Source organism: Coregonus clupeaformis, chromosome 12 (assembly GCF_020615455.1).
Source record: "Coregonus clupeaformis isolate EN_2021a chromosome 12, ASM2061545v1, whole genome shotgun sequence".
Classification (NCBI taxonomy): domain Eukaryota; kingdom Metazoa; phylum Chordata; class Actinopteri; order Salmoniformes; family Salmonidae; genus Coregonus; species Coregonus clupeaformis.
The window spans coordinates 24,869,531-24,939,310 of record NC_059203.1 but is presented as its reverse complement, the minus strand read 5'-3'; the positions used below and the strand labels follow the sequence as shown (position 1 = coordinate 24,939,310).

Genomic DNA, 69,780 nt, shown 5'->3' with positions numbered 1-69,780 from the left:
ACTTGTAGGTGCCTTGATGGAAGAGTGGGGTAACATCTCACAGCAAGAACTGGCAAATCTGGTACAGTCCATGAGGAGGAGATGCACTGCAGTACTTAATGCAGCTGGTGGCCACACTGTTACCCCCCTTTGTTCAGGGACACATTATTCCAGTACTGTTAGTCACATATCTGTGGAACTTGTTCAGTGGATTTCTCAGTTGTTGAATCATATGTTCATACAAATATTTACACATGTTAAGTTTGCTGAAAATAAACAGTTGACAGTGAGAGGACATTTCTTTTTTTGCTGAGTTTATATTCTACAGACCCTACTGAGTGTTCCCAACCCCACTTTTACATCGGCACATTGAATAGTTTTCTCTCTAAAATAATATGTAATTTATAGGCTTAGTGTATTTCTTGGGACCAATGGAATGGGCGCAGTAGAAAGTGCTGCTGGGTATTTAGACCAAAGTCCCCCAAGAAATAACACCATATACACTGCTCAAAAAAATAAAGGGAACACTTAAACAACACAATGTAACTCCAAGTCAATCACACTTCTGTGAAATCAAACTGTCCACTTAGGAAGCAACACTGATTGACACATTTCACATGCTGTTGTGCAAATGGAATAACAACAGGTGGAAATTATAGGCAATTAGCAAGACACCCCCAATCAAGGAATGGTTCTGCAGGTGGTGACCACAGACCACTTCTCAGTTCCTATGCTTCCTGGCTGATGTTTTGGTCACTTTTGAATGATGGCGGTGCTTTCACTCTAGTGGTAGCATGAGACGGAGTCTACAACCCACACAAGTGGCTCAGGTAGTGCAGCTCATCCAGGATGGCACATCAATGCGAGCTGTGGCAAGAAGGTTTGCTGTGTCTGTCAGCGTAGTGTCCAGAGCATGGAGGCACTACCAGGAGACAGGCCAGAACATGAGGAGACGTGGAGGAGGCCGTAGGAGGGCAACAACCCAGCAGCAGGACCGCTACCTCCGCCTTTGTGCAAGGAGGAGCAGGAGGAGCACTGCCAGAGCCCTGCAAAATTACCTCCAGCTTCTTTGGGGGGCCGCACAGCCCTCCATGTGCTCGCCAGAGGTAGCCTGACTGCCATTAGGTACCGAGATGAGATCCTCAGACCCCTTGTGAGACCATATGCTGGTGCGGTTGGCCCTGGGTTCCTCCTAATGCAAGACAATGCTAGACCTCATGTGGCTGGAGTGTGTCAGCAGTTCCTGCAAGAGGAAGGCATTGATGCTATGGACCGCCCGTTCCCCAGACCTGAATCCAATTGAGCACATCTGGGACATCATGTCTCGCTCCATCCACCAACGCCACGTTGCACCACAGACTGTCCAGGAGTTGGCGGATGCTTTAGCCCAGGTCTGGGAGGAGATCCCTCAGGAGACCATCCGCCACCTCATCAGGAGCATGCCCAGGCATTGTAGGGAGGTCATACAGGCACGTGGAGGCCACACACACTACTGAGCCTCATTTTGACTTGTTTTAAGGACATTACATCAAAGTTGGATCAGCCTGTAGTGTGGTTTTCCACTTTAATTTTGAGGGTGACTCCAAATCCAGACCTCCATGGGTTGATACATTTGATTTCCATTGATCATTTTTGTGTGATTTTGTTGTCAGCACATTCAACTATGTAAAGAAAAAAGTATTTAATAAGATTATTTAATTCATTCAGATCTAGGATGTGTTGTTTAAGTGTTCCCTTTATTTTTTTGAGCAGTGTATATTCTAACCTTTCACCATTACCAATAACACGGGAGGTAAGCATGTTTTGGGGGTGTGATCTTTGACCCTCTAACTTTCTCACTCATTATTCACCATTAATTCAGGATTATCCGTAATCATGGCAGCATCCAAATTAATGGAGAAGTGTTTCAAAACATATTTTATTCTTATTTACAATAAACATGACTCTAAATGATTTCCCATTCATTTCTATTGGGCACAAAATAATCTGACACACAACCATAATTAACAAGTCACAAGCTTGATGTAGTCATTGCGTGCTAGGAATATGGGACCAAATACTACACTTTTGAATACTTTATTTACAAGAATCTTTAGGGGTGTCAATAATTTTGACCCCTACCTTTTTGAGCAAAGAAATGATTACATATTGAACAAAGCAGCTGTATTATTTAAAATAATATAATTTATCCATTGTTTTGAACATACAGTGGGGAAAAAAAGTATTTAGTCAGCCACCAATTGTGCAAGTTCTCCCACTTAAAAAGATGAGAGAGGCCTGTAATTTTCATCATAGGTACACGTCAACTATGACAGACAAATTGAGAATTTTTTCTCTCCAGAAAATCACATTGTAGGATTTTTAATGAATTTATTTGCAAATTATGGTGGAAAATAAGTATTTGGTCACCTACAAACAAGCAAGATTTCTGGCTCTCACAGACCTGTAACTTCTTCTTTTAAGAGGTTACCTGTATTAATGGCACCTGTTTGAACTTGTTATCAGTATAAAAGAACCTGTCCACAAACTCAAACAGTCACACTCCAAACTCCACTATGGCCAAGACCAAAGAGCTGTCAAAGGACACCAGAAACAACATTGTAGACCTGCACCAGGCTGGGAAGACTGAATCTGCAATAGGTAAGCAGCTTGGTTTGAAGAAAACAACTGTGGGAGCAATTATTAGGAAATGGAAGACATACAAGACCACTGATAATCTCCCTCGATCTGGGGCTCCACGCAAGATCTCACCCCGTGGGGTCAAAATGATCACAAGAACGGTGAGCAAAAATCCCAGAACCACACGGGGGGACCTAGTGAATGACCTGCAGAGAGCTGGGACCAAAGTAACAAAGCCTACCATCAGTAACACACTACGCCGCCAGGGACTCAAATCCTGCAGTGCCAGACGTGTCCCCCTGCTTAAGCAGGTACATGTCCAGGCCCGTCTGATAGAAGTAAGTTGAGGTATTATCAAATGTTGTCATTTAAATTTCATTTTTAGTATGCTTTAATAAACAACAAGTTGGTATTTGAAACTAAATTAATGCAATGAGCTGCAGTAATCAGAGGAAGGCACAATCTAATGCGAAACAGCTATTACCTAGATCATTTATTTAGTAATGAGATCAGGAAGGAGCAATAAAGAAGCAAGGGACAGTCTAAAAAAATTAATAAAAATAAGGGATGGCAATTGGATGATAAATTACCAATATTACCTAAGTGATTGTTTAGGTAGGTGGTAATATTGACACATGGGCAGTGACATGTGTCAAAAGGAGGGATGGATGGTAGAGCAGATTAGACAACACTTTCTTGCATATGGGATTACTAATTATTAAAAAAATATATATAAACTACTAATTATTTTAAAAATATATAAACTTTTGTTCAAGATGTGTTATCTGTGCTCAAAATAATCACCAGGGCAGACAAAGGGCACCTCAGGGTGAGTATCCTTCGGCTAAGTACCCTTTCCAGCAATTGAAAATGGATTTTATAGGAGTGAAGGGAAGAAATTTAGAGTAACCCCAGATAAAGATGGGTTATCCCCCTTTGAGAAAGTGTTTGGAAGACCTTACAGAATGCCACAGTTGGCAGGACCAGACAGGCAGACATAGAACTAGAGAGCACCCTAGCAGAACACGTGAGAAGGTAGTTTATTAACCACACCTGTATGTCAGAGGTTTTATGCCCCACAGGTGAACTAAAGGAGAAGGTAACCCACTCCATCCAACCAGGTGACTGGGTGTGGATCCAATCCTTAAAGAAGAAAAACTGGAAGCAGCCCCGTTGGGAAGGTCTATATCAGGTCCTGTTGGTGACGGCCTTCGCTGTAAGAATCGCAGAAAGATCCACCTGGGTGCATGTCACACACTGCAAAAAGGTAAACCCAGCTACACCTGACGAACAAACACAGAGTTAGGAGAAAGAACCGATCACCACTAGGGCTCGGGGGTTGGCTCCTTAACGAAGATTCCCTTACCCTGTCTGATCATCCCTGTGTGAGTTCGATAGAAGGTAAAGCAATGGGTTGGCCTCTGGCGTCTGACATGTTCTCAGGGCGAGGGTGGGGATTCACAGGTCTCCTGACGGTAGGTAGCTGTCTGATTGTGGGGGCCATATTCCTAACACACTCAAACCCTCCTGATCCGCCAGAAGTAGTAGTTAACCTAACACAAGTTGATAAAATAATACCTGAGCACAGTCTACGAAGGCATAGGAGACAGCTAGACGTAGGGAAAGGGGAAGTACTAGGGACATCACCTTTTGAGGTCTTTGCAGACCAGTTGGGGAGTTGGGGACTACTGGCTGGTAGTATCGTAAAGGATGGGAGATATATATGTATGTCACCATGTACATCCTGGACCAGTTGGGGAGTTGGGGACTACTGGCTGGTAGTATCGTAAAGGATGGGAGATATATATGTATGTCACCATGTACATCCTGGGACTATGTAGTTACTCATACCGAGCGGGGGAATATGTCAATCTCCATACACAGTTTAAGGACAGGTGGAGTATTGTGAAAGTAGGGAATTATCAGAAATGGCAGTGCGACCCATATAAGGGTAGGTACTGTCTTTAAAAAGTCTGAATTATGCTAAAACAGGTTACAGACCTGACAAGTGAGATATCCTCTTCAACTGGGGCACCCTATAGAGTAAACCTCTCTGAGGGAGGTAGTGAGACCGGGGCTGTGGTGAAGATAGTGCAAACTATAGACCTGAAGGAAGTTGTACAGGTGGAGACGGGGTATAGAGATCCTAACCTGTGGTTGGAATGGATTCAGAATACGGCAATAACTATGTCTAAAGAGGACTGTTATGCCTGTGGGACAGCCAAACCAAGGTTAACAACTACTTTGTTCCCCTTGACAGGCTTTAACTCTCCGTCAGGTTTATCCTCCATTATTAAATTGTTCAAGCCACCTGGGAATGTGGTGAAGGAGTCTTGTAGTAACTTGCACTTCTGTATCCCCCGATAACAAAGTCACCCCGACCTAGGTGGCCTCCGTTTGAAGTCTCAGGGGATTCTTATTATTGTTTTTCTAGGACTAGTAAGATAGGATACAGGGTAGGGCATCTTAGCTCCTGCTCCCACACAGAGAATGTCACAACTAAAGAGACCATGACTAATCTCTCCTCTTTGTTGCAGCCAGAGGATTTTAGGAACCAAAACCAGGCCTGTGCTGACATCTGGTGGTTGTGTGGTGATAACAGATTGTGAACTCGCCTACATACGCAAACAATCAAACGTGTCAGAGACTGGTGAGTTGTCACGTAGAAAGCGGGACCTCCTCCTGGGATCCTTTGATGAAAGGATATATATTGATGGGATAGGAGTACCTCGAGGGGTTCCAGAAGAATTCAAAGCTAGGAATCAGATCGCAGCTGGGTTTGAATCAAGTATTTTCTGGTGGTCAACAATTAATAAAAACGTAGATTGGATAAATTATATTTACTATAACCAGCAAAGATTTATAAACCACACTCGTGATGCAATAAAGGGATTGGCTGAGCAGACAGCGGCAACTAGCTTAATGGCATGGCAGAATAGAATAGCTTTAGATATGCTTTTGGCTGAGCGGGGCGTAGTTTGTGTTCTGTTTGGATCTATGTGCTGTACTTTCATCCCCAACAATACAGCACCGGACGGGTCCGTGACCAAAGCGCTTCAGGGACTCACCACGCTGGCGAACGAACTGGCTGAGAACTCTGGTATTGATAGCTCCCTAAACGGTTGGTTTGATAACATATTTGGTAAATGGAAAACTATTGTTGTAACTATTCTGGGTGCAGTTATAGCTTCTATGGGTATACTTGTTCTTTGTGGATGTTGTCTTATTCCCTGTGTCTGAGGGTTGGTGAGCAAGGCGATGGAGAAGGCGGTTTCCCAACAGATGGTGAGATACGGCCCAATCCCGGACTCCGACCTAAGGAATAAAGGACATGATCTACCAGGCTTGGTTGAGGACGACGACGATCCAGATAGTTTGAGACTGGATGTTTTCCTAGAACTATAAATCTCTAGTTTAAAAGTTATTGTAATGATCTTTTGTGTATTAAAGTTTCGTTTTAAGTATGATGTACTAGTTACCCTTGCTAAAAAGTAACGTTACGCTTTTAATCATGGGGTAACCCTGATGAACCTGTAATGTTTTTATATGCAAACCAACTTATATACTTCAATGAGTGTGATTCATTTCTATAACAACATATATTTTGTATGTGTGTAATATTTAGTCAAAGGGTGGAATTGATAGATTAATTATTAATGACTAATTATTACACCCTGAAACTGTGTATAATGTGTTTGAAATGTGTGAGTGTAGGACCAGTAAAGGCTATGGCATTGAGCCACTATTTAGCAATGTGAGTAAGAGTTAGGCTAGACAACAAGACAACTGAGAAACTAAGATAAAGAGGCCTCCCAATTTAGGGAGGGGAGAAACTGTTATGAAAACATAGTGAAGAATATTGTGAGAACGGTAATAACTGAGTAATAGGATATGTGTGTGTGTGTGTGTGTGTGTGTGTGTGTGTGTGTGTGTGTATGTGTGTGTGTGTGTGTGAACTGATGGTCAGTAGAGCAGTTTTAGAGTGGAAAACTACAGCCCGCCTACAGAGGGGAGGGATTTTTTTGTATGACGTATGAGTATAAAAGATGGACTCTGAAATTGTGATGGCAGAATTCTCAATGAATAAATATCTCTGACTATGCAGACCGGGACTCTGGCCATTACTTAAATCCCAAAAGACTTACAACCTTTTGGGAGACGCACAGAGACACTGAAATAGTTTGTTAAATAATTCACGTAACACCCATATTATTAGAAATAACAAACAGCAAAATACTAGTCCTTGTTTAATTAAGAAGATAAATGTTTGAGTTGACATATAAATACCTCGACTTATGCCCATTGGTTGAAAGAAAGGAAAGTGATTTTTGTGAGCCCATAAGTTAATCAGCAAGCGTGGTGTAATTACCTTAGGGCGTTTTGACATATGTAATTTGGTACCCTGGTTCGGTTTCTTGGAGCGTTTGTGAGAATTCTACAGAATACATTTTGCTTTCACAAGACCTGAAAATAACCATTTCAGGGTGCGATTAGCAAGACTCACATTCTACATGACGCTAGCGAGCTAGCCTGTTTACAACGGGCAAAAAAGTTCCACGCGACTCATGCTGCCGTGTCACAATACCTGGTACTCAGGTCCTGGATCTTGGACCCACTACTCACTAAGATCCAGGATTCATTTCAGCCAGGCTTTGCGTTTCATACATGCTTTATAGCGCGGAACAGGGTACCAAACGCTCCAGGATTCGTTTCATAAGGTGATATGTGAAAGCGCCCTTAGTGTGCCATGCTCATAGGCTGAAGTTAATATGTAAATGACATTCCGCACGCTTGCTAATTGTAAAGGAGGAGGAGAGACGTTACGCTATGCTGATGAGGTAACATTATGACACTACCAAATAAATATCTGCTATGCTGACAAGGTAACATTATAGACACTACCATAGATACCTGCTATGCTCATGAGGTAAAGTTATAATCATTACCATATAAATACTTGCTATTCTAATGAGGTAATATTATAAACACTACCCTATAAATACCGGCTATGCTAATGAGGTAACGTTTATAAAGACTACCATATAAATACCTGCTATGTTGATGAGTGAGATGGGAACGAGGTGTGTTTACTAGGTGAATAAGAAAAAGTGACGAGCATTTCAGACCAGCCTTCCTGATTGAACTACATTAGAGGAAGATGGGTCCTGGGCGAGAGATCCTAAGAAGGCTCCTTGTGAGTAGGCCGAGGCCATTAGAGAGTGATAGGAATAACATGTTTCAGTAAGGTTGGCTTCTTTGCATTCATAGCCATGGTTATAAACTGTACTACAGAAATGGAACGTAAATCACAGAAAATAGATGTTGTGGTGGCAGCTGTAGAGAAGTACTTGGTGTATGAGAATTTACTGCAGAAGAGTTACAAGGTGTGTTGAACAATAGTGTCCCGTTCTGCCAGGCTGCAGTACATGTATAGATGTACTGTATGTGGAGGCTGTAACAGGCCTCACACGCCAGTACAGTAAGTGGCGGTGAATGCACCTGTACAGTACTTCTTAGTTGGATGTGATCCACCAATACAATTGAAAGAAGAAGACTGAAAGACAGTGGTATTCAAAGTCGAGGTTGCTGGGAACTAGTGAGGTCGCAGAATTTATTTTGTTTTATAATTAAGTAACAAATTAAGTATGGGACAATATAAACGTTTTTGAGAAAGCTAATTAGAGTAATACAATTTTATTGAGTAAAAATTGGTTTCCCGGAAGCTCTGGTGGAAAAAATGGGATACCCGCTGAAAAAGTTTGAATACCACTGCAATAGACCCTACTTTGTTTTCATTGCACAAAACACCAGTACACATAAAGGAAGTATCATAAAGGAAGTATACAAGTAAACAAACAAGAATACATATACACTGCTATATGCTAGGGGGTACAACAAATTACAGATTATACAAAGGCCTTAAAAGACATTCAATACATGTACATTAATTGTACTTTTTGTGATGAGCATCCAAAAACAGCTTTGAATTAATTGTATTATGTAAAGAGATAATGGCAAGATATTTGTAGATGTATTGATAATAATATTATTGATGACTTTTGTTTATTATGGGAGAATGTGCTGCTCAGTTTCCTTAACTATAAGGATAAAGAAAAAATATATATTAAATGTAATTGTGCTAATAGTAAAATGGTATATTCATAAATGTAAATTCACTAATAAAAAAACACGTTTTCTAAAGGAGTTCGAGCAGTACATTAACATAATTCTACATTCTTCGATTAAGAATGCTGTAAAAATAGTTAATTGCGATAAACCCTACTCGACGAGTGGCCCGACCTCGAGAGGTGGGTAAGATCCTGTGGGAGGAAAAGATGGCGGAAGCTGATGTGGCTCTTGAATCTAATGGCGGTGGAATCAAGGAGAATTGGACTATTGTCCAAAAGAATGGAAAACGGAGCAAAGAAGCGTACAGTGCTGACAATGTCCCTTATCTTGTGGGAGTACGGTTTGTTAAAGAGGAGCAGTTTATCGCATTACCAATCTTGAATAATCCATTTAAGATATCCAAACTGGTGGAGAGTGCTGGGTAAAGTGAAGGCTGTGAGGATCACGAGACACGGGCTTGTTTAGATTTTTTGGAACTTCTTGGCGGAGGAGTTGCATGAAGTAGTGTCACAAGCCATACCACCCTCTCAGGCCCTACAGCATGAGAAGGGAGATATGGAGATTTTAAGGAAGGACGAAGTGGGCTTTTTGTTTTTGTCCAGGTATTTTTTTATTTGGGTGGATTAAGTTTTCCCTGTCAGGTATGGATATTCTTTTTACCTAGTTTTTTCAACACCATCCAGTTTGTGGCGGCAATTATTTTGTACTATGGCCCATTTATTGCCTTACCTCCATAATTTACAACATTTCCACACACTGTATGTAGATTTTCTATTGTGTTTTTGACTGTACGTTTTGTTAATCCCATATGTAACTCTGTGTTGTTTTTATCGCACTGCTTTGCTTTATCTTGGCCAGGTCGCAGTTGTAAATGAGAACTTGTTCTCAACTGGCTTACGTGGTTAAATAAAGGTGAAATAAAAGAAATAAATACAATTAGGTTGTGAAGAAGAGTGTGCGCCCCCCCCACGTTGAACACGCGCTTTGACGTCATCGTGGGACTGCTGTTCCATCGGGAGAAATGAACGGGCATCATCAGCACAATCCTCTCAGCGCCAATGTAAGTTGTAGCATCTAAATGCACAATATAGTTTGATTGACGAACTATATTATCATTGTGGTGTGAAGAATGTCTATTTTTCTAGTTGTATATTTCCGAAAGAGATGTATTTATGAACTTGTGTTCAACCTGATGCTAACTAGCTAGATGTGGTAGCTAGCTAACGTTAGCTGGCTAACGTTACTCCCACCCAACCTGTTCTATCTCGCTAGCATTAGCTAAGCCAGATAGCCTGTAGCTAGTTAGTGTGGCTGTCTGGGTGCAAGCGATTTACGTTAACGTCAACTTTACTGTCCGGCCATGGGTTAGCTGGCTAGCTACGGCTTGGGTGTGTCAGACAGCATTCAAATATGATCAACCATACATGCCCTTCCATTATCACACATTTCCAGTGAGTAGATGTTACCTATATTGTCATTAAACAAACTAGTTAGCTAGCTAATTACCTAGCCAGTAATAATGGCTAACTAATGTTGAAGTTATTCAGTGTGAGGGTCTGCCAGGGAGGGAGTAGCACGAACGCCACTTAGCCGGTGCAACGTCGGGATGTGCTGCGGTGTAAATCCACTGTCACAAACTACAGCCTACAAACACCGGGTGGGTCAATGTTTTCAGCATGTCTGTGAGATCATTAGCCACACACAACACCTAAAATAGAGTAGCGCATTTTTTTCATGGTATTTGTCTGTTGGCGGGTTATCATTTTAATGAGGCCTGTCCGCGATAGTGCCAGTGGATGTAACATTAGCGATTCAAATCCACACCTATGCTAATGCTAACCATCCAGCTAGCAGGCTCATTCTGATATTAATGCTGGTGCTGTGTTTGGCCACTGACACTGATAGCAGCACAACTCATTTTCAATGCTTGCCAGAAGATACCGAGCCTATCGTCTTTACGCTTGTTTACACTGGGTTCAGAACGCAATCATGGTTACTTTATCAGTATCTATTTGCACATCATCTCTTGCACATCTATCATTCCAGTGTTAATAATAATTGTAATTATTTTGCACTATAGCCTATTTATTGCCTTACCTCCATAACTTGCTACATTTGCACACACTGTATGTATATTTTCTGTTGTATTTTTGACTTTGTTTTGTTTTACCCCATATGTAATTCTGTGTTGTTTTTATCGCACTGCTTTGCTTTATCTTGGCCAGGTCGCAGTTGTAAATGAGAACTTGTTCTCAACTGGCTTACCTGGTTAAATAAAGGTGAAATAAAAACGAGAAAAAAAAACTAAGACACCATGGAGCAGGCGCGAGACATGGGTCGGGAAATGTACCTCAATGAAGGGATGGGATATGCCGCTGCACTCCAAATATTACCTTTATCCACACTGCTTAATCGATAAGATTGAAATACTGCTTGTTTTCCAAGTAAACTGCCCTTTTTGTCCTCATGCTAGCTAGCAGTAGCCACATCAGCCATTATGGAATGGCATGTCTGCATTGAACAACAAAGGAGCTCAAATCAAATTAAAGTTGATTGGTGGCATACACACATTTGTAGATGTTATCGCAGGTGCAGCAAAATACTTGTTTCTAGTTCCAACAGTGCAGTAATACCTAGCAATAATACAATTTAAAATAAACTATACACATATAATCCAGAAATATCAGAAGGAGCAATGTCAGAGACAGGAAAATATAATTGCAACACATGAAGTGTTGGTCCCATGTTTGAGCTGAAATAAAATATCTCTGACATTTTCCATATGCACAAAAAGCCTATTTCTCTAAAATGATGTGCATAAAATAGTTTACATCCCTGTTAGTGAGCATTTCTCCATTGCCCAAATAATTCATCCACCTGACAGGTGTGGCATATCAAGATGCTGATTAAATGGCATGATCATTACACAGGTGCACCTTGTGCTGGGGACAATAAAAGGCTACTCTAAAATGTGCAGTTTTGTCACACAACACAATGCCACAGATGTCTTGTTTTGAGGGAGAGTGCAATTGGCATGCAGACTGCAGGAATGTTCACCAGAGCTGTTGCCAGAGAATGTAATGTGCATTTCTCTACCATAAGCCGCCTCCAACATTGTTTTTGAGAATTTGGCAATATGTCCAAGCAGCCTCAACCGCAGACCACATGTAACCACGCCAGCCCAGGACCTCCACATCCGGCTTCTTCACCTGCGAGATCGTCTGAGACCAGCCACCCGGACTGCTGATGAAACTGAGGAGTATTTATACCTGTAATAAAGCCCTTTTGTGGGAGAAAACACATTCTGATTTGGTGGGCCTGGCTCCCAAGTGGGTGGGCCTATGACCTCCCAGGTCCACCCATGGCTGCGCCCCTCCCCAGTCATGTGAAATCCATAGATTAGGGCCTAATTTATTTATTTTAATTAACTGATTTCCTTATTTGAACTGTAACTCAGTAAAACCATTGAAATTGTTGCATGTTGCGTATTATTATATTTGTGTTCAGTGTGTATATATAATGGTGTATATGAATAGAAAAGGTGTGTACAGCAGTATTTATATAGGATGAGCCATGATTAAAATACAGTATATACAGTGCATTCGGAAAGTATTCAGACACCTTGACTTTTTCCACGTTTTGTTATGTTACAGCCTTATTCTAAAATGGCTTAGTTACACCCCCCCCCCTTTGGGTATGACGCTACAAGCTTTGCACACCTTTATTTGGGGTGTTTCTCCCATTCTTCTCTGCAGATCCTCTCAAGCTCTGTCAGGTTGGATGGGGAGCGTCGATGCACAGCTATTTTCAGGTTTCTCCAGAGATGTTCGATCGGGTTCAAGTCTGGGCTCTGGCTGGGCCACTCAAGGACATCCAGAGACTTGTCCTGAAGCCACTACTGGCTGTCTTGGCTGTGTGCTTCGGGTCATTGTCCTGAGCACTCTGAAGCAGGTTTTCATCAAGGATCTCTCTGTACTTTGCTCTGTTCATCTTTCCCTCGATCCTGACTATTCTACCAGTCCCGTGGATGGTGCCACGTTTCCTCCAGACGTGACGCTTGGTATTCAGGCCAAAGAGTTCAATCTTGGTTTCATCAGACCAGAGAATCTTGTTTCTCATGGTCTGTGAGTCCTTTAGGTGCCTTTTGGCAAACTCCAAGCGGGCTGTCATGTGCCTTTTACTGAGGAGTGGCTTCAGTCTGGCCACTCTACTATAAAGGCCTGATTGGTAGAGTGCTGCAGAGTTCTCCACAGAGGAACTCTTGGTCACCTCCCTGACCAAGGCCCTTCTCCCCCGATTGCGCAGTTTGGCCAGGCCCAGCTCTAGGAAGAGTCTTGGTGGTTCCAAACTTCTTCCATTTAAGAATGATGGAGGCCACTGTGTTCTTGGGGACCTTCAATGCTGCAGACATTTTTTGGTACCCTTCCCCAGATCTGAGCCTTGACACAATCCTGTCTCGGAGCTCTACGGACAATTCCTTCGACCTCATGGCTTGGTTTTTGCTCTGACATGCACTGTCAACTGTGGGACCTTATATAGACGTGTGTGTGCCTTTCCAAATCATGTCCAATCAATTGAATTGACCACAGGTGGACTCCAATCAAGTTGTAGAAACATCTCAAGAATGATCAATGGAAACAGGATGCACCTGAGTCTCATAGCAAAGGGTCTGAATACTTATGTAAATAAGGTATTTCTGTTTTATTTTTAGGGCAGGGTACTGGGCGGAGGCCAGCTAGTGGTGACTGTTTAACAGTCTGATGGCCTGGAGATGGAAGCTGTTTCTCAGCCTCTTGGACCCAGGTTTGATGCACCTGTACTGTCTCCACCTTCTAGATGGTAGAGGGGTGAACAGGCCGTGTCTTGGGTGGCTGAGGTCCTTGATGATCTTGTTCTTCCTGTGACACTGGGTTTTGTAGATGTGCTGGAGGGCAGGCATTGTGCCCCAGGTAATGCTTTGGGCTGACCACTCCACTCTCTGGAGAGCCCTGAGGTTGTGGGCAGTGCAATTGCTGTACCAGACGGTGATACAGCCAGACAGGATGCTCTCAATGGTGCATCTGTAGAAGTTCGTGAGGGTCTTAAGGTGTCCGCATGCTTTCCAGCCGAAACAGTTCGGAAGAGTTTGCACATTTTGTGACGTTTTGGACATCAGTAAGGGTTTTTTCGTCTGTTCGGGCACACATTTTTTTATTTGTCTTAAGTTCGGGAGCCGAAGTCTACGCCCCTTTGTTCGTGATTGGTCAACTGTAGGGATAGTCTTTGTCATTCAATGAGAGACGACTCATTTTCACACACTTTTCCATTGAGAACTATGGCACCAAACATCCTAGTTAGATGTAAAATTGCACGACTAAGATCTCCTCGGCAAAAACGTCCAAATTAATGACATTTCTTGAGTTATCATAGATTAATTCAGACTATTTTGAGGAAATGTACACTGGCTACGGCGTCTCAAAACAGACAAACGGTACTAATGCCGCTTTTTTCTTGTGTTTTAATTTTTTTTTAGCAACAGTCTTTTAAGCACACTTGTTCGGTTCACCTAGCCGACTTCGGCTAGCCGCCAGCCTAACTGAAGCATGCTGATGCCTTTTTAGGGGCCAAGACACATTTCTTCAGTCTCCGGAGGTTGAAGAGGCGCTGTTGCGTCTTCTTCACCACGGTGTCTGTGTGAAGGGACCCTTTCCGGTTGTCAGTGATGCGCACGTCGAGAGACTTGAAGCTGTTGACCCTCTCCACTGTGGCCCCGTTGATGTGGATGAGGTCGTGCTTGCTCTGCTGTCTCCTATAGTCCACGATCAGCTCCTTCGTTTTGTTAACGTTGAGGGAGAGGTTCTTTTCCTGGCACCTCTCCGTCAGGGCTCTCCTCCCTGTAAGCTGTCTCATCGTTGTTGGTAATCAGGCCTACCACTGTTGTCGTCAGCAAACTTGATGATTTGAGTCGGAGACGTGCGTGGCCACGCAGTCAGGGGTAAACAGGGAGTACTGGAGGGGGCTGAGCACACACGCCTGTGGGGCCCCCGTGTTGAGGATCAGTGTGGCTGAGGTCTTGCCTACCTTCACCATTTGGGGTTGGCCCATCAGGAAGTCCAGGACCCAGTTGCACAGGGAGAGGGGTTCATACCCAAGGCCCTGTGCTTAGTGATGAGCTTGGAGGACACTAGAGTGTTGAAGGTTGAGCTGTAGTCGAAATACAGCATTCTTACATAGACATTTCTCTTTTCCAGGTGGGATAGGGCAGTGTGCAGTGCGATATGCGAATTGTAGCGGGTCTAGGGCGTTTTGTAAGGTGGAGGTGATATGGTCCTTAACTAGCCTCTCAAAGCACTTCATCATGATGATGATGATTGGCTGACACTGACATTCCAAAATGGCTGCAGTGGCAACTGCTAGAAAAGGGCAGTTTTCTACTGCTGTGGCTACTGCTAGCTAGCACGAGGACAAAAGGGGCTGATTTCTGGGAAAACTAGCAGTATTTCAATCTTCTCTATGGAGCAGTGTGGATAAAGGTACAATGGCATATCCCATTCCTGCATTGAGGTACGTTTTCCGACCCATATCTCGCGCTGGCTCCACTGTGTCAATGTAAGCATGATTATGTTCCGACCCCAGTGCAGCTCAGTGTACACAAGAGTAACAGTAGGGTCGGTATCTTCTGGCAATTTTAATGCTGAAACAGAAATGGTATAGGATAATTATGTTCATTTTATCTCGAATTATGTAGTCAATTTCTTACCAAGTAGCTTAACATTAGATAGTGTGATTGCATTTAGCTTAGGTGTCTTATTGATAAATAATAAATCAGACTATGATACTTCTGGTTACACAGTCTGAGATTAAAGACATGTTCTGGAACTTTGGCGACTAAGTGTTTTTTAAACCTTCCCTTTTGGGCTGGATGTGTCAATGTGTAGTTCATACACGCATAATCTATGAGCAGAATTACTGTCTTACCTCAATTAGCCACGGAATCCCCAGTTTTAAAGCGACTGTTTACTGGACGTTGTGCAGCGCCATATCCCCTACATTTCCCCCCACATGGGCCAGCCCCCTAGCAATTCGAGTTCAACCAATGAGGTTCAGCCCCTTGCCATTTGAGTGACATCTAGCAAGAGGCACAGCATGCACACACAGCAGAGCGAGAGAGAGCAATGACGTGGTGCACACATCTGCACATATGTGATGTAGTGCGCAATTTTCCGGGACCACTTTTGGCTCGTGAGCGCTACTTTCAGAACTACTGGCTAAAAAGTATAGGTTACAAAAGTACTGGATAATCCCTTCAATGCCATACATTTGTAAACACCTGCAAGACTTCGCTTAGTATGCATGCATCGCGTGCATGTACTTCCATCTTGTATTGCGCACAAGACGGAAGTACATGCACTGCGCATGCTTCAGGTAAAGAGCAACACAGAGACCCGCGTTTTGAAGTCGGTTTAATAATATTTCCTGTGGATATTTTGTCTCATTTCAACCCTCAAGGACAATCAGCGGACAACAGGTAGTGTGAATGAATTTAAATTATATTTTTGTGTCAAATCGGCAATTGGCATCCCATTCCTTACGGGATTAATTGACACAAACAAACAGTACAATGGAGTAAGTTCAAATATAATTTTATTCAAAATTTGCGACAGATGGGACGTATAGGTTTTCGTAAATACAAATGTACGTGACTATGTTGTCGAAGGGACAGCATAGGAATGTAGGGGCTAGGTGTAGCTCAGTTGGTAGAGCATGGCGCTTGCAACGCCAGGGTTGTGGGTTCGATTCCCACGGGGGACCAGTATGAAAAAATGCATGCACTCACTAACTGTAAGTCGCTCTGGATAAGAGCTTCTGCTAAATGACTAAAATGTAAATGGAAATGTAAAATGTGTCTTAAAGCTAGCTAATTACTGGCTGGCTTTGGGCGTAAACAACTTCACATTTCTTGCAGCAAGCAAATTTGATCAATGTCTGATTTAACGTTTATCGGATTAATTTAGCTAACAGCTCTGTTTAGCTTGGCAATCAACTGTCTCCTATTGTAAAAAAAAACACACCCTAGACATTCCATTGATTGGAAAATCTATCTCAGTCACATCACTCTCACTAACTAACGGTAGCTAGTTACACAACAGCTCCTCCCCGGGCACCCAGTGTGGCAGCTCCCTGCACCTCTCCAAAACCAGTGTGTGTGTCTTTCACAGGGGTTGGGTTAAAGCGGAAGTCACATTTCGGTTGTACCTTGTGTGCAATTGACCAATAGTGATCTTGATCTTAATTTAGCTAAGAAATAGCAAGCTCCCAGACATACAGTGTCTTTTAGAAAGTATTCACACATTTTTCCACATTTTTGTTGTTACAGCCTGATTTCTGAAATGGATTAAATTGAGATTTTGTGTCATTGGCTTACACACAATACCCCATAATGTCCATTAATTTCTAAAAACCTGTTTCCACTTTGTCATTATGGGGTATGGTGTGTAGATGGGTGACAAAAAAATAAATATTTAATCCATTTAGAATTCAGGCTGTACCAACAATGTGGAATAAGTCAAGGGGTATGAATACTTTCTGAAGGCGCTGTAGACTACTCGGAGGAGACAGTTGGCTATCTGTAGCCAACTGATTGTGGCTGTTGAACTTATCTCACATGATTTAGCCAGTATAGTATTAGACCTAGCTATTCTAGTGCTTTGCATTGACAGGTAGGTCTATCACACCCCTTGAAGAGTTAGTAATGGTTTGCCTATCCCAGGCCAGTGTCTGTGCACCTGTTTTGTCCTAGTTTTAATGACCGCTAACTGGATTAAGCAGAATGATATGCAGTGCAATAGCCAATTGAATCTGGAGAGCATACCGTATTGATTAGTTTGATAAACCACACTTATGAGTGAGTCACGTGTTTCTGAGTCGAGTCTGAAAGTACAGTATTGTACTGCGGCTAATTGAACTGCGGTGAGATTCTCAAAAGCATATAGATCATATTTACCACTAAGATCATCTAAAGTCAATTGGTAGGCAATGGACAAACCATGGTCTTAATGGTAAAGATGTTCATCTTTATACCCCTGGTGATTTTGAAAACCTGCCCTGACATATTTCTCCACTCTTTCCATTGAAGCATGTGATATTCCTAAACATCAATGGAAACCGTTGACTGAAGAGGAAAGGACATCCCAGTACTTTTATTTGGAAAGAGCGGTTTTGGGAATTTCCTTGGAATATTTAGCCTTTTCCTATGCAGAGAAATCCCAATAGGCCTGCTGATGACTGGAACTCAAGGTATGTGTCCCAGTAGCTTTCCTAAAGCTAGTTTTTGTCAAAAAGGAGGGAATTTCTTTCCCTTATGGAAGATGAGGGAAGAAGGCAGCTCGAGTTAAAAAAAATGTAGAGCCTAACATTGTCGAAGTGGCATTAATGTTTCAGCCATGTTGACGTTCATCAGAATGAAGAATAGCTTTTGGTTGTTGAACAGTGGAAAAAATAGATGAGAAGATCAATGATCAGCAGGCTGACACAGCACATTAAAGGGGAATGGAAACACTTTAGGACGTAAAGCTACACAACAAGATGTATTCAATCCACTAACAGTAAACATGTGTAAAGCCTAGTGTTTCCCTTCCCCTTTAAAGCTGGAATCCTTAATGGTGACACTGCCACGTCCGCTTGGGATAGGCTACTACAACGACAAAGAAGTTACTACAAACAACTAACTCTTGTTTTTTCCCCCTCTGACATTGCACACGCGATAGAACAGCAGAATATGTACTGCACATATTTTTTTACCACGTTGCTCGACGCATCTCGCCTCCATTAGGTCCACATAACAAAAACAATAACAAAGGTGCTGCGGCGGACAGTGACGCTTTTCCCCCTAATGCAGATTCCATCTTTAAGACGTTCTCATCTTGCTGGGCCTTGCTGTAGATGCCATGTGAAAGTAGACTGTTACAGTGAATGGACACAAGTACAGATGTGGTAGATACATTTGCACGCAGCCTCTTATCTATGTACGCACAGGCAGTATAGACTATAGACACACACGTCACACACACACTGGTGTGACCTTGGAAGGCTGAATGCTAGAGGCGGGAGAGTGATAAGCGAGTGTTGGCTGACCCACTTCAGACAGAAAATGTAGTGCCCTAGAGGAGGAAGTGGGACTGGGTGTGTAATAGTGTCATGGTGTGTGAATGTTTGCTACTATGCTCGTCTATGTACTCCTAGCCGTAGATGTTTGAAACTGCAACAGTGGATGTGCATGTTGGACTGCATCTGTGGTGGTAGGTAGTCTGATATTACAATATTAGGCCTTGTGTTCCATTAGCCTATGGGCCAATCTGCTTGTGGCACGGGGTGTTTTATCTATAGGGTGTTTTTGGATGGTTTGGGGGTGCCTGCTTGTTGACAGTGACACACAATATCTGTGCTGAGTCTTGGGATGTCACTCCTCTGTTTGTCTGCTTAATGATGGATGAACAACACCGTTAGACTCACTCATCACTCTGTGTATTACCTTAAGGACACAATGGAACATACACGTCACTATGTGTGTAAGTGTGCACGTCTGTGTGTGTGCAACATGGATGTCACTCTGTGTGTGGGGAACATGCATGTTGCTGTGTGTGTATTTGTGTGTACCTGCTCAACTGTTGGCCACAGCGTCTTCTCATTGAAATCGGGCCTGCACATAGCCATACCTTTCAGTATGGCTTGCAATAAGTCGAACATGGGGTGAGATGAGGGAGGGGAACGTGAAAACACATTGGGGGACTTTCAGTGATAGGCAAGGAGAATGCAGATATGACCACTGTTGACACTTTTTTTAGGTCAGGTATTAGTTAGAGCAAGGGTTTGAATAGTTTCTCGCTGTAGGCGAGATTAGCCATAGTGGTACACCAGTGTTGGGTTAATGTTACAGGGTTTGTGTTATAGCTATGAGGAAGGGACTTTCTCAAATGAAGCAATCTCTCAATCCTATCCATTTGGGATACTTTCCCTCCATGCTAGTAATGTTTTCTCTATTATGTTTTGGGTGTTGCAGGATGCAAAGAGAAACTGCCTGCATAACACAACCTCCTAATGTGAGGGAAATACTGGTGATGTATCATCATTTCAGAGTGGGTAGGGAGTTGTCAGTGGTGCCAATAAACTGGTGGTGACTGAATTCTTTCACCTTTCCTCTTCCTTAGTTTTGTGCTGATTGGGCAAATGCTGCCACATAGGCCCGTGATTGGTGGAGTTGAGGGTCACTGACGGGCACTTAAGGGTGGGTGATATGAAAAAATAATAATATCACAATATTTTCCACTGTCCTGACGATAACGATATAATATCACGATATACTTTTAAAAAATGTTTTAACATTTTATGAGCCCTTCAAAGTTAAATGACTGTTTTACTTCTGTGGTAAACCTGTGCAAACATGAAACATAAACAAAGGTATATGAGTTAAATAAATATTTAAAGTAGTCAGGATGTAAACTTTTTCCTGCCAAATATAAGAAGTGCTGTCTTTTTTCAGCATAACACCAGTCATTATGAATTCAAGTTGTAAAAACCTTTTCAAATTAACTTCAAGCATTAACCAGACAGTCTGTATGTTTCTCAGTTCAGCATGTAACAATTCACTGCCTCCCTCTTCACAAGTTCCGTGCCAGGAACACCAGCCTATTGACCGTTTCTGGCTTCAAAGTTGCCCTGTGGCATGTGACCACATTGCCCCCAGTGCTAAATGCTCTCTCAGAGGGCAAACTTGTGGCACGGATGCATACGTATTTCTTTGTCAGACAACTCAATTGTGGGAAGTTGGATGCATGAACTCGCCACCACTCCAAAGGATCAGCCTCACTGTCTGCTGCCATCATCTGAGTGTAGCTGTCTAGCTCTTGCTCGATGACCTGTCTCTGGGTTCTTACGGCAGGTGCACTACTGGTTTTCTTAAAGAAGCTCCAAAGGCTCTTGGACTTATTTGCTGATTGTGGAGCAGTGGCAGCTTCTTTCTCTCTCTCACTCACTCTGGTCCTCTTCAAAAGAGAAGTCTCCCATGGCTGTGTTCCCTACCAGGAGGGCATCTGTCTCGGAGGCAGCTCTCACGTTCACCTCCACCAGCTTCTCAGTGGTCTTGAACCTTGGGTCCAGGAAGGTAGCCATGGTGAGCAGCTAATCTGTTTCAGGGTCAGTGTATTTGTCATTCAGGTAATTGAGGACCCTCATCTTAATCTCTCCGGTCAGTTTGGCTTCGCCCTCATTTGATTTCAGAACCTCCTTCTTTAACAAATGGAGAACCGGCTTCAGATAGGACACACTCACGTATGTCTCTCCTGACAGGGCATCTGTGAAATCCTGGAGGGGCTTAAGTGCTGCCGTGATAGATTCAATGACCTCAATGTCTTGCCAGGAGGGTGCAAGGTGACGTGTTTTTTTGCCTGCTGCCAGGACTCGTGTGATGGCCTTTTCCTACTCCAGGACTCTTTCCATCATCTGCAGTCGAGATCCCCACCTTGTCGGGGATTCCGTGATGAGCTTGTGGAGGGGCAGGCTCAGTTTATCCTGTGCACTTGTCAGGGCCTTCTGCTTCTTCCAACTATAGGAAAATGTGCTGACCACTTTCTTGCACACTCCTGTGGCCCGGGAAACCTGAGGTTCGTTTTGGACACTCCTCTCTGCAAAATAAAATTGTGAAAAATAATTACATATGAATCCCAATTATTCAATAGAAATAACATAGCATCTGCTGTAATTACAACAATTTACTTCATGGACACTGGACATGATTACAAATGTAATCCATCTATAGATTTACAAACAACTGTTGTGATTGAGAGCTATGTTGCTTTAGAAAACGGGATCATTTATTGGGTAGGCTATTATTGAATGATAGATTCAAATATTGAAACCATAGGCTAATGTATCAATTATAAATAAAATCAATGTAATCCACGTAATGTTTGGATATTGCACACATTTACAAATTACAAATATTCTAGATTTGCATAGCTGTATATATCCGGCTTAACGTATAAAAAGTATCAGGCAGTGTAGTCAGCTCTAACTTTAAACAGAGGAGATAAGGAATACAACAGTTATTCTGTATTTTATGTTGTTTTTAAGTGACGTTATATTTCTACCTTGCTCTGTGTTTTGGACGTTGAAACTTACCAATAGCAATGTGTAGCCTTGTGTCCGAAACACCCTAGTCTTGTCCATTTGTTCAGCTCCAATGCTTTGACCATGTTCAATCCGCTGTCGGTAGTCATACATACTTGAGGAGACTCTTTCAAGCCCAAGGATGAAAGTGCCTCCCTCAGCCCAGCTGCAATTATTTCTCCGGTGTAGTCGTCTGGGAAATTCGAGGTCTGAAGGCATTTGCTTTGCAGATTCCAGTTTCGTCAATGTAATGAATCGTGAGGCTAATGTATGGCTCTGTGGTCCGGCTTGACCATAATTTTTATAATTTTTTTCACCTTTATTAAGTCGGCAGTGGTAGAGAAGAATGCAGCGTTACGGATTTCGTTGGCAGCTGTGTCCCGACATGCTGTATAGAGTTCTGGCAGACATGTTTTGCTGAAGTATTTACGGCTTGGGATGTCGTATTTTGGGACTAGAGTTCGAATCAACTTTCTGAAACCATCTTTCTCCACAGTTTGAATTGGTTCCATGTCTTTCGCTATGTGATACCTAATTGCACTCGTTTTCTCATTCCATTTCTTGCTCTTCTTGTCATAGGGAGTACCACTAACGAATGATGCCTTGAGTGACAGCTGAGTGCGGGTCTGGCTTGAAGATGTCTTGGGACTTGCTCTGCTGCTCCGGGGATTTGTAGCACGCATTCTGGTAGATTCTTCATATTCGCGCACATGCAGGTTTTCAGGTGGTGAAAAAGATTGCTGGTGTTTCCACCTTTGGCTAGCACAATGCGTCGACACAACTTACACAGTACTGTTTGTTGGTCGAGGTCGGATATCTTAAAGCCAAACCAGTTCCAAACGACAGACGAGGCCCCCTTTTTTCGAACCAATTCTTCCTCGTCCTGCAAATCAACCTCAATAGCTTTATTTTCCTTGTCTTCAGTCATCCTCAATGCTTGATTCTCTGCAGTTGCGCATGCTTGTTTGTTGACTTTGATTGGCAGGCAGATTGCGTGTAACGTCCATGCTTCTAGTTTTTTTTCTTTGCTAAAAAAAGGCTATGTTTCTAGTAAAATAAACAATTTGAACTAGCCTAATAGGCTGTATCACTCGACAGAAATTCTGAACGGAAAAAAACCCTGCCTTTATTTCATACATAAATGTATCATGATATGGCAAAATCCATATCATGGCACAACGTCATACCGGTATTCACATTGTGTCCCAAACGGCAACCTAGCTGCTATATTGTAAGGAATAGGGTGCCATTTGTGATGTGACCACTACAAGAAAGGGGCTCCATTAGGTTATTGACGTCGTCTGCTAGTCAGCGTCTCTCAAGCTTTTTGTCATGATGCATCAATGTACAGTGGGGAAAAGAATTATTTAGTCAGCCACCAATTGTGCAAGTTCTCCCACTTAAAAAGATGAGAGAGGCCTGTAATTTTCATCATAGGTACACGTCAATTATGACAGACAAATTGAGGAAAAAAAATCCAGAAAATCACATTGTAGGATTTTTTATGAATTTATTTGCAAATTATGGTGGAAAATAAGTATTTGGTCACCTACAAACAAGCAAGATTTCTGACTCTCACAGACCTGTAACTTCTTCTTTAAGAGGCTCCTCTGTCCTCCACTCGTTACCTGTATTAATGGCACCTGTTTGAACTTGTTATCAGTATAAAAGACACCTGTCCACAACCTCAAACAGTCACACTCCAAACTCTACTATGGCCAAGACCAAAGAGCTGTCAAAGGACACCAGAAACAAAATTGTAGACCTGCACCAGGCTGGGAAGACTGAATCTGCAATAGGTAAGCAGCTTGGTTTGAAGAAATCAACTGTGGGAGCAATTATTAGGAAATGGAAGACATACAAGACCACTGATAATCTCCCTCGATCTGGGACCCGTGGGGTCAAAATTATCACAAGAACGGTGAGCAAAAATCCCAGAACCACACGGGGGGACCTAGTGAATGACCTGCAGAGAGCTGGGACCAAAGTAACAAAGCCTACCATCAGTAACACACTACGCCGCCAGGGATTCAAATCCTGCAGTGCCAGACGTGTCCCCCTGCTTAAGCCAGTACATGTCCAGGCCCGTCTGAAGTTTGCTAGAGTGCATTTGGATGATCCAGAAGAGGATTGGGAGAATGTCATATGGTCAGATGAAACCAAAATATAACTTTTTGGTAAAAACTGAACTCGTCGTGTTTGGAGGACAAAGAATGCTGAGTTGCATCCAAAGAACACCATACCTACTGTGAAGCATGGGGGTAGAAACATCATGCTTTGGGGCTGTTTTTCTGCAAAGGGACCAGAACGACTGATCCGTGTAAAGGAAAGAATGAATGGGGCCATGTATCGTGCGATTTTGAGTGAAAACCTCCTTCCATCAGCAAGGGCATTGAAGATGAAACGTGGCTGGGTCTTTCAGCATGACAATGATCCCAAACACACCGCCCGGGCAACGAAGGAGTGGCTTCGTAAGAAGCATTTCAAGGTCCTGGAGTGGCCTAGCCAGTCTCCAGATCTCAACCCCATAGAAAATCTTTGGAGGGAGTTGAAAGTCCGTGTTGCCCAGCGACAGCCCCAAAACATCACTGCTCTAGAGGAGATCTGCATGGAGGAATGGGCCAAAATACCAGCAACAGTGTGTGAAAACCTTGTGAAGACTTACAGAAAACGTTTGACCTGTGTCATTGCCAACAAAGGGTATATAACAAAGTATTGAGAAACTTTTGTTATTGACCAAATACTTATTTTCCACCATAATTTGCAAATAAATTCATTAAAAATCCTACATTGTGATTTTCAGGATTTTTTTTTCTCATTTTGTCTGTCATAGTTGACGTGTACCTATGATGTAAATTACAGGCCTCTCCCATCTTTTTAAGTGGGAGAACTTGCACAATTGGTGGCTGACTAAATACTTTTTCCCCCACTGTATCAGAGACCTCTACTGCTCTGCTCTGAGCTCTCTTTAGTAATCTGGATGGAGTCATCACTGTGAGGTTTTCCACACATCTTCATGTCATAGTTTCACATTTTGAGTGTGCACTGGGCAGTGAAGATATTTGCTGTTATGATAAGGACTGCTCCTCCTTCTAGAATACATTTTAGAAGTCACTGAAGAGCCTCAGTGTGTGTGTGTATACAGGTCTCTTTGATTCTGTGCAGTTTATACATGGCTGATTGAGCGTGAGTCAGTGTGCCGCTATGCCAGCATCATTTATTTGTATCTCTTCGTTGGTTCCAATTTGATAGTGATTTTCCTCTCATGTTTACCACCTCCTCCTCCGCAGCAGCCAACCCTGAGCTGTGAGTCAGAAGAGGAGAAGCTGGACGGATGGTAAGCTCTTTTTCTCTCGCTCTGTTTCTACTCTTTCTTGTCAACTGTTTCTTCTTGCTCTCTCCTTTTCCCTCTCGCTTTCTTCCTCCAAATCTCTCTCCCTCCCCTCCCTTTATCCCACTCTCTCTTTCGATCTATCTATGCTGTTGATAAGCGAAAGATAGTCTTTATATAAAGGACTCTCTGAGCTCAGCTCTGACAGCCCCGCTCACAGCTCCATGTTTGATTCTGAGGCCAAAGCTCTCTACAGGGAGAACATGGTGCAATTCTCGGTGCCTCCGGCAGATAAGACCACCTGATAAAACTATATATTAATTAATATTTTAGTGCTCACTCACCATCCTTTTAATATTATTTAGCTACTATAATTTTAAACTCATTCGAAATCCTAAAAGGATACATGGTTTCTTTCACCCATTTAGTAAAGAAATAGTTTCTGAAATGCTGTGTGTCTTATATTAGACAACAATGTAAAAGGACGGTCTGAGTGTCACTTAGGCCTACTGTCTGAGTGAATAATTAAGGCAATGTTTTTTAGCCTCTGCCTGACCAGGGAACCACAGATTAGGCTAGTTAACCCAGGTCCTGTGACGTGACACGCTTTTGTCCTCTAAAAGTGAATTTGCAGTCTGATACACTAAAGTGCCACAGTGACAGTATCTATGGAAACTGTACAATAAACCCCAGCATTTCAGAAATTATGTTTTTGGAAAATAATTAATTTAGCATGACACCCATCATTGCTGTAGATTAGGCTAGTACAGTAGAGTTGTTTAGCATGACACCCATCATTGCTGTAGATTAGGCTAGTACAGTAGAGTTGTTTAGCATGACACCCATCATTGCTGTAGATTAGGCTAGTACAGTAGAGTTGTTTAGCATGACACCCATCATTGCTGTAGATTAGGCTAGTACAGTAGAGTTGTTTAGCATGACACCCATCATTGCTGTAGATTAGGCTAGTACAGTAGAGTTGTTTTGTAAGTGGGTTTAGCCATATCAGACGTTGTGGTTTGGTTCATAGGATTTCTCTGAGAACATTTACTAATATTGCCATTAAGAATATTTGGACATAATAAAACAATTTGAGTCAACTAATAACTCAAGCCTCAATGTCTCAAAGCCGACCCTAGTTCAACGACTGTCTGCTCCTTTGTGTAATCATAGTTTTAATTCTGCTACTTTCTTATGTCTTGTCCACTCACTGCTGCATGTCATAATCCATTTTATTTTCCTCCTTGTGTTAGACGAGCATGACTTTGAGCCAATCTGCAGATGCATGCACAGGGCCCAGTGCCATCCCCCCTGCTTCCTGGCTTTGAAGCTGCCTCTGAGAGGGGGTGTGGTGTTGGGACGTAGCTAGACCCTCGCACCCCCAGTGTTGACCCTGTGGCTGAGCGTCAGCCTGGCGCCCCCTGATGGATCAGGCTAGCAGTGAGCAGAGTCCTGAGGAGCCGGAAGTGGGAGGCCGGGCAGATCCGGAGGTGGGCCGGCGGGCGTCTGAGTCGGAGCACGGCCTGTCCAAAATCACCCACAATGCACTGGAGAACATGGGCGCGCTGGGCCACGGCCTGAAGCAGCTCTTCCAGCCGCAACGCCGGCGCTCGTCCGTCTCCCCGCACGACGCCGCCGCCTCCTTCTCTACGGGCGGGCCCGCCCCTGAGCCCCCGGACGGTGGGGGGCCAGAGGTTGGGGACGCTCCCGCCCCCTTGCCGCCCGGTCCGGACTCTGACCCCCATGCTACTTCCTCCGCTCCCCCTGCAGCTCTGAGCCGCGTTCTGCAGCAGATCAGAAGTGCGCCCCCAATGATGAAGCGAGGGACCAGCCTGCAGAGCCGCCGCAGCAAGACTGGGGGGACCGGGGACCCCCCTCAGAAAGGCAGCCCCCAGATCCACCGGAGGAGTACCCAGGAGGTGATGCTGCTGCAGGCTGGCCGCCCGCGTTCCTCCTCCACCACGGACACGCTCACCAGCCCTGCCCTGGCCGACATGCTGCTCACATCCGGGTACCACTCCACTGAGGAGCCTGACCGGGTGAGTTTAACCCTAACCCTAACCCCAACCCTGGCAGACATGCTGCTCACCTCCAGGTACCACTCCACTGAGTAGACTGACCATGTGAGATTAAACTAGGGGACCTACCCACTGGGACAGACAGGCCACTGCAAAGCTTTTTACGTAAATAAAAAACAAGCTGCTACTACTATAGAAACAGAAGAAATGGAAGCACAGTTGGAAGGTCAGAATTCATGACTTCTTGTAATTAAATTAAATTGGTCAGATTTCGGCTAACTGGCTTGCTGTCCTCTGGATGTTATTGGATGAAGGAGTGAAAGGCGCTGTCAGGGCTGGCGGGTCAGAGAGAGCAATAGTGTGTGTGTGTGTAGGTGACTATGTGCTCTAAGCTTTTCTATATTTAGCTGTGGCCTGTGGCTGTCTCCAAGTGTACTTTAGGTCAGCCAGCGAAGGCTTGCCTTGCAGGCCAAAACAAGCTCAAAGTTTGAAGAACGTATCGTTGCCTTACATCATTGACACTGTTCTATAGCCCTCAAGATATAAAATGGTCCTCACTGGAATTTCTCACATCCATTGAAATGTGTAATGTGCAATATTTTGGCAATGAATGAATACTGACTTGTAGCAGGTAAATGATCAAATCCTTTCAAAGTCCTTTACACTGTTAGGCTTGAGTGTTGAACTCATAGACAACTAGTAGAGCTAGCCCCTTATTGTGTCTGAGGTATACCCATCATGCACAGTGCATATCCCTGGCAGTCATCTCACAATGCTTGATGACACCACCAAGCCTTTTGAGAAGTATGGGTATGAATCTGACTGTTGGATGGATAAAGCTGTCTGTTGCACCAACAGTAGATAGTAATCACCAAACTGTGTATACTGCAATCAACTGTCCTTACAAGAGCAGCTATCAGCCTAGGGTCTAACTAGCATCGGGACGTGGCTGTGGTTGAGTGACTCAGTCGACAGTCTGTCATTCTTAGAGAGAGCAACAGTCCTGTCTACTGCCTGGCTGTTACACAAGCTGTCTGAGCTGACACTGACAGTGATGGAAAGGGGGATGTACTCGCAACCCCACTGTGGTGGCCTACGTCTTTCCCAACTCCCAAGAACAGCACAGAACCCCTCTCTGCACAGTTGATTCTCTTCTGACCTCTAACACTGCCGTTCCAGAATCTGTTTATAGCACATTTATTTGAGAACATACAGTGCCTTCAGAAAGTATTCACACCCCTTTACTTTTTCCACATTTTGTTGTTACAGCCTGAATTTTAAATGGATTACATTTAGATGTGTCACTGATCTACACACAATACCCCATAATGTGTAATTTTGTTTGTAGAACATTTTAGAAATTAATACAAAATTAAAAGCTGAAATGTCTTGTCAACAAGTATTCAAGCCCTTTGTTATGGCAAGCCTAAATAAGTTTAGGAATAAAAATGTGCTTAACAAGTTACATGGACTCATTCCATGTTCAATAAAAGTGGTTAACACGATTTGTAATAATGACTGCATCTATGTACCCCATACATACAATTATATGTAAGGTCCCTTAATTGATTAGTGAATTTCAATCACAGATTCAACCACGAAGACCATGGAGGTTTTTCAATGCCTCGCAAAAAATGGCACTGAAGATGTGTAAAAGAATGTTTATATAATAAAGCAGACGCTGAATATCCCTTTGAGCATGATGAAGTTATTAATTAGGCTTTGGATGGTGTATCAATACAACCAGTTACTACAAAAATACAGGCGTCCTTCCTAACTCAGTTGCCGGAGAGGAAGGAAACTGCTCAGGGCTTTCACCATGAGGCCTATTGTGATTTTAAAACAGAGTTTAATGGTTGTGATATGAGAACTGAGGATGGATCAACAACATTGTAGTTACTCCACAATACTAACCTAAATGACAGTGAAAAGAAGGAAGCCAAAACAAGCATCCTGTTTGCAACAAGGCACTTAAGTAATACTGCAAAAAATGGGGCAAAGAAATTAACATTTTGTCCTGAATACAAAGTGTTATGTTTGGGGCAAACACAACACATTACTGAGTACCGCTCTTCATATTTTCAAGCGTTGTGGTGGCTGCATCATGTTATGGGTACGCTTGTCATCGGCAAGAACTAGGGAGTTATTTAGGATAAAAATAAGCAGAATACAGCTATAAACACAGGCAAAATCCTAGAGGAAAACCTTGTTCAGTCTGCTTTCCAATAGACACTTGGAGACATTCACCTTTCAGCAGGACAATAACCTAAAACACAAGGCCAAATCTACACTGGAGTTGCTTACCAAGACGACATTGAATGTTCCTGAGTGGCTTAGTTACAGTTTTGACTTAAATCGGCTTGAAAGTCGCTGTCTAGCAATGATCAAGAATCAATTTGACAGAGTTTAAAGAATTTAAAAAAAGATAATGAAATATATTGTACAATCCAGGTGTGGAAAGCTCTTAGAGACTTACCCAGCTCTTAAAGACTCACAGCTGTAATCACCGCCAAAGGTGCTTCTACAAAGTATTGACTCAGGGGTGTGAATACTTATGTAAATTAGATATTTCTGTATTTAATTTTCAATAAATTAACTAACATTTCAGAAAACATGTTTTCACATTGCAATTATGGGGTATTGTGTGTAGATGGGTGAGACATTTTTTTATTTCATCCATTTTGAATTCAGGCTGTAACACAACAAAATGTGGAATAAGTCAAGGGGTATGAATACTTAAGGCACTGTGTAAAAAATAAATAAAACAAATGCTTGAGCCTTTGTCATCTTCAGAGTTATGTATGAGGTGACACACACACACAGTCTGTATGGCATCCCTGTTTGATGGATTACTGCTCAGATTATACACATGGATTCCTCTGGGTTAATATATGAAAGGTATGTCCCAGCTGTTTTACACATTATAGGAAACCAGTCTGAGTATAATGGTAGGTAACAGATAACCTTATGATTATAGGGTGTTGGTATTGGCTGGTTTATTATGTTAGTGTTCTAGTTTCATATACATACAAGGTCTGATGGGGGGCGAAGACAAGTTGCTTCAACCACATCAAATAGTAAACCTTGCTAGTGACCGTAGCAACTGGAGGAAGCTTGTGGTCGACTGTTTTGCAGCCTGATGATGATAGTTTTTGAAATGATGAAACTCAATACTGTTGATATAATAGGCCTTCCTCTTCCAGCTCTTTTTACACTCTTCCTCAATCTCACACGACAGTCTCTGATCCCTTCTTTACATCCTCCCTTTATCTTCACTTCCTCATTACTCTCTCTCTTTCCTTGATCAGCTGGATCGTCTGGACGGCTCCGGCCCGGCCGTATCGCCCAACGCTATTTCCTATGGAGCCGATGGCTACGGGCTGGACTCAGTGGACAGCACCCCCGACCCCCAGCGCACCAAACAGGCCATCGCCCAGCTGCAGCAGAAGATCCTCAAGCTCACAGAGCAGATCAAGATCGAGCAGAGGGCCAGAGACGACAATGTGGCTGAGTACCTGAAGCTAGCTAATAACGCAGACAAGCAGCAGAGTGCCCGCATCAAACAGGTGTTTGAGAAGAAGAACCAGAAATCAGCCCAGACCATCCAGCAACTGCAGAGGAAGTTGGAGCACTACCACCGCAAGCTGAAAGAGGTGGAGCAGAACGGGATCCCCCGTCAGCCCAAAGACGTGCTCAGAGACATGCACCAAGGCCTCAAGGACGTGGGCGCCAAGGTTAGTGCTGTTATGAACATTTTAATCACATTTACTTTCCCTGTGAGCTGTTTTGTTAGTCATCCCGCTTATTTTTCACCACTGTCATACTCATTTCTACCACTGCATCTGCTAATGTGAGTACTACCACCACCAAAGTATAATTTGTGTGGTCTTAGCCACCTGTCCTTGACTCCTTTACAGAGTGGTTAGCAGTACACAGCTTCTAACAGATTCCTATCAACAGAATTCAATAGAACACATGTAGAATACGTATCTCTCAGACCTGGGTTCAAAAATAGTATTTGAAATCATTTATAATGCTTTAGCTGGGCTTGATTGAGCATGATTGGCACAATGGAACCAATAGAATAGTTGCAAAACATCATACCCGGTCACTCTGTTTGAACCCAGATCTAGTATCTCTGTCCCTGTCCATTAAGTAAGGGATAAACGCAGATGTTCTGTAGATAACCTTGGAAATAATGGACGACTTTGCGGAGTTCATTTTTCCAAGTTAATGTACATAACGAAGGCATTTATCCCGCTTTTACCACAGTTTCCAAAGAAAACAATACTAAAGCACACATTTACCGGTAGAAATACAATTGTTTTGTTTATTTACTTCCTCATCTTTTGGTTGCTAGGGACGTGACCCAGTTGTTCGTTCTATATGTTCCGTTGCCATGCTCGCTGGCTAACACAGGCATGACATCTGCAGCCAGAATAACAGCAAAGTAGCTGCATTTGTGTTTATTTAAGCTGTTTTCTATTGACATTAATTAAGATATATCCATAACAATGATGCCCGATTTTTGCCTGGCATAGCTATAAAAGTTTGCCTTCTCGTCAGGACACTCAACACTGTTCATTACGAGGAGATTGCATTGCAAATCAAACACTAGGCTAGAAGCTATCTAAATCGTTTGTTGCTAGCAAACCTGCCAATATGACAACCAAATTCAAAAATACCTGTTGCTGAAAACAGCTGGTCAAACTACAAACGTGGGAGGATTTGACAGCATAGCGCCACTTGCGTCATGACTGCAACAGTAGGGACCAGAGAAATTCATGTTCATCACTCACCATGTTAGTTCATCAGATGTTTCTCTGCAAAAACAAATAAATACCAGCTAGCTACAGTTTTTCCTCGTCGGACCTGTGTTTACAATGTATCCAATTTCGGTTTGAGTGGTTGTTGGTTTAGCTTTTTGTAACTTTGTAGCAAGTACAGTCTGCATGTGTAGGCGCATATTGCGTCATGAATGCAAGGTGTCCCGATTTTATCTTTTTCCAACTGTCCTGTTATCTGGTTTTAATGTCCATTCTAGAATGCCCTTCTAGCCAATCGGAAACGAGTATTCAACAATGCTGTGGTATAATCTCCTTTAATTCCCACCTTAGTCCCCACCCCAGTTAGTAACTGACCTGTCTTTCCCTACAGGTGACCGGTGGCCTCTCCAGCTTCTCCCATGCCACTCACTCTGCAGCCGGGGCCGTGGTGTCCAAGCCCCGAGAGATCGCCTCCCTCATCCGCAACAAGTTTGGCAGCGCCGACAACATTTCGTCCCTGAAGGACTCCCTCGACGAACCCCAGGAGGATGGTCACGGTCTGGGGGGGGCTTCCAGCCCCAAGTACGGCAGTGAGGACGACTGCTCTAGCGCCAGCTCCGGCTCGGCGGGGGCCAACAGCATCCCCGGGGGCCTGCCCAGCTCTATTAAGGGTCTTAACATCCTGGAGCCCGGCCAGTCATTGGGCTTGGACACGCTGCTCCACGAGGTGCAGGAGCTCCGGGACAACCAGGGTCGGCTGGATGAGTCGTTCGACAGCTTGAAGAGTCACTACCAGAGAGACTACACCATGATCATACAGGCCTTGCAGGAGGAGAGATACAGGTAGCCAGCCACTGCCACACACAACCTCGCAGGTACTACATACTCTTTACCAAGTCCTCATTTACAAAGGACACTGAATGTCACTAATACGCATGTGATAACCTGAAATCTGCAGGTATTTACCACCCCTCACTGCACTCAGCACTTGCTCAAATCGCTCATAAATGCAAACCTCTTTTGTTATTAAACCCTTTCCATTCAAAATAATGTATTATTCTCACTCAGCAACAGCAAACATCTCCACCATCTTCATGAAAGGAAGTGTGTGATCGGTACATGACCTCTGTGTGTCTCCAGGTGTGAACGTCTGGAGGAGCAGCTCAACGACTTAACAGAGCTCCACCAGAATGAGATCCTTAACCTGAAGCAGGAGCTGGCCAGCATGGAGGAGAAGATCGCCTATCAGTCTTATGAGAGAGCTAGAGACATTCAGGTAGGTTGTTCCTCCAGTACTTGAAGGAAGGATTATACTTGACTTTTAGCTCCAAAGGGCCTCAACAGTGCGTCTCCAGTGAACCCAAGGTGTATTCTTAGTCTGGGACATTTTTTGTACTATTATCTTGCTACATGGTACAGTAGATGTGTTTCACACTGTGATCCATGGTCTTCTCAATGATATGTGGTACAGTAGTTATGTCTAGCCATGTTTGTGCTGAAGTGTGTTGTTGACATGCCACACTGTGTGAACCGTCTCTCCCCTCCCCCGTGTAGGAGGCGTTAGAGGCGTGCCAGACGCGTATCTCCAAGATGGAGCTGCAGCAGCAGCAGCAGCAGGTGGTCCAGCTAGAAGGCCTGGAGAACGCCACGGCCCGGACCCTGCTGGGCAAGCTCATCAACGTGCTGCTAGCCGTCATGGCCGTGCTCCTGGTGTTCGTCTCCACCGTGGCCAACTGCGTGGTGCCCCTGATGAAGACGCGTAGCCGCACCTTCTCCACGCTGCTCCTTGTTGTCGTCCTCGCCTTCCTCTGGAGGAACTGGGAGGTCATCTCCCAGTACTTGGACCGCTTCCTGCTGTCCCCGAGTTGACCTGCAGGGGGGCTTCTCTTAATGAACGACAAATGGAGGCAACGGAGCTCTTGTAACAATGAGGGACGGTGACGAGGGGACTAACTAACCCATGCACTGCCTCTGATGCAACTGTAGTGGCGCCAGGCCAGCATAATGGGCGGGGCTTAGTGGAAAGGAGGAGCCAGGATAACTGCACACCTTTATTTCTCTCCAAGGAGTGAATTTGTTTACACGTGGAAGATGTTTGAGTTTTCTGTTTTAGAATTGATACAAGTGGTATTGAATTTGTTTCTTGCTCTCATTAAAACAGATTGAGGGCTCTCTCATGGCTGGATTTGGATAATGAACAGCTGGCATTTTGCTGATCCACATGGCTAGTGTCCTCCCTGTTCTCTAACTCTAAAATCTCTCCCTTTTCTTACTCCAATGTTTGTCCCTCTTCTCGATCACCCCATTGCTTGTCTTTCTGGGAGGATCGATGGACAAAATCAAACTGGAGCCTTGAGCAGTGTGTTTTATATGGACGAGCTGGAATATGCTAGAGAAGACTGCCCTCTTGGTCCTGCCCCCTGCAGAAACGAACTAATCTATGAACATACTTGAAGAGCTGTAACAATGCTCACTGTGCTTCCATTAGTGACAGTGAAATAGTACTTTATTTTTTTAAACAAATAAACATGCTGTTTTCAAAAATGAACTGGTCATGGAGTCAAATGAAACCATAACTGGATGTTGCCTTTCTCAAATCCAGGTCCACAGCACTATTTTATAGATCTCAGGGCTGACGGGAGAAAATAACCAGCAGCAACCCAACGCCTCATTGTGCAACAAAAGTTCATACATTCAATAAATCCAACGTATGCGCCACAAAGCTCACAGCATTCCATTGGAAATGATTGACCTTCCAGTGTACCAAAACGCAATGTCGGTGTGCGCAAGGCTTGAACCCCAAATAAGCTTTTTACGCCAACGTCTGTAAACAGAATGTAGAACACTAGCCTCAACATGGTTTAAACTATCATTTGAAAGTGGATTCTCCTTGAATTCATAGCTCAGTCTGAATTAATGGTTACGTTTCTCCAGCCCCAACCCTCTTAAAACCGGGGTGGGGAACACTTAATTTAAAATGCTTGTGGCAGTTAACTTAAACATGCAAAATGATTACAGGCCTCGAAGCCAGTTCCATTGCTCTCCATCCCCTCTAAGGACAGATTTAGACCAGGTACCACCACCAGCAGTCCTTCAGACCTCTTCAGTTAAGATTTGCGCTAAAGGAACAGGGGAGACTACACTCCCCATAATTACAGCAGCTACAGTAAAGTACACAGCTCTACACCAAAAAGACACCACAACAACTTCAAAAAAAATAAGCTTTATTCAAAAAGATAAGTGCATCTTTAAAACCCACATTTGGATGAAAGGAGAACAGTCACTCAGCTGCTGCCTTCTTGCCTCGTTTCCCTGTGGTTCTAGCAGCAGGAGCCACAGTGTCCCCTTCATTACCCCCCTCGCCCTTCTTGGCTGCCCCCTCGCCCTTCTTGGCTGCCCCCTCGCCCTTCTTGGCTGCCCCCTCGCCCTTCTTGGCTGCCCCCTCGCCCTTCTTGGCTGCCCCCTCGCCCTTCTTGGCTGCCCCCTCGCCCTTCTTGGCTGCCCCCTCGCCCTTCTTGGCTGCCCCCTCGCCCTTCTTGGCTGCCCCCTCGCCCTTCTTGGCTGCCCCCTCGCCCTTCTTGGCTGCCTTCAGTGCTTTGGGTTTGGGATGGTCCTCAGCAGCCCCCTCAGCAGGCCTCTTTGCCTTGGGCTTCTTAGCAGGGGCCACCTTGGAGCCACCAGGACCCTTCTTGGGTTTTGCATCCTTAAACATGAAAATGACTGTTAGATTTGCGATACAATCACCCATTGAAAATGAGAGATGAAATTTAACCATGATAAAGCCTAAACAGGGAACAGTACACATTATGACCAAGGTACATAACACACTGCTTACCCACCAAAACCACTTGAACTATGCCAATTGTCAGAACATAGATCACACTTGCCTCTGAAGTCTTCTCCTTCTGCTTTTTGGCTGTAGTTTTCTCAGCAACTAGAGACAAGTTAGTGATGTAAATGGAGCTACACGCAATCATGGACACTACAAAAAGGATTAGTGAGATACCAATACAAGTCATAGAATGTGCCTTGTTCTGATGAAAACATTTTACATACCGCGATATTATAGCAATACAGACTCAAGGTATCGATTTGTAAAAAAAAAATTGCTAGGTAGCGCATTGTTCATCCTTTGGCTTGTGCGCCATCTTTTTAAGTAGTGAGCCAACATGTTTTCAGCACTTATTTCTATGACTGATCAAAACGCATTTCGCATGCTCTGCAGCAGACAGTCAGCAATTTGTTCCCAGATAGCGCAAATACATCTACCCAACATCTTGCAGATTAATTTAGAATGCCTAAATTGTACATTGTTTATACGTCGGCCAGACAAACATTATATCCTGAAGTCTCGCCGACATCTTCCCAATGTGCAAATGTGGCCCAAAATACATTCCCCATACAATTTGATACTTCGGCCAAAGGTGTGCTTGTTATCTGGTTTGGAACATCGAATCACAATACATATCGTATCGGCACCTAAGTATTGTGATATCCTATCACGAGGTCCCTGGCAATTCCCAGCCCTACGTTGTTCAATTCCCTCCATTGCAATGAGTGTTGCTCAATAAACAATTATCCCAGCCAATTGGGGAGATTATAGGGTTGTGTCTAAATCCAAGGAGTGATGAACAAAATAGATGCAGTTTACCTGCTTCCTTCTCCTTGGTCTTCTTGGCTCCAGCCTTGGCAGCCTTCACGTTGGGATCAGTGTTCTCAGTGGCCTTAGGCTTGGGCTCCTTCACCTTGCCCCTGACTGCAAGCTGGCAAGGGAGGGGGAAAAGACGTTGAACTACATTTGATAAACAAACCCATGGTCAATGCAATGTTTTGATGTAACGTTGACTTGAATAACAAACACTAACGCTCAAATTTGTATTCAAAAACCACTAGGCCCATTTGGCAGGTAAGCTACCACATACACAACATAAAGCCCATTCACATTGGAAAGTTTTTCATGATTTAATTAATTGGTTGACATTTATGCCTAGTTAACAATTATCCTAACCAAAAATATAGGCGAGGGTCACTAACCCGAAACCTCCCCTGTGCGCCATTTGCAGTGGAGTTAGGTGGCCTCACTAAGACCCCGCTCTCGATTCCTTTGTTCAGGGCTTTGCGTATCATGTATTTCAACTTCACCAGGTCCAAAGGTGGATATTTCTCTGTTATGTAACTACGAATGGCCTGCGAGGAAACCCCCTTTCGAGAGTCCAACTCCTTCAGCGCTTCTTTGACCATCATCATTGTTGGTGGATGAAGGGGGGTTTTCCGTGCCACAACAGGTGCTTCGCTGGAATCTAACGAAATGAAAGTGAAAAATGTATAACCGTAAACAAACGAAATGTCAGTAATATTAGGATACCCAAATTTGCCTAAACAACACATCCATTACAAACCGGATTTAACTTTTCCCGACACTATTTCATCTTTAGTGGGTGATTCAGAAGATGAAATTACTTCTTCGGAGGCTGCCGTTTTTTTTGGTGCCATTTTCAAACGATAAATCTTAAGCTAACGTACAAACAAAACTACTATTTTCTCGCCTCCCAAACGAGATTGGATTCCAATTTTATGCACGTCAAGTAACTCCGCCGCAAACCACGTGGTTCATCAAACAGGTGCTCACAATTATTAGGTATGCTACCACTCAGGACACATCCCACTAGTATAAAGTCGATTCCTTTCCTCGCCTCTGTTCCTTCCTTGCATCCTTTCCTTTATTGCGCTGATCAGCTGCTTACATTTACTGCTCTGGCATATTAAACATGATTCACCAAACAAAAATGAATTATGAAAACCCTTACACTTTGATCACACCAACAGCATTATTGCATTTTAGGTACACCAGAAGTACATTCATTTCCAATGGAATGCTGCCTTTGCCTTGCAGCGTGTTCTGTGTGGTGCATACATTGGATTTATTGAACTATGCGTCAAACTGTATGCTTAGATGGCTTGAAGGAAATGGTAGCAGAAGGTGAATGTTGAACTTTTGTTGCACACCTATCCAGATGATGATGCGTATATAACGCCTTGATCACACCGAAAGCGTTTTGCATTTTTGTACACCAGAAGTACATTCATTTCCAATGGAACGTTGCGTTTGCCTTGCAGCATTGTGTTGCAGAGGCAGTTGCAGTGCATTCTGTGTGGTGCATATGTTGGATTTATCGAACGTATGCATCAAATTGTATGCGTAGACTTGACAGAAAGTAGCAAAATGTGAATGTTCAACTTCACACATATCCAGTAAAAAAATAGTGGGATTACATAATAATAAAAGTGTTACTGCAGAATTTATTTTAATTTATTATTAATTTATTTGGCAAGTAGCATACATATTATTTATTCGATGACATCTACACATTTATTGTGACAGCCTATAATATAATTTTCCTCCAAAATACATAGTTTCAGAGGAAATTGAAAGAATAAATAGTCAAGATAGTAGAGAGTAGGCTCTTTCAACAATGAGACCAACGTTGAGGAAGGTGGTCTTGATCGTGCTGTTGGACCGGGACCAGCCCTGCCGAAAGCGCAGGTCTGTATGGGTCCAGGGATGGTTGAAGTCCCGAAAGCAGGCAGGGGAGTTCCACCGTCTCATTCAAGAGCTTCGACTGTTTGGAGAGGAATTCCGAAGCTACTTTCGTCTGGACCGAAGCCAGTTCGATCACCTGCTCCAGATGGTTGGAGACCGGATCGCCCGGATGGATACCAACTACCGGGAGTCCATCAGCCCAGTTGAACGCCTGGCGATTGGGTCTCCGGTAAGCAAAATTCAAGTGAATTTTTTAAAGCCTTTGATACCATAATTGATTGATATTAGATATTCGTGCATTCGGAAAGTATTCAGACCCCTTGACTTTTTGCACATTTTGTTACGTTACAGCCTTATTCTAAAATGTATTAAATTGTTTTCCCCCCTCATCAATCTACACACAATACCCCATAAAGACAAAGCAAAATCAGGTATTTTTAAAAAATAAAAAATGGAAATATCACATTTACAAAAGTATTCAGACCCATTACTCAGTACTTTGTTGAAGCACCTTTGGCAGCGATTACAGCCCCAAGTCTTCTTGGGTATGACGCTACAAGCTTGGCACACCTGTATTTGGGGAGTTTCTCCCATTCTTCTCTGCAGATCCTCTCAAGCTCTGTCAGGTTGGATGGGGAGTGTCGCTGCTCAGCTATTTTCAGATCTCTCCAGAGATGTTCGATCGGGTTCAAGTCTGGGCTCTGGCTGGGCCACTCAAGGACATTCAGGGACTTGTCCCGAAGCCACTCCTGTGTTGTCTTGGCTGTGTGCTTAGGGTCGTTGTCCTGTTGGAAGGTGAACCTTCACCCAAGTCTGAGGTCCTGAGCAGGCTTTCATCAAGGATCTCTCTGTAATTTGCCCCGTTCATCTTTCCCTTGATCCTGACTAGTTTCCCAGTCCCTGCCGCTGAAAAACATCCCCACAGCATGATGCTGCCACCACCATGCTTCGCCGTAGGGATGGTGCCAGGTCCTCGAGACGTGACGCTTGGCATTCAGGCCAAATAGTTCCATCTTGGTTTCATCAGACCAGAGAATCTTGTTTCTCATGGTCTGATAGTCTTTAGGTGCCTTTTGGCAAAATCCAAGCGGGTTGTCATGTGCCTTTTACTGAGGAGTGGCTTCCGTCTGGCAACTCTTCCATTAAGAAGAGTTGTCCTTCTGGAAGGTTCTCCCATCTCCACAGAGGAACTCTGGAGCTCTGTCAGTGTGACCATCGGGCTCTTGGTCCCCTCCCTGCCCATGTCCCTTCTCCCCCGATTGCTCAGTTTGGCCGGGTGGCCAGCTCTAGGAAGAGTCTTCGTGGTTCCAAACGTCTTCCATTTAAGAATGATGGAGGCCACTGTGTTCTTGGACCTTCAATGCTGTAGAAATGTTTTAGTACCCTTCCCCAGATCTGTGCCTCGACACAATCTTGTCTCGGAGCTCTACGGACAATTCCTTCGACCTCAGGGCTTGGTTTTTGCTCTGACATGCACTGTCAACTGTGGGACCTTATATAGACAGGTGTGTGCCTTTCCAAATCATGTCCAATCAATTGAATTTACCACAGGTGGACTCCAATCAAGTTGTAGAAACATCAAGGATGATCACTGGAAACAGGATGCACCTGAGCTCAATTTCGAGTCTCATAGCAAAGGGTCTGAATACTTTTGTAAATAAGGTATTTCTGTTTAAAATTTTTAGTACATGTGCAAAGAATGCTAAAAAACTGTTTCTGTTTTGTCATTATGGGGTATTGTGTGTAGATTGATGAGGGAAAAAAAGTATATTATCCATTTTAGAATAAGGCTGTAACGTAACAAAACGTGGATAAAGTAAATGGGTCTGAATACTTTCCAAATGCACTGTATTGTATGTGCAACCTAGCTAGCTAAAGCGCTCTCTAGTTAATAGGCCCTATGTGACATCAGATGTACTTTTACAGAATGTTCATTAGGCCTATTACTTTTCCCAAAGTTGGTTTAAAATTAAATGTTACCAAATGAAAATAAAGTTGGGGTGCCTTCTGCCCTGATGAAGGTAGCCTAGTCTTCTCCAGGACCCCTTGTTGTTCAAGACAGTTACAGTCATTCATTACATTCTTATTGGAATCATGTACACTCTTAGAAAAAAGGGTTCCAAAAATAGTTATTTGGCTGTCACCATAGGATAACCCTTTTTGGTTCCAGGTAGAACCCTTTTTGCTTCCAGGTAGAACTCTTTTGGGTTCCAAAAGGGTTCTACCTGGAACCAAAAAGGTTTCTACCTGGAACCAAAAAGGTTTCTTCAAAGGGTTCTCCTATGGAGACAGCCGGAAAACCCTATTTAGGTTCTTTTTTTCTAAGAGTGTAGAGTTGGCCTGGGCTACAGTTTATTGGGACAGTCATAGACTGAATTGTACTGTTTCAAGGCATTGTTAATTATGTTGATGAGTATTACAATATAATTAGTAGAGCATAGTAAACAATAGTGAGGTAGCTATATGAGTAGATAGAATATGTGGATGGAATTCAAGTTACACAACAATATTGATACTTATTTTGAATAATATTTCAGATTCCTGGCGACAGGGGACTCCTACAGGACCATCGGATTCAGCTTCCGAGTTGGGAGGTCCACGGTGGTAGGCATTGTCCCCTCTGTGGCACAAGACATTTGGGACTGTCTGGTCGGCAAATACATGCCTGTCCTGAAGGAGGAAGACTGGAGGGCCATTGCTGCTGAGTTCCTGGAGAGGTGGAATTGACCCAACTGGAAACTCCATTGACGGGAAACATGTAGTAATCCAGGCTCCACCGTGCTCGGGTTTGCAATTCTACAACTACAAGGGTACATATTCAGTTGTACTCTTGGCTGTTGTAAATGCCATCTACTGTTTCCATGTCGTTGATGTTGGTGCTTACGGCAAGGGAAGTGATGGCGGGACCCTCCGGGACTCTGCCTTCGGCCAGGCAGTTCAGGATGGCACTCTGGAGATTCCACCACCTGCATCACTCCCTGGGGCTGAAGACCTGGCACCCATTCCCCACGTCTTCGTCAGCGACGAGGCTTTCCCTTTGAGGCCCAACCTCATGAGGCCCTACGCTGGACGCCAGCTGCCATTGCCAAGGCCTGTAAGGATGTTCAACAAATGACTGTCCAGGGCAAGGTTATATGTTGAATGTGCCTTTGGGATTCTGGCAGCCCGGTGGAGAATGTTTCGGAGTGTTCTTGGTCACAGCCCCTCAAATGTCGATGCCTGCTTGAAGGCCACGTGTTCTCCACAACTACCTGTGGAGGGCATCCCAGGAGCCGCTCCGGATGGAGATGGGCACGCCAAATGGTCACCTGCCTAATATCACCAGGGCAGGTGTAAACAACGCCCCCAGACAGGCACTCCAGGTGAGGGAGAAGCTGACCACCTACTTCTCATCACCAGCAGGTGAAGTTCCATGGCAGCATGCCGTGGAGTGAAACATCTCTTTTAAGAGCCCCCTAACACAAAGGTTATTTTAAGAATCCTCCACCGTTGTCCATAAAATAGCATTTTTCCCTCTGATTATTTTATGTCTCATTGTCTCTCTTCATTTGGAAGTTATATTAAGTGAAATTTTGGAGTAAAGACCATACCTCTCCCATTAACATCTGTATAATACACACCTGGCATGGTACGTCAGGTGAGCAGGAGCTCTAATTAAGGTTTTACATACAGTTAGTATGATAACAATGGGAAAGGGTAACCTAGGGTCCATACAAATAGTACAGTTTTCCACCATGTTCACTGGTCTGACAAAATGCAGGTGGGGAAAAAAACGAATTAGGATGAGAATGGGTTTAGTTTAATCTTGTCTTAGATCTGCAAAGGTGTAGGGAGGAAATAAGGAGATTAAGTCTAAATGAGATACTAATAAACAAATTAAACAACTGACTATGAAAAAAATAGAATTTCATAAGTATTCAAGCACAGAAAAGAACATGACAAGTATGTGTTTTAAAAAATTTACTAAAAATAAAAAGTATTGAAAGAGGTGTGTGTGTGTGTGTGCATGTATGTGCGTGTAAAAATAAAATATATATATATGTGTAGCTAAACACACAAATCACCTGTAATCTGTAAGCGAACAACAAGAGCATGTATTTTTGGCACAACTGCAGACAGATACTGGGACTACTCATAAAGCCTAGACGTAGTAGGGGAACTTCAGACATGACCATAAAGAGAGAGAGTGGAGGGCACTGGAGATCTGAGGTGCAGAGAGGAGTGGAGGAGAGGTGTGTGTCTGAAAAAACTAAAAGTGAATGTATAGCCACAATACAGGTAAACACAAATTTCACCTTCAGTCTTGTAAAAGAACAAGAGCATCTGAATTCTGAGTTTCAATTCAGTCAATTTTCATGCAATCTATGTACAACTAATAATGAATGCTATCCTAAGTATTGAGTAACTATTTACTTTATGAATTAAATTAATTTTATACTCAAAAAGCCTACTAACAAGGGCATAGTAAGCGGAATAAGGACAGTTGGAAAATCTGTTGCATTTCCTTGATTCCTCGCGTCCTCTCTCCTCACCTCCCGATCAAAACCAATTGGAGGAGAAGGTCAGCGTGAGGGAACCTGACATTCCCTCTATCTGACCTTCTCCTCCAATGGGGTTTGAGAAGAAGGTGAGGAGAGAGGTTGTGAGGAGTCAAGGAAATAGAGTTTAGATTTTTCCATGGAGAGAGAGAGTAATACAGACAGTCAACCCACCCCCTCACCAGTCTGCCTGCCTTCTCCCTTCTCTCTGCCTCTGCTCCATCCCTATGGTTAGCCACCACCATTCATCTCAACAGCCTCCTCAGGCAGAGGGAGATAAAAGTGCGGGGCACTGGACATGTGAGGTGCCTTGAGGAGAAGAGCAGAGTGTGTGTGTGTGTGTGTCTCTGAAAAAAGGAAAATAATGTGTAGCCATAACACAGCTAAACAAGCAAATGGCCCCTGGATGTCATGGACCTGTCGATGGAACATAACTTCACAAAAAGTTTCAACACCCTGGTTTTCAGGTAGTTTTAAATGAAATAAATATTTTCACCTTTAGTCTTGTAAGAGACCAACAAGAGCATCTGTGAATTCTCCGGTGTGTGAGTTCAATTCAGTCAATTCAGAAATCTATGTAACACTAATAATTAATGCTATCCTAAGAATTTAGTAACAATTTACTTTATGAATTGACTGAATTTAAACAGAATTGACACATGTGAAAGGAAAGGTACAACGAGGGAGGTCAAAACAACAACCAGACAACTCCTCTCCTCTTCCTGTGGTCGGCTAATTTGACTCCATCTCTGGAAGAGAAAAACAACACATACAAGCATTACATAATATAACCCCATAGAAGGTGAGATTTATGTTCACTAAATAATGCTTATATAGTGTAGATAGCGGCATAAATATTGGAACAGTGTGGTCAAGTTGGTAATTTTTGCTGTTTACTCATGGAATTTGTATTTCAGATCAAAAGATAAATGTGACAGGCAAATATTTAGACAGCAAACTGTTGTTTCAGGGTATTTCCTAACCCAGAAACAACAGCTATACATTTGCCTCATATTAATCCTTTGATCTGAAATACCAATTAGCCTACATGAGTATACTGCAAAAATGACCCACTTTACTTCGCTGTAGCAATACTTATGACACTACCTGTGTTGTGGATAAAAAAAACGTACCATTGAACTCGGTTTCGAAAAGCAGCTGATGAATTTTAACCTTGACTGCTGCTTTTCTTTGCTGAGGCAGCCTCTTCAGGGTTGGCACCAGGCTCATGGCAAAGAAGGTCTCTTCATCCTCCTTCCTGTGAGCATCAGGTTGGGCTGCATCCCTCTCGACGGCTTGGAGGAGTCTCTGCTGAAATGAGTTGAGTGGATCTGGGGGCTGGTACCTCTGATGATGCCTTGTGGGATGTTGTTCCTCATCGTTTCTCTCCCTGTTTCTCTCCTAATTTGTCTCCATGGCCACATCCTGTTCAACAAGGTCCTCAGTGGTCACTTCCATGAGGGTCATAATAATCTCACCGGGTCCCAGATCCAGAGGTGCTTCCTCCATTTCAGCATTTTCCTTTGAGCAAGACAAAGGAGCTGATCGTGGACTACAGGAAAAGGCAGGCCGAACAGGCCCCCATTAACATCGACGGGGCTGTAGTGCAGAGGGTCGAGAGTTTCAAGTTCCTTGGTGTCCACATCACCAACGAACTATCATGTTCCAAACACACCAAGACAGTTGTGAAGAGGGCACGACAACACCTTTTCCCCCTCAGGAGGCTGAAAAGATGTGGCATGGGTCCCCAGAACCCCAAAAAGTTATACAGCTGCACCATCGAGAGCATCCTGACCGGTTGCATCACCGCCTGGTATGGCAACTGCTCGGCATTCGACCGCAAGGCACTACAGAGGGTAGTGCGTACGGCCCAGTACATCACTGAGGCCAAGCTTCCTGCCATCCAGGACCTATATACTAGGCGGTGTCAGAGGAAGGCCCAAAAAATTGTCAAAGACTCCAGTCACCCAAGTCATAGACTGTTCTCTCTGCTACCGCACGGCAAACGGTACCGGAGCGCCAAGTCTAGGACCAAAAGGCTCCTTAACAGCTTCTACCCCCAAGCCATAAGACTGCTGAACAATTAATCAAAAGGCCACCCGGACTATTTACATTGACCCCCCCCCCTTTGTTTTTACACTGCTGCTATTCGCTGTTTACTATCTATTTATAGTCACTTTACCCCTACCTACATGTACAAATTACCTCGACTAATCTGTACCCCCGCACATTGACTCGGTACCGGTACCCCCTGTATATAGCATCGTTATTATAATTTTATTGTGTTACTTTTTTTACTTTAGTTAATTTAGTAAATATTTTCTTAACTCTATTTCTTGAACTGCATTGTTGGTTAAGGGCTTGTAAGCATTTCACGGTAAGGTCTACACCTGTTGTATTCGGCACATGTGACAAATAAAAATTGATTTCATTTTAAATCATATGATCAAGGAAACTGATTTGCATAGTAAATCTCAGATGCTCAGAACAAGAGTTAAGAAAAGCATGGAATACCTGGAGCTGTTTTTCATCACCCCTCCATAGAACAAAAATATCATCAATGTACCGTTTCCAGATAATAATGTTAGGCAAGGATTTTTTTTTGAGAGGATTGAGAATTGACTGTTTCTCCATGTAACCCACATACAAATTAGCATAGTTAGGAGCCATTGGGGTTCCATAGCAGTACCCTTCGTCTGAATAAAGAAATAATGTAGAAACATGAAATAGTTGTGTGTGAGTACTATTTCAGCCAATGTTATAATGCATGCACTGGAAGGTAGTTCTTTAGGGTCACGTTGCAGAATAAAATGTCCCATTGCTTCAATACCGCCCTCGTGTGGAATATTCGTGTATAACGACTCAACATCAAAAGTAACTAACAAAGTATTCTCAGGGAGAGGCTCAAGAGATTCAATAATAGAGATCGTGCTGATGGTGTCCTTTAAAAAGGAGGGGAGCTGTTCTGCAAGTGGTCTAATAAAAGAGTCAACAAAAGTCGATAAAGGGGCCGTTACTGCATCAATGCCCGCTACAACCTGGAGGTTTTGTAACATTCTTGTGTAATTTCGGCAAGATATAGAAGGTGCCAATTTTAGGGTGTTGAATAGCCAAAAAGTTGTGTTATTTTTCAGTGATTTGACCAGAACTTAAATACCCATCTAGGACAATAAAGATAGAGTTCTGAAATTGCGAAGTGGTGTCACTTCTGAGTTTCTTGTGAAAGGTGTTGTCAAGTAGTTGTCTATGACACTCATTTACATAAACTGTCCTATCCATGAGTACAACCGACCCGCCCTGCTGTAAGGACTGACATTTTGGATTGTAAATTGTCAAAGTCGCGTCAATTCAAATCTGGTATTAGGAACAAAAGAGGTCAACACGACTTCTAAGATATACTAGTTATTTTAATTAATGCAAAAACCTTCAATGGTAAATATGATGTTTCGTATATACGGGCTCTCTGAAATACCTCGCAGGGCACCCCAGAGAACTAACCCATTGTTCTGGGTTCTTGCTCAAATACTCTGACAGAGGGAGTTTCCCACCTCTCTGCTGACCAATTAGAGTAGAGACTTGAGCGTGGTTTAGACTTACTCAGTCAATCCGTTGATGCATCTCTTGTTACCAGGCATATCTCTTGGTTCACAGATCACAAAGAACCAGTATAGTCTAGCATTTGGAGACACAAATCCTTATCTCCCTTTACCCCCTAAAACAGCTATTCACATCAATCACAGCTTGCCAGGTGTCACAGCCTACATTAGACCAGTCAAGAATGCATTCTTTCTAAGTTAGTCATCCCATCAATCCAATTATTTAGAAAATAGAACCCAACAATCCCTCTTTTGACACCCTCTAGGGTGTCACTCATTAAAATACAATACAAACAAAAATAATCACACTTTTATTAATAGGCCATAATGATACAAAAAAATTAAAACCCTCAGTCCATCTACACCCAACTTGCAAATTGTTACCAGTCATCAAAGAACTTCAAACCATCACATAAGGAAAGACAAACATTCACATGGTTAACTTGATTAATAAAGCATAAAACACAGGATTAATAGAACACAAAACATAAGACTATTAAAACATAAAACACAAACAGAGAAGTATATTTTGGCCCCCTTTAGACACCCTCTAGTGTCACTCCACCAAGCCTGGTAGGTCATATCCTCCATTCCTAGGTTGGAGTCCAGGATTGGGCCGTATCTCACCATCTGTTGGGAAACCACCTTCTCCATCTCCTTTCTCACCAAACCTCAGACACAGGAAATAAGACAACATCCACAAAGAACAAGTATACTCATAGAAGCTATAACTTCACCCAAAATAGTTACAACAATAGTTTTCCATTTACCAAATATGTTATCAAACCAACCGTTCATGGAGCTATCAATACCAGAGTTCTCAGCCAGTTCGTTCACCAGCGTATTTACTCCCCTGAAGCTCTTTTGTCACTGACCCGTCCGGTGCTATATTGTTTGAGGATGAAAATACAGCACATATATCCAAACAGAACACAAACTCCGCCCCTCTCAGCCAAAAGCATATCTAAAGCTATTCTATTCTGCCATGTCATTAAGCTAGTTGCCACTGTCTGCTCAGCTAATCCCTTTATTGCATCACGAGTGTGGTTTATAAATCTTTGCTGGTTATAGTAAATATAATTCATCCAATCTACGTTTTTATTAATTGTTGACCACCAAAAAATACTTGATTCAAACCCAGCTGCGATCTGATTCCTAGCTTTGAATTGTTCTGGAACCCCTCGAGTTACTCCTATCCCATCACAGGATCCTTTCATCAAAGGATCCCGGGAGGAGGTCCTACTTTCTACGTGACAACTCACCAGTCTCTGACATGTTTGATTATTTGCGTATGTAGGTGAGTTCACAATCAGTTATCACCACACATCCTTCAGATGTCAGCACGGGCCTGGTTTTGGTTCCTAAAATCCTCTGGCTGCAACAAATAGGAGAGATTAGTCATGGTCTCTTTTAGTTGTGATATTCTCTGTGTAGGAGCAGAGCTAAAATGCCCTACTCTGTATCCTATCTTACTAGTCCTAGAAAAACAATTAGAATCCCCTGAGACTTCAAACGTAGGCAACCTATGTCGGAATGACTTTGTTATCGGGGGATACAGATAGTTCAAGTTACTACAAGACTCTTTCACCACATTCCCAGGTGGCTTGCATGGAGGATAAACCTGTTTTTGCGTACTTCAGACTTTCAGACAGTACCTACCCTTCTATGGGTCGCACTGCCATTTCTGGTAATTCCCTACTTTCACAATACTACACCTGTCCTCAAACTGTGTATGGAGATTTACATATCCCCCCTGCTCGGTATGAGCAACTACATAATCCCAGGATGTACATGGTGACATACATATGGTGATGTCCTCCCCTAAAGTCCCTAGTACTTCCCCTTTCCCTACGTCTAGCTGTCTCCTATGCCTTCGTAGACTGTGCTCAGGTATTATTTTATCAACTTGTTTTAGGTTAACTACTACTTCTGGCTGGTCAGAAGGGTTTGAGTGTGTTAGGAATATGGCCCCCACAATCAGACAGCTACCTACCGTCAGGAGACCTGTGAATCCCCACCCTCGCCCTGAGAACATGTCAGACGCCAACCCATTGCTTCACCTTCTACCAAACTCACACAGGGATGATCAGACAGGGTAAGGGAATCTTCGTTAAGGAGCCAACCCCCGAGCCCTAGTGGTGATCGGTTCTTTCTCTTAACTCTGTGTTTGTTCATCAGGTGTAACTGGGTTTACCTTTTTGCAGTGTGTGACATGCACCCAGGTGGATCTAATAGGACTTGATAGGGCCCTTCCCAACAGGCCTCCTTCCAGTTTTTCTTCTTTTAGGGACTGGATCCACACCCAGTCTCCTGGTGAGATAGAGTGGGTCACCTTCTCCTTTAGTTCACCTGTGGGGCACAAAACCTCTGACATACAGGTGTGGTTAATAAACTATCTTCACACATACATGTTGAGCTCTCAATTTCTATTTTTTATTTTTTTATTTTTTTATTATTTATTTATTTAATCCTATCATTATTATTTAATCCTATCACTCCCCCTTTTTTGACACATGATTTGCCCATGTGTCAATATTAGCACCTTTCTAAACCATCCCTTAGGTAATTTATCATCCAATTGCCATGTCTTTCATTTTTGAGATTGTCTTTTGCTTCTTTATTGCTCCTCCCACTTCCTTCGTCTTTTATGGCAGCTAAATTCGACTTTTATTAAGTTCAGAATCATTTAGTAATCCAATCAATCAATCTCTTATCTTGTAAAAACACTTATGTTTAGTTCAAACTCTGTTCTACCCAGGCTCTCCCGGGCTTGACCTGAAGACTGATTGTTGGACATGACAAGTCTATTTTTAGGTCACCTAAGTCTTCTGTCTAGCAACAAAGAATAAAAACCTCTATGTTCATGATTAACCCAGTTATATCTAATAGCCCACCAAAAAACCTCATCATCTTTAAATCACGACCAATGTCATATCCCTCTTTACTCTCCACCATTTGGATAACATCCCTGATGTATATCTGCCTCCTTAGAGTTCCAAATTACTTTACCATGGGCTACCATTGCCTTCCCATAGATAAGATCACTTAATTTACCCGTATGCAGTACATAATGGAGTACCCAAGCTTTACAGCAGTTTATCATTACCAAAAAGCTCATCATTTGTTTTTTGTTTAACGGTTTTGGCGCTTCAAGTATAGCAGTTTTCCTGGATGAGTTTAACATTCGCCCCTCCTGAGTTATAGTGTGTCCTAGGTAAATGACCTCGCTCTGCCAAAGTTGAAGTTTCTTTTTGCTCACTTTGTGTCCCTGTTCTGCCAGGAAGGTTAACAATTGGATTGTATCCTTCTTACATCCCTCCTGAGTGGGATTAGCCAATAGAATATCATCTACATAAACTAACATTTGGCTTCCTTCCCTAGGTTCAAACTTTCCCAAATTCCTAGTTATAGCCTGGACAAAGATTGTAAGACTTTCCGAGTAGCCTTGAGGCATCCTAGCGTAAGTCCATTTCCTTCCCTGAAAAGTAAAGCCAAACCACCCCTGACTATCCGGATGAACTTGAATACTAAAGAAAGCATTAGCTAAATCTATCACTGTAAAATAGGAGTTCTCTGGTTTCAATTGGTTCAGCAATGTATGTGGATCTGGTACTCATGGAGCTCTGGGAATTATATTTCTATTAACCCCCTGCAAGTCCATGACCATCCTCCAGTCGGCGCTAGGTGTCGCCTTTTTAACAGGAAATACTGGAGAGTTGCATTGTGCCTCATCTCCAGGAATTATCACCTCTCCCTTAAGTAAATGCTGAAATGTAGGTGTTATCCCTTTTATTGCTTCTGTTTTCATAAGGTATTGCTTTTGTTATGGTCTATGATCGGATCGAGGAATCACTTGTACTGGAGCTACCCCCTTAATTAGTCCTACATCTGCTGTCCTTGTGACCATAATTTGAACGGAATTGCTGCTAACTCAGCCTCCTGTTCCTGAGTTAAGAAAATCTCTTCCTGTCATCCGTTAAAACTTATCTCCAGATGGACACTGGGCTGGGTTTTTGCTCTCCAATTCAACTTTCTTCTATATCTCCCAGTGGAGTGGCCATACTGATCCCCATTTGGTGTATTCTGCCAGTCAGTAATGTTTTCCCCCTGTTTTATCCATTTACCTAGTGATAACCATTCCTCTGATTACTGCAGCTTATTCCATTAATTTAGGTTCAAATATCCCCCAACAAACCGTTCCATCCTACAGCACAGTAAACACCACCCATGATCTGTTGAAAATCCCCCTAAATTCAACATAACAACCCTTTATAAACATCATGCTGGGTGTGTTTTTTAAATTTATTTATTTGAAAAACCCAATTGAAAAATAACAATCAGATATAGTTAGGCTCAACTTAATTTGGTAGCTCCCTCTTATGACCTAAATACTGCCTAACTGAGATGAGCTAATCTCTTTCTCCTAGTTATAATCTAAAGATGGTAGTACACACAAAATATGATACAGATATCCCCAGTCTTAACCCATCAATAATTGTTTGTATCAATCTAATTGCTCATAACTAATCCACAAAAACCACTCAAAATTCCTCGAGTATACAATGATTATTTAATTGATTACCCTAACTCTGCTACATGTGATCTCATCTCAAATGATCCATTATCAATTATTTGTTCAACCCTCTAGGAAAATCTGTCTCCCCTTCTATTGTTCCTGTCCCCCCTGTTTTACCAATCCAGAACCCACCACAGGCTGGCGCTATTTCCCCAGCACAACAGTCAATGCATACTTTCATCCTAACCAAAATAAATTATCGTTCTAAAATTGTCCAACTATTTTGTATTTTCCCGCTAACCCATTTCAGTTCGCTATTCAATTTCTTTAACTGTTCTCTCTGATTAGGCCCTAATTAATAAAACAAATACTTGCTATCGTTTATCAGCACACACTTAATGACATTCCTATTATCTGAACTATGTCCTGTCTCTTACCTCTCCTTTCCCTCTCCTGCTCCTTCCTACATTATGGGGGAGGCGCGGGAAATGTCCCTACAATCTTCCTTCTTAGGAAATAATGTCATTCGTACTTGTAACATATTTTCATAGACTTATCTAGAATATTACTAAAGCTATCTTATGCAACTTTCAATACACTTAAAAACTATCTCTCTCTCCACCCATTCCTTATTGAATAAGTGAGTTTTTTCTATTTAACCCCAAAACACGCTACAAATAGTCCATTCAACATTACCAAACCAAATACTCCATCGTACCCATTCAATCAACACATCAGCAGTGGAATTTACACTCATAAATGCAGATTGTTACTCCATGCCTTGAAATGATAAATAGATTTCCACTAATAGCATATTACTGATTTCTCACTTTACCCTCCGACACAAAATGAAGTTCCCTCACTGTACTACGTTAGCTCTACCATGATAATTAGTTCAATTTAACCCTCTATTTGCTTTGTACTATATTATACATTACGTCTAAAACAACATTACTTATGGTCAGTTTATTCCACCATCATATTATCCAACAACGCCACAATCTTAAACTCATATGGGGCGGCAGGCAGTTTAGTGACCAATAGCGCCGCGCCAACAACCGAGAGGTCACCGGTTCCAATCCCCGAGCCGACCAGGCGAAAAATCTGCCGATGTGCCCTCGAGCAAGGCACTCAACCCCAATTGCTCCCATAAATCGCTCTAGACAAGAGCGTCTGCCAAATTACCAAAAATGCAAATGTAAACATTCTCTACTTTCTCACCAATGACGCACGTCTGCGCTCGGGTGAGCAAGTTCAGAACATTCTCTCGTCAGAAACCCACATGCACCTCTCAAATAATCACCCCGTGGTGTTCCCAGCCAACTTCCAGTCTTTCATGGCTCCAAAAGCCACACTTTCGCTCTCTCCAGCCCCTCCCCTCGCAACTCTACTTTTTGAGGAGCTGTGAGGAGCTGTTTCTTGTTTTAGCACGTTTCCAATATTCTGCCGTTATTCAAAGTACTTTAGTCTATTTATTTAAATCAAATAATTCCCACCTAATTAGTCAAAGTCGGTGCATATCTATATCTCAGCGATAAACCGAATTATTTCGGTCTAATTATTTAACCAGTATTTTGCAGGGTCAAAACATCAAACGTTAAATCAATTAATAAACCAAATAGCCCAAACCAAGCACCTAAAACCAGTATTATGCTATGTCAAACATCAAACATCAAATCAAATAATAAACCGAATTGCTTCGACACAACTATTCAAAAGCAGTATTATGCTATGTCAAACATCAAATGTTATATTTCAAATATATCAGTTCAAACGTTTTAGTTCAGTCACACTCATTCATCACTTTTTATTTCATGTTTTCGATTGTCACTGACGGGTTATATGGTTTGAGTAACCACAAATCCAACATTTATTCCCAAATTATACAGTTTGGACAGCCACAGACGTCTTAATATACAGGTTTATTATTTTTAATAACCCTATTCACTATTTTATTTCGTCTGTGATCATTCGCGCACTCATGCATGCAACAACACCCAGTGTCCCCCTGATTCTAACCGTATCTAGCCCTCTGATACGTGTCAGTAGCGTAACACTATCTAAAATTTAAGTGCCCGTTATGATCCTAGCCATATCTCAGTGGATATGTGCCACAATGTTACACTTTGATCAATTAATCCCTGTATCTCACAGTTCCACCATTTGTGGTCCAGAGACTTCAGTATGTTCCTTGATCCTAGCCATATTTCTCTGAATATGTGTCAAAGCAACAATACTCAACTAGAATTTTGGCGCTCCTCTGATCCTAGCCATATCTCGATGGATATGTGTCAGTAGCCAACGCCCTTAGCCAATAATTCCCTGTGTCTCCAGTTCTCACCCCTGGTGATCCTAGCCTGGAGACTTCAGTATTTTCTCAGAACCTAGCCATATCTCTCTGGATATGTGTCAAAGAAACAATACTCAACTAACATTTTGGCGCTCCTCTGATCCTAGCCATATCTCGATGGATATGTGTCAGTAGCCAACGCCCTTAGCCAATAATTCCCTGTATCTCCGAACCTTAGCCGTATCCTCGCAGTTACGGACCTTGCCGGTAGATGTCAGCATTGTCTCCTGAACCTAGCCGTATCCATAGTTACGGACCTTGCCGGTAGATCAATACTCTCTGGTACCATGGTTTAAACATCACATTTACCAAAGGTTTGCATGTCACAATATTGTGCTTATCTACTCCTAATAGTTTCATAATTTAGTTCACTTACATCAGACAGTTGTTTCTCAAAATTAATTTGAATAAAGCCAATGTGCAGAAGTTTAGTTATTTAACAATAGGTATCTGCTTACCTTTTTAGAACCCCGGGCAGTTTGTGAAACACACGGTTCGATGAAAGAGGTGACCAAATGTGCCGGACATTACCCAGCGAAGTCCCTTCTACCAGATCACGTCGGGGTCACCAATTGTCAAAGTCGCGTCAATTCAAATCTGGTATTAGGAACAAAAGAGGTCAACACGACTTCTAAGATATACTAGTTATTTTAATTAATGCAAAAACCTTCAATGGTAAATATGATGTTTCGTATATACGGGCTCTCTGAAATACCTCGCAGGGCACCCCAGAGAACTAACCCATTGTTCTGGGTTCTTGCTCAAATACTCAGACAGAGGGAGTTTCCCACCTCTCTGCTGACCAATTAGAGTAGAGACTTGAGCGTGGTTTAGACTTACTCAGTCAATCCGTTGATGCATCTCTGTTACCAGGCATATGTCCATATCATAACAACCTGTCATAGTGAGAAGAGCCAGCTCCCTTAGACACCATTCCTACGTCCAAGGAAGGTTCACAGATCACAAAGAACCAGTATAGTCTAGCATTTGGAGACACAAATCCTTATCTCCCTTTACCCCCTAAAACAGCTATTCACATCAATCACAGCTTGCCAGGTGTCACAGCCTACATTAGACCAGTCAAGAATGCATTCTTTCTAAGTTAGTCATCCCATCAATCCAATTATTTAGAAAATAGAACCCAACAAAATCAAGTAAAGCTTGTTTTTCATCCTTAGGTAAATTATGGAAAGATATGTACTCATGTTTGTTCTTAAGGAGATTACCAACATATTTTTCAACGAGTCTGCAATATGTCTCAATAGAGTGATTGCGATTGGCTGGAGGTACAAAATAACTCACTTCTAAAAGGAGTCGGAGTATGTGCAGGTGAGCAGCCTATATGTTCAATTGAAATATCACGATTAGGGGAGCTAAAGTATTCCCTTAAACAGATGTTTCAAAAAAACTTAAACATGTCTCCCTTAACATCGAAATAGTTGCACTGAGTTGTAGGCACAAAAGATAACCCTTTATTAAGCAAGGAGACATGGGCAGGGCTCAATATCTTGCTTGATAAATTAAAGACACAGTCCCGTGGGTTCTGGGACCGTGTGAAAGGTCCCCTCGGCCTCTAGTAGTCGTTTCTTCTTACCCCGTCGGGTACGGCATCTCGTCGGTACGCTCGACCACGGCCACCTCCGCGCTTCCGTGGCCCATGTTATGTTTGTTCCTTTAAATAATGACAAACTGGGGCGTAGGTTCAACTACTTTTAATAAACTGATACTTTAGCTAGCAATGTCCTTGCAAGGCATACCCCGCATAGCCTGCTGAGTAACGTAGTCTTCATGTTATTAACACATAACAACATCTTCCTTCCTTTAAAAGAAAACTACTTTTTCTCTGTAACTAAACATGCCACATCACATTTGTTTACTCAACCTGCATAACATGCTATTTTCAATAACACACATTTCTTTCCCCTTTTTTTTTCTCAACTAAATGCAGTCTCTGTCCAACAATACTCTATTGTGGCTCTATTTCTTTTCACATAAACAAAAACATCCAATCCAGGTGCCCCTTATATATATAGCAATTCTTAATAAGCCTTTCAGGGGCTTTGACAGTCCTTTTTGGTCGTTCTGCTGAAGTGCTTCCTGAAGCAGTTGGACAGTGTTCATTGTCAGTCAGGGTGTTCTGACTGAATTGTCCATTGGTAATGGCATTTGACACTTCAGCAGTATCCTCCTGATGATCCTCAGTCCCTTGAGTGAATGGTCCTCTGTAGCTCAGCTGGTAGAGCACGGCGCTTGTAATGCCAAGGTAGTGGGTTTGATCCCCGGGACCACCCACACACAAAAAAATAAATGTATGAACGCATGACTGTAAATCGCTTTGGATAAAAGCGTCTGCTAAATGGCATATTATTATATTATATTATTATTATTATTATATTATATTAATGGCTGAAGCCTTAGATCCACTCTGTTTCGACTCAGTTGTGATCCATGCTCTGTTTGGATCTCATAGGATTGCGGTGCAACTTCTCTCTGCACGCACCCTTTCTGCATCCAGGTTCCTGTAGTGATGTCTCTGAGTCGTACATGATCTCCAGGTTTCAGTTCAGGTAAGTGTCTTGCACTTTTGTCGTGTCGCTGTTTTTGTTTGTCTTTCTGTTTTTCCTTTGCGAGTTTGACATGGTGAGCACCTCTGGGTGTTAGCAAGTCCTCATGGATGAGTAAGTTGGTTCTGATGTGACGTCCCATCAACATTTGTGCAGGTGAAAGTCTGTTCTGCAGCGGTGCGCTGCGGTAGATCATCAGACTTTTTAGGAAGTCCTCCTTTCCTTCATGTGCCTTTTTCATCAGACCTTTGACAATTTTGACTGAACTTTTTTGCTAAGCCATTGGACCTTGGGTAGTTGGGGCTAGAGGTGTTGTGTCAGAATCCCCAGTCGTTAGCGAACGATCGGAATTCAGAACTTGAGAACTGCGGGCCATTGTCCGAGTACAGTTCAGACGCAACTCCATGTCTTGCGAAGACTAATTTCAGGTAGGTGATAACAGCTTTGCTGGAGGTAGTTGGCAGTGTTGTTACTTCAGGGTAGTTTGAGTAGTAGTCGGTAACAACAATGTGACTTTTGCCATTGCAGTCAAAAAGGTCAACTCCAACTTTGTAGTAGGGTCGGTTGGGTACTGGATGAGGCATTAGCGGTTCAGTTTACTGCTTTGGCCTGTAGGTCAAACACAGTTCACATGAAGCAGTGGTCTGTATGAAAATGTATGCACTCACTAACTGTAAGTCGCTCTGGATAAGAGCGTCTGCTAAATGACTAAAATGTAAATGTCTGGCTGATTTCCTGGTTCATTCTTGGCCAGTACATTACTTTTTGTGCTCGTCGTTTGCATTTTTTCCTCACCCAAGTGGCCCTCGTGTATTTTCTGTAGCATTTCTTTGCGTAGTGTCATGGGAATGACAATCTTGTTGCCTTTGAACACTACGTCATCCACAACAGTGAGCTCTGCTCTGCACATCCAGTAATCCTGTATTCTCCTTGGACAGCTGTTTTTCTGTGCAGGCCATCCTATCAGTATTGTTTCTTTCACCTCTGTCATTGTTTGGTCAGCTGCTGTCTCTCTTTTGATCTGCACCATTCGCTCAGAAGACACAGGAAGTGATGCTACAATCATGTCGACGTAGACCTGAATCTCAGTGTTTTTCTGTGTGGCGGTGCTCTCTTTCTTGTTGACTGCTCGAGAAAGTGTCGGCCGCGAACATGAACTTTCCCGGGGTTTAGATCATCTTCACATCATACTTTTGCAGTCTGATCAACCTTCTCTGGATTCTCATTGGACAATCATTCAGTGGCTTAGACATGATTGACACCAATGGTTTGTGGTCGGTTTCTACTTGGAAGGCTTGTCCGTAGACATATTGGTGAAACCTTTCGCACGCATATTTTATTTTTTTATTTTTTATTTCACCTTTATTTAACCAGGTAAACCAGTTGAGAACAAGTTCTCATTTACAACTGCGACCTGGCCAAGATAAAGCATAGCAGTGCGATAAAAACAACAACACAGAGTTACATATGGGGTAAAACAAAACAAAAATCAAAAAAAAATACAACAGAAATACAATTAATATACAGTGTGCAAATTTAGCAAGTTATGGAGGTAAGGCAATAAAATAGGCTATAGTGCAAAATAATTACAATTTAGTATTAACACTGGAATGATGTGCAAGAGATGATGTGCAAATAGAGATACTGGGGTACAGATGAGCAAAATAAATAACAATATAGGGATGAGGTAGTTGGGCGGGCTAATTTCAGATGGGCTGTGTACAGGTGCAGTGATCGGTAAGGTGCTCTGACAACTGATGCCTAAAGTTAGTGAGGGAGATAAGCGTCTCCAGCTTCAGAGATTTTTGCAGTTTGTTCCAGTCATTGGCAGCAGAGAACTGGAAGGAATTGCGGCCAAAGGAGGTGTTGGCTTTGGGGATGACCAGTGAGATATACCCGCTGGAGCTGCAGACTACGGGTGGGTGTTGCTATGGTGACCAATGAGCTAAGATAAGGCGGGGATTTGCCTAGCAGTGATTTATAGATGGCCTGGAGCCAGTGGGTTTGGCGACGAATATGTAGTGAGGACCAGCCAACAAGAGCGTACAGGTCACAGTGGTGGGTATTATATGGGGCTTTGGAGACAAAACGGATGGCACTGTGATAGACAACATCCAATTTGCTGAGTAGAGTGTTGGAGGCTATTTTGTAAATGACATCGCCGAAGTCAAGGATCGGTAGGATAGTCAGTTTTACAAGGGCATGTTTGGCAGCATGAGTGAAGGAGGCTTTGTTGCGAAATAGGAAACCGATTCTAGATTTAACTTTGGATTGGAGATTCTTAATGTGAGTCTGGAAGGAGAGTTTACAGTCTAACCAGACACCTAGATATTTGTAGTTGTCCACGTACTCTAGGTCAGACCCGTCTAGAGTAGTGATTCTAGTCGGGTGGGCGGGTGCAAGCAGCGTTCGGTTGAAGAGCATGCATTTTGTTTTACTAGTGTTTAAGAGCAGTTGGAGGCTACTGAAGGAGTGTTGTATGGAATTGAAGCTCGTTTGGAGGTTTGTTAACACAGTGTCCAATGAAGGGCCAGATGTATACAAAATGGTGTCGTCTGCGTAGAGGTGGATCTGAGAGTCACCAGCAGCAAGAGCGACGTCATTGATATACACAGAGAAAAGAGTTGGCCCAAGAATTGAACCCTGTGGCACCCCCATAGAGACTGCCATAGGTCCAGACAACAGGCCCTCCGATTTGACACATTGAACTCTATCTGAGAAGTAGTTGGTGAACCAGGCGAGGCAGTCATTAGAGAAACCAAGGCTATTTAGTCTGCCAATAAGAATGCGGTGGTTGACAGAGTCGAAAGCCTTGGCCAGGTCAATGAAAACGGCTGCACAGTACTGTCTATTATCGATCGCGGTTATAATATCATTTAGGACCTTGAGCGTGGCTGAAGTGCACCCATGACCAGCTCGGAAACCGGATTGCATAGCAGAGAAGGTACGGTGGGATTCGAAATGGTTGGTGATCTGTTTGTTGACTTGGCTTTCAAAAACTTTTGAAAGGCAGGGCAGGATGGATATGGGTCTGTAACAGTTTGGATCTAGAGTGTCACCCCCTTTGAAGAGGGGGATGACCGCGGCAGCTTTCCAATCTCTGGGGATCTCAGACGTTACGAAGAGAGGTTGAACAGGCTAGTAATAGGGGTTGCGACAATTTCGGCGGCTAGTTTTAGAAAGAAAGGGTCCAGATTGTCTAGTCCAGATGATTTGTAGGGGTCCAGATTTTGCAGCTCTTTTAGAACATCAGCTGTCTGGATTTGTGTGAAGGAGAAGCGGGGGCATGGGCAAGTTGCAGCGGAGGGTGCAGAGCTGGTGGCCGGGGTAGTGGTAGCCAGGTGGAAAGCATGGCCAGCCGTAGCAAAATGCTTGTTGAAATTCTCGATTATTGTAGATTTATCGGTGGTGATAGTGTTTCCTAGCCTCAGTGCAGTGGGCAGCTGGGAGGAAGTGCTCTTATTTTCCATGGACTTTACAGTGTCCCAAAACTTTTTGGAGTTAGTGCTACAGGATGCAAATTTCTGTTTGAAAAAGTTAGCCTTTGCTTTCCTAACTGCTTGTGTATATTGGTTCCTAACTTCCCTGAAAAGTTGCATATCACGGGGGCTATTTGATGCTAATGCAGTACGCCACAGGATGTTTTTGTGCTGGTCAAGGGCAGTCAAGTCTGAGGAGAACCAGGGGCTGTATCTGTTCTTAGTTCTGTATTTTTGAATGGGGCATGTCTATTTAAGATTGAGAGGAAATTACTTTTAAAGAACAACCAGGCATCCTCTACTGACGGAATGAGATCTATATCCATCCAGGATACCTGGGCCAGGTCAATTAGGAAGGCCTGCTCGCTGAAGTGTTTTTGGGAGCGTTTGACAGTGATGAGGGGTGGTCGTTTGACCGCGGACCCGTTACGGACGCAGGCAATAAGGCAGTGATCGCTGAGATCCTGGTTGAAGACAGCGGAGGTGTATTTAGAGGGTAAGTTAGTCAGGATGATATCTATGAGGGTACCCATGTTTACGGATTTAGGGTTGTACCTGGTAGGTAATATGTGCTCGCCAGTAGTTCTTTCTCTATTTGTGCATACCTTGATTCTGCGCCTGTCAAGGCTCTGGACGCATAAGCGACAGGTTGCCATGTGTCGTCATGCTGTTGCAGAAGAACTGCTCCCAGGCCAAACTGTGACGCATCTGCAGAAATCCTTGTGCTTTTCTCTGGATCATAGAACCTGAGCACTGGCTCTTCCGTGATTGCCTTCTTTAGGTTTTTGAAGCAGTTTTCCTGCTCATGGGACCATTCACATTCGTTTTTCTGTTCCATAAGACATCTGAGTGGAGCAGACTGCGCTGACAGTTGAGGTATGAACTTTGCAAGGTAGGTGATCATGCCCATGAAGCGTCTCACGTCGTCCTTGTTCTTCGGTCGCTCCATGTTGTTGATGGCTGATGTTTTCCTCTGGTCTGGTTTGACTCCATCCTCTGAAAGTACGTCTCCCACGAAGGTAAGTGTTTTCACACCAAACTCGCATTTGTCCTTGTTTAGTTTCAGGTTGACTTTCCGTGTCAGGTCCAGCACTTGTCTCACTCGTGCGTCGTGTTCTTATTTTGTGGACCCCCAGAGGATGATGTCGTCCATCATGGTCTCTACTCCTGGAATGTGCTCTAAGATCATGTGAATTGTCTTGTGGTAGACCTCTGGCGCTGAGAGAATCCCATATGGTAGACAAAGAAATTTGTACCTGCCCTCAGGTGTGTTGAATGTGCATAGCCTTGAGCTTGCATCATCTAGCTTCATTTGCCAGAATCCTGATGAGGCATCAAGCTTACTGAACCACTTTGGTCCAGCAAACTGCAACATTATCTCTTCTCTGGTTGGCAACTTGAAATGCTCTCGCTTGATAGCTTTGTTGAGATATCTCGGGTCTAGACATATCCTGAGATCGCCGTTCTTTTTCACCACAATAACCAGTGAGCTTACCCAATCTGTAGGTTCATCCATTTTTTGTGATGACGTCCATCTTTTCCATGCGTCCGAGTTCCTCCTTGAGATTTTTCCTCAGTGCAAATGAAACTTTTCCGTACGCATGCACAACTGGTGTAATTTTGTCATCAGTACATATTTTGTGTTCTCCAGGTAAACATCCGAGACCCTCAAACACGTCCTCGTACTCAGCCAGTAGCGATTTCTGGTCATTTTCAGTCTGTGATGTCACTACTGTTGGGATCTATTTTCTTATAATTAGATGTGATGCCTAGCTTAAAAAGAATACATTAATGATTAAACATAATAGGTTTGTGCTGTACTGATATAGATTGTTTAACATAACAAGCTGTGACTAATGTGAGGAACCGTTAGGGGGGAGGCTGAGATAGACTTGTGACACACACACACACACACACACACTGCCTCTTTGTTAAACTGCTCAAGGACATGTGTACTGCAACAATGAAGAAGAGGAAACTATGTCTGAGGTTGCTGACTCTTGAGACAAGTTGCAAAAACAACTAATGCCCGGCAACAGTGAAGCGCCAAGGGGCTGGGACCAGCCTGTGCTCCAACGATAGGCTGAGTAAGTTTAAACCACGCTCAGCCTCTACTCTGACAGGCCCGCTTTGAACGGGAACTATCTCTGTCAGAGTATTAAAATAATAACTTTGGGTTGGGACAGTTAGTTCTTTGTTTTGCCCTGCGAGGTGTTACAGTGAACCCGTATATACAAAGATTGCATTTACCATTTATTCGCTTGACTAATTATATTAATAAAAAAGCTGAGAATATATACAGTGACTTAGTGCTAAATTCTGTTCTGATACCAGATTTGAATTACGCAATTTAACACTACATACACTCTTTTCACCAAATTGAGCTTTTCACATGCACTGATTCCGAGAATAGGCTGTACACTCTTTTCCACGATCAGCAGCTGTGCTTTGAACTGTTTTCCTTTGTGCTGTAAAGTTACTATGCAGCTTCCTTTAACTGGTACGTTCTCCCCAGTATAACCAGTGTGGTATCGAAATAACGATGCTAATTATGCTGTGATGACAAGAAATCCGCTGACACTGTCCTTGATTATAATGGTTTATTACATCAAAGATCTCAGCGTCAATTTACAGACTCCTGCAGACATCTGGAGAACAACTGACCCAATCTCTAATATGTTATTTCTCCCCGTCCTTTGTTCCAACCATGGTATTTATAATATGTAACATGATATGGGTGGTTTTCACATAAACCAATCCCTGGCCTCCACATAACAGACTTCCTCTGTTTTAGGGGGCCCCTATAGTAATGCTTTCCAGATGCTTCCGCAAGCTGAGTCAACTTCCTCTAACACACCATTTGCAAACGTCAGCAAAGTCATAAACTGTTTAGACACTACATATTTCCCCCCTTCGAGACTAATTAAGTCTCGAAAACAAAAAGAATAGGATTATGACAAATAACAATTTTTCTTATTGAGTAACTTTAGCAATAAACCAAAATTTATGGAGAGTAAACACATTTTTCTATGAAGTGTAAATACATTTCTATGAAATATGAACAAATCTTTATGGAGTGTGAGAGCGAAAAACCTGTCTGGCAGATTTCTTTCCAAATATCCATCAATCAATCAAGACAGTAAAATTCTCTCACGGCCCCTCTGCCCCAGGCGACCACCTAAGTACTCCAGATCAATTTATAAATCTTTATCAATGCATTTTAAACCATGACGCAATTGAATACACATGAAAGCCTCAGAAAACAAAATACAATCAAAAATGTCCACATTCAGGCTGGTCGACCCATCGGACCCTCCTGTGGATTCTCTCTGTCCCTGCCTAGACCCAATATCCCTAAGCATCCACGAAATAAACAAAAACATATGTTTTCTGTTGCCCCACATGTACCCAAAAACAGAAAACATAATTCTTCAAAAATTAATACAGAAAGAATATGACACAAATTATGTATTACACATGCAAATATGTCTATATATTATTGCAGACACTGGAATGTAGTCCACTACACTGCATCTCCTCAGCAGTGTCGACTTTTAATGCAACGTCGATGATGGAATCTGAACATTTCCACACCTTCCTTGTTCCACTTCCTCCAGTCCATTCATATTGTCCATGTTTGAGTATTTGAATCCCCTCTACACATTCCCCCATATGCTTCTGGAAGAAAATAAAACACCAACCAGTATCTTTTGCAAAACAACACATGCAAATTAAAACATCAATATCAACAATGATATAAAAATGATATATAAAATGAATCACATTCCATTTCCCCCCTTTGATTCATAAGAAAATACTAAATATCACAATAATATGTAAAGACGTGAAAAATGATCGGATATTCAAAATGGATATCTATCCATCAATACTCCATCCAGTCCCACTTGTTTATCTCCATCTAGATCAGTAGCAGTTAACAACGGCATCTGAGTGTTGTCTCCAGGCATCACAACTCCAACCCATCTCAATATCATAGCCTTCGCAAAAGTAAATAACAAAGTACAAAAGCAAAACATCACACACAGCGCTATAAGAGCGGCCACTAAAATCTGAACTATCACTGCTCCCACTGGGCCTAACTGATCTTGCAACCAAGCCTTCGCTGACCATCCAGCTCCTTCAGATCTACCAAACGCATCTCTTATATTCTTCAATGCATCTATAACACTAGTGATATTATCGGAACTATCGGGGATCAAAGTATAACAATCATCCCCCGTCAAATTCATAGCCAAACATAAGCCACCTTGTTTTGCTAAAATATAGTCAAGAGCCATGTCATGTTTCAACAGCGTCAGTCTGTGACTTCTTTGAGTATTTGACAGAAGGTTAAACCCTCTTATCGTTTCATTTGCAAAACCCTGCAAAGTATAGGTAATATTATCAATGTGATCTGCCAAAAATGTTACACCATACCATGGAAAAAGTCCAAGTACCACTTCTCTCCTACTTATCCTCCAATGGTAGGATTCCAGACTATGAAATTGCTCCATTTCCCTTTTCACCCTATTTCCAGACCTAGAATCAGATTTATCTGTGTCCGGTGCTTCCCCTCTTTGAATGGTAAAAACCTCATATGGAAGTTTCAACGTCGACATGTAACAACATCCTGTCCATCCATAGGGTAAGAATATATATGCTTTATCACCACAAACCCACCAAATATCTCTAAAATTCCCAATAGTCACATTGCCAGGCAAAAGCTGATCTTTCACCATCAAAGTCCTGCTCTTCTTACTAAATGGAACATAAAAAGTTACATTATATTTCTCATTACTAACCTTACGTTCATGCTTACCCAAAGTCATCATATAATCATCACAATCTGATATTCCCATAAACATACCCGGTCCATCATATGTTTTATTTGAACAAAAACAGCTTTTAGCCCTCACGGGTTTCACCTCCAATGCTTCAGGAATTGCTGTCAACTGATTTTCCTTCCGATCTAACAAATTCACATAGGGTAATTCAATTAACCAAGAACACTTAAACCTAGGCCTAAACAAATGCTTCGACAATGACATCATTATATCTGTTAATGATTGTTGCTGATACAACAGCCATGATAAAGCATAAGATTGACACGTACTTGATAGAGGTTGAGCCACCGTCTCTAAGATTGAACCCCATGTGCCTGGTGCTGGAATTCTCAACAGACATGGACCCTCAAGATTCCTCACTGATCTTACAGAATGAGTTAACTGCTGGAACCATAGATTCCTACCTGCCCATCCATCTTTAATTTGCAAAACAGAAGAATCAAATCCATATAAGCGTCTGCTAAATGGCATATTATTATTATTATTATTATATGCCTTCCATTTAATTTCTCTCTTCTCTAACGAGCGGCATTGATCAGATATATCTTCTGGTGTTCCATCAAAATTAAAGAACTCATCCTTTACCTCCAGGATAGTATTCTGCACTATTTCAGATGAATCTACATCATTCTCTACTACCATCTGCTCTCCTATTTCAACACTATCCTTACTACCATTCACAGCACTCTCCATCCGTATCATAAACTTCTGAGTCACTCTTACTACATCCTTTAGTTTCAGAAAAGTTGTTGTTGGTGTCTGTGTCACATTTCCGAAATGTGTTATTGCCGTCGTAACATTAATCTCTTTCAAAGTTACTGTTAAAATAGTTGCTTTAGTTGATGTATTAACACTCTTAATTATTTCCAGTGGGAAAGTGACAGATGTCCTCTGTGTACTATTTACTGTTGGAGTGGCTACTGTAATATACTGCTCCTGAACTCCTTTGGTGACTATGGAAACTTCAACAGAGTTTAAATCTTCCATCATAAGCGTCATCTTAAGAGTTACATAGCCTTTTAACCAATAATTCTTAACCGGAACAAATGTTAACGCTGGCTCTAAATAAGTACACATATATTCTCCCTGATCTCCCCATGTAACATTACGCAAAATAAGTGAGCAATCACTCATAACCTTCTTCCACTTCATATCGTTGTATAAAATATACTTCCTTTGACTAGATGAAACAGCTTCTACTTCTGGTCCTGATAACAACACTTCTTCTCCATAATTATCTCTCCACGTGGGAGGAATGTCACCACCCCCACTCCGTCTCTCACATCTACAAGGAGGATGAGCTGTAACACCCATCCTAACCCTAATGACAGTCTTTTCTTCTAAAATTGGTGTTGGAGCGATTGTCTGAGGCGCCATTGTAATCAAATGTGATACATTTACAGTTTAATAACTGTCAATGTTGAAAGAGTTGAATTGCTTCTCACTGTTGTTGTATTAGGCTGAAGTGTTGATGTCATTGTTGTTGATTCATCTATTTTCCCTACAGCTTGGAGCTCTTTACTTGTATTTCCATCTATCACCACTAGTGTCACTACATTAACTCTCAGTCCCAACTCTAATCCTTCACTTTCAAACTGTGGATTATAAAAAATACATTTATAATCACCTTGATCCTCCTGCTGGGAATTGTACACATAGAGACTGCAATCACCCTCAATCTTCAGTCTTCTCTTATCATTCAGCAACGCATACTTGCTCAATGCAACTGCTCCTAACAGATCTAAACTCCTGCCATAGCTATCTTCCCACTGAACTCTAAATTTCCCTTCACCACTATTCTCTCTCGTGCACTGACATGGAAGCTGAGCTGACTTTCCTAGAGTTACTTCAACCCTAGTTTTCGTAACGTTTTTGGTCTGACTTTTCTCCTAACTGGTCTGGGCCTACATTGTCTAACCGAATCACCAGCTTCTCCTGTAACAGAGTTGCCCTAGGTGATCTCCGCTGTTTCACATTCCACTGAAATATTCCCTGTTGTTTCTGGGACGTATTGAAAATCAATGTCCCCAAATCTCCTTTCCTTTCCATCCATTGCAGAGTCATCTCTGGCATCATCAGAAGTGTAAACATTATCATCAACGTTGTCCACAACATGGACAATCTCTCCTTCTGGGTTTTCACTCTGGATATTGTCATGCATCCCTCCTTCTGCCTGTTCTCCCCTATCTTCATCCTGCTCTCTTGAGCCTTCAACATCCTGTCTCTCTGCGCGTGGCACCTCTTCTCCAGGCGCTTTAACACAATGTGACAAATGATACCACGTTGGAGACCCTTTAACCTGGACAGCTGTTCCAGTACTACGAACAACTTCAAATGGTCCTTCACGACGTTCGTTATACCACTTCCTTCTAAATACCTTCACGAACACCTTGTCCCCAGGTTGCACTGTAATCCTTTTTTGCTCATCAAGCTTCTCCTGCACCTCTTCTTTTCTTTGCCTGTCAGAAACATATGTTGACAACTCTTTATGAAAATTGGCCATATATATAACGTACGCTTTCATTTCATCTTCAAAAAGAGCCAAGCTTGGACCCTTTCCGCTTGTTCGCAAACAAGGCGTAGGCGTTGTTGTTCACTAATTTACTCCAAGTAGGGAAAGGATGGTGGGGTTGAAAAGTAATAAAGGGGAATATATATATAAAAAATAAAAAAAACATGGGGGATTGGAAGTGATGCAGACAATTACATTGATAGAAGATACAATCTATCTGCAATATTAAGCTGATCCATCCCCCCCAAAAAAAACAAAAAAAAAACAAGGCGTAGGCATCCTTCTTCCTGTTACCAGTTCATGGGGTGTCATACGTAGATTACGCAACTCACTTGAGCGACACACCATTAATGCTAAAGGAAGCGCCGCTACCCAGTTTAGACCCGTATGCTGACAAATTTTGACAATGCGATTTTTCAAGACACCGTTAATTTTTTCACAAATCCCTTGACTTTGTGGGTAATAAACTGCTCCAAGACGTTGCTTAATTCCCAATTTTTGCAACATCAATTTCACTGATTTATCCACAAATTCCTTCCCATTATCTGAGGATATTCGATCAGGTAGTCCCCACCTGCTTATGACTTCTTTACACAAGAACTTGGCAACCGATTGAGCATCTTTTCGCTTGGTTGGACAGGCCTCCGGCCATCGTGAAAATCTATCTACAACCAGCAACATGTATCTTTTTCCATCAACTGGTTTTATCATATCAACAAAGTCGATAACCAACTCACGCATAGGACCTCTCGGTGTAGGTATGTAACCAGGAAGAACAGTCACACCCCTGCGAACATTATTTTTCAGACAGATTGTGCACCTGCCTATGACATAGTCAACCTGTTCAAGCAAATATGATGCCCAAAAACCATACTCCTTTGTGATCTTTCTCCTAACCTCCCCCCTTGCAACATGAGCTAACCCATGTGCTTCCTGAATCATCAGACCTAATAGGTCTAGAGGCGCTACTATCAACCCCTCATGGTTTCTCCAAAGACCAGTAGCATCTTTGACGGCACCTCGGTCTAGCCATAACTGTTTGTCGATTGTAGAAGCAGCTCCCTGCATCAAAATCACATCCTTAAGCGTAATTTTTTCTTCCAAGTCCACTCCATGAGTGACCAGAAAAACTTTTCCCAATTTGTCCGCTCCTGTGACGGCTTTTGCAGCTTCATCAGCAGCTTTGTTCCCTTGTGTGACTTTTAACACATCTGTTTTATGAGCTACACACTTAGCTATTGCTATCTCTTTAGGCTTCATCATAGCATGCAACAGTTTCATTATTTGCGCATGATGTTGTATCGGAGAACCATCTGTTTTCTTAAACCCTCGACCTTTCCACACTAAGTGGAACACAAAAAAATGCACCACATAAGTCTAACACCGTAAAATGTGTCGCATCAGGAGGAATTTGGGCTAACAAGGTATGCGGGTCTGGCACTTCTGCTGGAAAGTCAGTCACTACCTCATTCACTGCTCTCAAATCATGAACCACACGATAAGTTTCATCTGTTTTTTTCACAGGCAACAAAGGCGTGTTACTCTGAGGATTTTTTGTTGTCATTAAAACACCTGCTTTCGAAAGTCCTTCAATTTGTGGTTCGATCACTTGGATTGCTTCATCTTTCAATGGATACTGATTCTTCCAAGGAGGTCTGGCTCCTGGTCGAAGTTCAACTTTCACCGGTTGGGCTGATTTCACAAGTCCAATATCGGTACTGTGTTGATACCACAACCATTCTGGAACTTGTTGCAACATCTCCTCTTTCATAGGGTCTGAATCCATCTTCACACTGCAAATAGATTCATGTGTCATCCGTACAGCTTATGGCTCTTCTTGTCCTTGAGCCGAAATCATGATTTTGAGAAATCGCTGATCTTCACTCCTCCAAATCGAAAATTATGCAACATGAGCTGAGTTGAACTTTCTTTGGTTGATGACTCAACCATTCCTCTGAGTTCGATTGGGCAGCATTCTTGAAATACTTGAGCGTACAATGAAATGGATATTCCGGAAGCCTCGTATCTGGCATATATGCCACAATGAATTTCTCCCATATCTTAGCCTGCTTCAAAAAATCTTCACTGAGATTTCCAATCCAGAATACTGTAGAAGAATCCATCTCTGTCATCATCAACAATTGGTAAACCTTTTCCTTTGGCACTTCTACCAGACAGCCGTCTGGTGTACATTTTATTGTACAGTTCAACTTACACAATGCATCTCTTCCCAACAATGCAATAGGTGTATGTTCTGATACCAGTATGGGTATTGTAATTTTCTGATTTTTATAGCAGAGCTCAATTGGTTCCGTAAGAGGAATCAGCTGTTTCACTCCCTCAAATCCAATTGTCCTAATTAGTTGATTGGACATAGTGAGATGTGTAACATCTTCAGGCCGAACACAGGTAAAAGCAGCTCCGCTATCCGCCATCACTTCCAATGGTCGGTTGTTTATTTTCACCTCAATTGTTGGATATTTTTCCGGTCCTGATGCTACCAGCTGACACCCCCCTTTTGGATCTTCTGGGCACCCCTAGAATCCTTGCTCCGGGCCCCTATAAGGGTTCACCGGTCCTCCAGATGATCTTGACTGGCCCCTGTATCTTCCTCTGAAATTCCCTCTGGTGTTTCCTCCTGGCCCATTACACTCACGGGCAAAGTGACCAACCTGTCCACAATTATAACACACTTCTGAAGATTGCTGGAAGTATGGCTTAAATCTTCCTCCTCTTCCTCTTCCTAAGCCTTCTCGTCCTCTTCCTCTCCAATTCTGTGTCTGTCCAGAAACTGGCTGTGGATATGAAACAACTGGTACCGCTATTGGTGGCTGGTACAATTGTGGTTGGAACTG

The 69,780-nt window shown here is 42.8% G+C and overlaps 2 protein-coding genes across 5 annotated transcripts; one reads left to right on the top strand and one right to left on the bottom strand.

Annotated features, from left to right (window-relative positions):
- The first annotated feature begins 9,043 nt into the window (after nt 1-9,043).
- On the top strand, nt 9,044-34,533 carry LOC121578089 (transmembrane and coiled-coil domains protein 1-like). 4 transcript variants are annotated; one of them, XM_041892193.2, is made up of 9 exons: nt 9,044-9,368; nt 9,586-9,787; nt 17,843-18,003; nt 25,161-25,207; nt 26,455-27,240; nt 30,528-30,953; nt 32,377-32,828; nt 33,126-33,261; nt 33,540-34,533. In XM_041892193.2, exons 5-9 carry the CDS (start codon nt 26,626-26,628, stop codon nt 33,852-33,854), a joined length of 1,944 nt encoding a protein of 647 aa, XP_041748127.1. In that variant the 5' UTR covers nt 9,044-9,368; nt 9,586-9,787; nt 17,843-18,003; nt 25,161-25,207; nt 26,455-26,625; the 3' UTR covers nt 33,855-34,533. The 4 variants fall into 4 exon arrangements, with proteins under 4 accessions (XP_041748127.1, XP_041748126.1, XP_041748129.1 ...); XM_041892192.2 differs by lacking the exon at nt 17,843-18,003; XM_041892195.1 differs by lacking the exons at nt 9,044-9,368; nt 9,586-9,787; nt 17,843-18,003 and adding an exon at nt 18,877-19,004.
- Nucleotides 34,534-35,192: 659 nt separating this feature from the next.
- On the bottom strand, nt 35,193-37,762 carry LOC121578453 (protein B4). Its single transcript, XM_041892829.2, has 5 exons — nt 37,385-37,762; nt 37,020-37,285; nt 36,637-36,748; nt 35,873-35,919; nt 35,193-35,688 (listed from the first exon to the last, which is right to left on the bottom strand). The coding sequence occupies exons 1-5, from the start codon at nt 37,476-37,478 to the stop codon at nt 35,266-35,268; spliced, it is 942 nt and encodes a 313-aa protein (XP_041748763.2). The 5' UTR covers nt 37,479-37,762; the 3' UTR covers nt 35,193-35,265.
- Between the last annotated feature and the right edge of the window lie 32,018 nt (nt 37,763-69,780).

Excerpts from the sequence above, each read along its gene's own strand:
- LOC121578089 (XM_041892192.2), top strand. The coding sequence starts at position 26,626 with ATGGATCAGGCTAGCAGTGAGCAGAGTCCTGAGGAGCCGGAAGTGGGA. Across the intron at positions 27,241-30,527 it reads CCACTGAGGAGCCTGACCGG|CTGGATCGTCTGGACGGCTC; the intron begins GTGAGTTTAACC and ends TTCCTTGATCAG. Across the intron at positions 32,829-33,125 it reads TTGCAGGAGGAGAGATACAG|GTGTGAACGTCTGGAGGAGC; the intron begins GTAGCCAGCCAC and ends GTGTGTCTCCAG.
- LOC121578453 (XM_041892829.2), bottom strand. The coding sequence starts at position 37,478 with ATGGCACCAAAAAAAACGGCAGCCTCCGAAGAAGTAATTTCATCTTCT. Across the intron at positions 35,920-36,636 it reads GACCAAGGAGAAGGAAGCAG|TTGCTGAGAAAACTACAGCC; the intron begins GTAAACTGCATC and ends ACTTGTCTCTAG. Across the intron at positions 35,689-35,872 it reads AGAAGGAGAAGACTTCAGAG|GATGCAAAACCCAAGAAGGG; the intron begins GCAAGTGTGATC and ends TTCATGTTTAAG.